This window comes from Sus scrofa, chromosome 7 (genome assembly GCF_000003025.6).
Source record: "Sus scrofa isolate TJ Tabasco breed Duroc chromosome 7, Sscrofa11.1, whole genome shotgun sequence".
Lineage (NCBI taxonomy): Eukaryota > Metazoa > Chordata > Mammalia > Artiodactyla > Suidae > Sus > Sus scrofa.
In genome coordinates this window covers 75,324,049-75,396,137 of record NC_010449.5, presented here as the reverse complement: position 1 = coordinate 75,396,137, position 72,089 = coordinate 75,324,049, and the positions used below count along the sequence as shown (strand labels likewise).

The 72,089-nt window shown below is 40.6% G+C and overlaps 1 long non-coding RNA gene across 1 annotated transcript; it reads left to right on the top strand.

The window, feature by feature from the left end:
* On the top strand, positions 37,796-48,918 carry LOC106504468. Its single transcript, XR_001297958.2, has 3 exons — positions 37,796-38,352; positions 44,976-45,117; positions 47,739-48,918. It is a non-coding gene; the product is annotated as an uncharacterized LOC106504468 (long non-coding RNA).

Here is a 72,089-nt window from a genome sequence, read left to right as displayed (position 1 = left end):
TCTACAGAAGGAATATGCTGCAACTCAGGAATAATGGACCACATCAAGCCATTTGTATAGGGAAGCAACAGAGAGACATTCTCAGACCAGCCCAATTTCAAAAAATGTGGCAGCCAGGGGCCTCTTTTGAAAAGTGCTCAAAGCTATAATAGACGGTATGGAAGGTTAAAATTAGAGACAGAAATTTGAATGGCTAATGGTTAGAAAATGAACCCATGATAATTATTAATACCAACTATTGTTAAAGAAGTAAGGGTAACTCTGGAAGGGTTATTTCCGACATCAGTTTAATTATTTGAAGAAAAGAAAGACGTAGAAAGCATAAAAGAAACATGAAAGAGAAAAAAGTGAGATACATCAGATTTAATTATGAATGGGAAATTAATGTAGGGAACAAGAAATGCAGACAAAAAGAGTAGTATCTTTTGTCTTCCATAAAGGAGAGGAGAATATGCTTCTGATTAGGGAAAGAGATCATTAGAATGCTTATAGAATGGTTAAGACATTTGTGTGTGTCTTTTAAGACTTTGCTTTTTTTTTTTTTTAACTAAATATAGAACTACCATATAATCCAGCAATTCCATTCCCGGGTATGTATATACCTGGGAAGAAACCATAATTCAAAAAGATCATGCTCCCAATGTTCACTGCAGCACTATATACAATAGCCAAGACATGGGAGCAACCTAAGTGTCCATCAGCAGAGAAATGGATAAAGAAAATGTGGTGTATATATATATATATATATATATATATATATATATAATGGAATATTACTCAGTCATAAAAAAGAATGAAATAATGCCATTTGCAGCAATGTGGATGAACCTTGAAATTATTACAGTAAGTGAAGTAAGTCAGACAGAAAAAGACAAATATCATACGAGGTCACTAATATGTGGAATCTAATTTAAAATGACACCAAAGAACTTATTTACAAAACAGAAACAGACTCAGAGTTGCCGTTGTGGTGCAGTGGTTAACGAATCCGACTAGGAACAATGAGGTTGCAGGTTCGGTCCCTCCCCTTGTTCAGTGGGTTAACAATCCGGCGTTGCTGTGAGCTGCGGTGTAGGTTGCAGACACGGCTCGGATCCCGTGTTGCTGTAGCTCTGGCGTAGGCCGGTGGCTACAGCTCCGATTAGACCCCTAGCCTGGGAACCTCCATATGCCGCGGGAGCGGCCCAAAGAAATAGCAAAAAAAGACCAAAAAAAAGACAAAAAAAAAAAAACCCAAAAAAACAGAAACAGACTCAAAGATTTTGAAACCAAACTTATGGTTACCAAAGGGGAAATGTGGGGGAAGGGAGGGATAAATTAGAATGTCGGGATTAATATATACATATTACTATATATAAAATAGGTAAGAAAAAGGACCTACTGCATATAGCACAATACTACTCAATACTGCACAATAACCTATATGGAAAAAATATGAAAAGGGGAGCTCCCATCGTGGGTGGCTCAGTGGAAACTAATCCAACTAGGAACCGTGAGATTGTGGGATCGATTCCTGGCCTTGCTCAGTAGGTTAAGGACCTGGCATTGCCGTGAGCTGTGGTTTAGTTCACAGACGAAGCTTAGATCCTGTGTTGCTGTGGTTGTGGCATAGGATAGCAGCTGTAGCTCCAACTGGACCCCTAGCCTGGGAACTTCCATGAGCCACAGGTGCGGCTCTAAAAAGCAAAAAAAAAAAAAAAAAGAATCTGAAAAGGAATGCATATATGTATAACTGATTTACTTTGCTGTAAACTTGAAACTAACACAACACTGTAAATCAACAATACTTCAATAAAAAATAAAATAGAATAGAGCTGTTTTTTGTCTTCCAAAACATTTTCAAAGATAAAGGAGGTAGGGGAGCTCCCCGATGTGGCTCAGCGGAAATGAATCTGACTAGTCTTCATAAGGATGCAGGTGCGATCCCTGGCCTTGTTCAGTGGGTGAAGGATCCGGCATTGCTGTGAGCTGTGGTATAGATCACAGACTCGGCTCAGATCCTGTGTTGCTGTGGCTGTGGTATAGGCTTGCATCTACAGCTCTACTTCTACCCCTAGTCTGGGAACCTCCATATGCCACAGGTGGGCCCTGAAAAGACAAAAAAAAAGATAAAGGAGGTAATATAGTTCACATAACCAGAGACAAATCCTATCCATTGAAAGAATTAAGACCAAAGATATCAAATAGCACACTTAATGTAAATTATCTAAGCCTACAACTAAAAGACTGTTTCTACCTAAATCAATAAGCAAAATTAATATTACAAAATGTTGAAGTTAGAAAGTCGGTCCAATATATACCATTTTAAAACAGAAAAAAAAACCAGAAAAAAGAAATGAAAATTGATACAAATTAATTGAAAATTGAAAAAATTAATATCAGATAATAGAGTTGGAAAGAAAATTGATTAAGCATAATATGTGTCACTAATAAAAATAGCCAATATTCAATTAAATGGAACTGTGAAACAATAAACACAAGAGTATAAATTTTCCATTGCTATATTTTCTTTCATCTTACAGAGAACTGAATCAAGCTTCACAAAATATTATTTTTTACTCTCATTGATTTATCAGAGACCTGTTTTGTGATTCTATAGACAGAAACTGATTATATAACAAGACGTATAATTTTGGCTATTAATATTTTTGCAAACTTGTATGCTAACTTTATACTATTGTGAGGGTCGAAAGGCAGACATATAATACATAAAGCCTACAACTGGGTACAATGACTATTGACCAGAGATGGTTAATCTTTTTTTTTTTTTTTTTTTTTGTCTTTTTACAGCCACACCTGCAGCACAAGGAAGTTCTCAGGCTAGGGGTCAAATCAGAGCAGCAGATGCCAGCCTATGCCACAGCCACAGTAACAAGCCACATCTGTGACCTTCACCACAGCTCATGGAAACACCGGATTCTTAACCCACTGAGTGAGGCCAGGGATCCAACCAGCATCCTCATGGATACTAGTCAGATTTATTTCTGCTGAGCCACGACGGGAACTCCAGCGATAGTTATCCTTGATATAAACTATTAAAACATCACTGGATAATGTTTGCTAGGCCTGTGGTAAACTCTTGAGCCTTTCCACGAACTCTGTTTTGTTTAGTGTAGTGGTGAATGTGAATATTAAAGGCTGGAAATAGATCTGTCTTAGGAATCATTATACAGATAGTAATTTTCTCATTTGGATGAATATTAAGTTAACTGGAAAAACAATATCACTCATTCCTAGCTTTTGTTGTTGTTGTTGTACAAGAGAATAATATATCCTCAGAGGAGCTGCCCCCTTCCATTTACGGAGATTACCAGTGAATAGGGATTCTGTGAAAGAATTTGACCCTGAGCTTCAAATAAGGAAAAGCTCTAATTTGGAATGGTACGTACCCAGAAACCCTTCATTTGTCAACTCTGAAGCAAGTGGTGAAAGGTATGTGAGCAAAGGGGACTATCGAAGGCTCTGAGTATCAGTAGGCCAGGTCTCACCTGGGGAGGCTGAGGAGCTGATGTTGCCATGAGAAAAATATTTCTGCTTATGAATATTAGTTTAGGCTCTAAAGTCTCTGAGAATCAATGCCTGACCCTGTGACAGATGATTAATATTAATGAGAAGACATACAGGCCCCACAGGAGGACAGGACCTGGAGGGACATTTCTACTAGATTTCCTGCTGAAGTCCTTGTGATTATTTTAGGCAAAATTACCCAGCCTTTGGAAAGTAGGCTGTGAGGTTATTACTGTGTTTCACTGATATGGGCAGAAAGTGAATTAGACCCTAAAGCCAGTTTTCTAACCAATATTCAAAATCCAGAGGTAGTGAGAGAAACCAATAAAACAAATAAACCAGGGCTCCTAGGAGACTGACGGACTCCAGGACTGGGGCAGGAAATATAGAAAATGAGCTAGGAATGGAGTTCCCGTCGTGGCTCAGCGGACACAAATCTAACTAGCATCCATGAGGACATGGGTTTGATCCCTGGCCTCGCTCAGTGGGTTAAGGTTCTGGTGTGTTGCCATGAGCTGTGATGTAAGTCGCAGACATAGCTTGGATCTGGCATTGCTGTGGCTGTGGTGTAGGCCGGAGGCTGCAGCTCTGATTTGACCCCTAGCCTGGGAACCTTCATATACCATGGGTGCAGCCCTGAAAAAAAAAAAAGAAGAAAACGAGCTAGGAATATTTTGTGGGGATAGTAAATAAGTAAGTGCTCAAAGAGTTCTCTTTGTGGTTCAGGGAATTAAGAACCAGACATAGTGTCCATGAAGACACAGGTTTGATCCCTAGCTCTGCCCAGTGGGTTATGAATCTGGTGTTGCCACAAGCTATGGCTTAGGTCACAGATGAGGCTGGGATCCAATGTAGCTGTGGTTGTGGTGTTGGCTGGCAGCTGCAGCTCCTATTTGATCCCCAGCTCAAGAACTTTCCATATGCCACAGGTGTGGCCGTAAAAAATAAAATAAAATGTGCCCCAAACAAAAAAAAGATGGGAGAATGTTGAAAGGACACAGAAGCCCACCTAAAGGAGCTCCCAGTGCCCAAAGTTGGAATAATTTGAGCAAGAACATAAATGGTGATAGTATTGGATTATAACCCCTGGAATAAAATAAAAGTCCACGAGTCCCTACTAATACAAACAAATTGATTGAGTAAATAAATAGAAGAGAAGGAATATAAAAGTGTGATCAATAAAAGTAGGAGTGAGAGAAATAGAAGGTTATCATTAGGCAAACACCACAGTAATAACTGTTGAAGGCAAATCCATATATTGATGCTAACATTAGTGAATGAAAGTTTGAAGGGGAACAGGACATCTGATGGTCTCAGTGCCCAAGATGTTTATGAACTACAAAGGGAGAAATTGTCTTCACTACTGTGGAGAAATCAAGCAGGTGCCATCTTAACCAAGCAATCGAGTTAGCAGCACCAGTAATAAGACACCCTGACTTCATGTACCCCCTGCAAGGATGCACTGGAGAGGGCACAGCATTGCCTCTGTGGGGTAGTTACTAAAATGCACAACTTCAACCTAATCACAGAAAACACCAGGCAAACCTGATAGGCATTCTACAAAATCACTGAACAGTACTCTGCAAAAATGAAAGCAGCTTTTTTTGTCCCTTTCCTGTTTGCCCATTTCTGTTCTCCTCCAACCTTAAAAAAACCTACTTAAAGGAATGAGAGCACAAGGCAATTTAACCTCTTGCTTACGCTCTCTTGAATGCACACCGTGTTTTGCCTAACATGTTGATTCTTTTTCTAGATAAAAAGAAATAAAAATGAAGAATTAAGTAGTTAAAAAATGACTAGCTCTCTACCCCTAACAGTCCCCTTAGCGATCCTGCAGGCAGATCATGTGGGCAAGATAACATCTGAAAAGACTGAGCCAGTCTGCATGCAGTGGGGATTGATGCAGAACCCAAGCTCCTGCCTCAATGATTCCCTGAGATTCTTCCCCCGTACTTTTCCCTTTTTCTTCTTCTTCTTCTTTTTTTTTTTTTTTTTTTTTTGTCTTTTTGTCTTTTTGTCTTTTTTAGGGCCACACCCATGGCATATGGAGGCTTCCAGGCTGGGGTCCAGTCGTAGCTGTAGTTGCTGGCCTACACCATAGCCACAGCAATTCGAGATCTGATCCTCGTCCATGACCTACACACCACAGCTCAGGGCAACGCAGGATCCTCAACCCAGTGAGTGAGGCCAGGGATTGAACCCGCAACCTCATGGTTCCTCGTGAGATTCGTTTCCAATGTGCCACGACAAGAACTCCTATTTGTTTCTTACATTCTTTTTATTTTTTGTTTTAAAAATTGTTATTAAAGTTAATTTACAATGTTCTGTCAATCTCTGCTGTACAGCAAAGTGACCCACTTATATATTCATATACATTCTTTTCTTTCACATTATCCTCCATCATACTGCATATTTTTCCCTTTTTAAAGACTGTCACAGGAGTTCCTGTCGTGGCGCAATGGTGAACGAATCCCCGACTAGAAACCATGAGGTTGCGGGTTCAGTCCCTGCCCTTGCTCAGTGGGTTAACGATTCGGCGTTGCCGTGAGCTGTGGTGTAGGTTGCAGACGTGGCTCGGATCCTGCGTTGCTGTGGCTCTGGTGTAGGCCGGTGGCTACGGCTCCGATTAGACCCCTAGCCTGGGAACCTCCATATGCCGCGGAAGCGTCCCAAGAAATAGCAAAAAGACAAAAAAAAACAAAAACAAAAACAAAAAACTGTCACAGCTGAGCAGAATCCTCAGAGTGGATCTCTGGAAGCGAGTCCACCTTCTTTCCAGATTGTTGGCTTTTCTGGTTAAAGCAGCTTTCCTTTCTATCGACACTTGCCTCTCAAATTATTGGCTTTGGAGCTGCAAGCAGCTAAACCTTAGTTCCAGTAACAAAAGTATATCAAAGTCATGAAAAAGCAAGAAAGACTGAGGAATTATTACAAACAGGAGACACTAAAGAGGTAGATCAATTAAATGCCATATGGGATCCTGGGCCAGGAAACACTAGTGAAATTTGAATAAACTGTGTCGTTTAGTTAATAGTATTGTTTCAATGTCAATTTTTTGGTCTTGATCATTGTACTATGTTTATGTAAGGAGACATCAGGAAAGCTGGGAGTAATGCATATGTAAACTCTGTATGTACTGTTTTTGCAATTTTTCTGAAAATTTGAACTAATTTCAAAATAAAAAGTTAAGAGAAATCTAAAGAAATAAATTTTCAATTGGCTTTAAAAAACAATATTAACATATTTATATAAGCACTTCTAAATGGGAAGAACAAGAAATTCAAAGATATCTAAAGTATACCCCACAGGACCTTCATCAGACTTGTGAAACTGAAAAAAAAAAAGTCTAAACATATTTTTCTATTTCTTACACTTTGGTTCTTTAGGAAAATTTTTCTTGTTAGAGTTGTTAAAAAGAAGATTTTAACTGCAAGTTTAATAGTCTTGGTTACTATGTTTTAAGTAAATATCTTGTAAATAATATGATGTTTTAATATCTACTATATTGTTTTTTACAGGAAAAGAGCATGTAATATTCCTAACCAAGATGTCTTTTTGGACAAATTAAACTAACTTAATAATTTTGATTTAAAAGCAGCGCTATATCGTCTCCTTATTTCCACCATGTAAAAATGTTAGCACAACATTCTAGTTTATGAAAATCTTGGGTTTGTTTTCTTCCTTCCTTCCTTCTTTCGCCACAGCTGCAGCACATGGAATTTCCCAGGCTAGGGGTCCAATCAGAGTTGCAGCTGCCAGCCTACGCCATAGCCACAACATCAGATCTGAGCCACATCTGTGACCTACAACTCAGGGTCTTTAACCCACTGAGCAAGGCCAGGGATCAAACCCACATCCTCACAGAGACAGTGTCAGGTTCTTAACCCACTGAGCCACAATGGGAACTCCCTTGGGCTTATTTTCTCATGAAAAGCTTAATTTGAATTTCCTAAATTTTCTCTACTAGTTTCACTGGTCAAATAAACTAACATCACTTTAAGTTTATAAAATTACAAAATTATGTGCTGAACTAAATTACTTGATAATATGTAACATTTTTATAAAGAGAGGTTAATTTTTATGATTCCACCAATGTTTTAATACAGCAACTTAAAATGCAGTTTCCAGGAGTTTCTGTTGTAGGTAGGAACTCCTGGCGTAGGTCAAAGATGCAGCTCAGATCGTGTTGGCATGGCTGTGGTGTAAGCTGCAGCTGCAGCTCCAAATCAACCTTTGGCCTGGTAACTTCCATATGTCACAGGTGCAGCCCTAAAAAGAAAAAAAAAATACAGTTTCCAGATCTTTAGTTAATTTTCAGTCCTTAAGCCAATGTAAATTTGAGTTAACTCATAAACAACCTTTGGACAACATAATTTTAACATCCTATGCTTTTATTTAATTCTTTACACAGTAGCATTAAATACTAGATTTTAAAAGATGTACAAATGGGAATTCCTGTGGTGGCACAGTGGAAATGAATCTGACTAGGAACCATAAGGTTGAGGGTTCAATCCCTGGCCTCGCTCAGTGGGTTAAGGATCTGGCGTTGCTGTGAGCTGTGGTGTAGGTCACAGACTCAGCTCGGATCTGGCGTTGCTGTGTCTCTGGTGTAGGCTGGCGGCTACATCTCTGATTAGACTGCTAGCCTGGGAACCCCCATATGTTGTGGGCATGGCCCTAAAAAAGCAGAAGAAAAAAAAAAAAAGAAGATGTACAAATGCCTTTGGATTAAACATGGAAATTTGTTTTCTTAATGGGCGTTGCTTGTCGCTTCGAGCTAGTACTTCAGAGAAGATCCTCCCCTACATCTTGCATTTATGCTCCCATCTGGAGTGTATAATGGTCTATGTAGCTTGAGATTTTTGATATGTGGGAGGCTGGGCTTTGGGAGGACACACAAATATTTAAATAGCACATGACGTCAGGGAGTAACTGTAGCAACTAATTGAAGATATTCGAGAACAAAATTAATTTTGTCTGTATTTTACTTCGTTAGAGTATCAAAGAAGAGATAAGAGTCCTATTATGTGAACATCCAAAGCCTCTCCTCCTGAAAACAGGTGCTGCACACTTCAGTGGTGAGGGAGGATGTTGGTCTAGCACTTACAGACAGCTATTTGGCAATATTTATTCTAAACGGTGTATTGAATGTGCTGGTCTTAGCAGGGTGCACACTGCAGGGGGAGAGTACCATATATATTCATAACACTACCTTTCTTCCATGCTATGTTGCATCTTCATTTTCTACAGTAATGCAATCTTGGGTAGATCTGATAGCTTTTCTGGCCACTTTCAGTTATTAGCGAATAGTCTCATTTTCCAGGTATTAACAAGTTTGCTCCAGCTTCATAGCAAAGCTTTCATCTCATGCAATTTAAAACTTCTCCCCAACCCCTGAATTAGTCCTGACTCAGGCTGAGAAATCTGAAGCCTGGCGAGAGTCCTGGCTGCCTTTTCAGTCCTTTCATCTTGTTCTTTTCCCTCTGCTTCTCCCTGACTCTGTGGCCTGCGGCTCCCAAGGCTGGCGCTGGGGGGAAGAGGACAAGCAGAGGGTGGAAATGGTCTTTGGCAACTGAGACAGTTGTCATCTGGCCTTGGGGTCCTCTGTGTGTGTCCAAAGGCTTGTCTTTTTGTGGGACAGTTTGGAGAGACTTTACCTGAGCATTTTGGACCCCACCGACACACTCTCCCCCCGATGGTTGTGGCTCCCACCCTCAGATCTTGGCACCCTGCCTCCCTCCCCACCCTCACACCTCAAACCCATTCTCATAGGATCCTTTCCATTCTGGCTTCCTTCCCCAGGGCCCATAGCAGATCACAGGAAACAGACACCTTTGCCATTGATTGGAAGGGAGTGGCCGCTCTTCCCACTCTGCCCTCAGATTGTAGCCTTCACATGGTTTCCCTAGTGGTGACTCAAGCACTAGTGCCCACATCTCCCCAATTTCACAGGGTGCATGACAAACTCTCTGAGTGGCTCTGATGACCCCCCCCCCACACACACACACACACTTACCTTAAATTAAGAGGGAAATAAACCCAGAAAGGAGAATTAGCACACTGCTCTGTCAACACTGCAGTTTCTCTCTCTAAAAAGAAACCCTCTTTTCTGACATCCATTCCACCTCTCGATGAATTCCTAGCCTTCTCTTAAAGGACACTGAAGCGGAGGTGAGGCTACGGGTGGAAAGAAAATAGGTATTGCCATCTCTTCACAGATTCTGAATGGGGGAATTCCTGGCTATGTTTGGCCTTTGGGGCCTTTGCTGAAAATCTAAGACAACAGGAAAAGTCATAACTAATAACCTATTACTCCGTCAAAATTAAAAACACGTGTTTCCTAGGGAACCCTCCTACACTGTTGGTGGGGGTGTAAATTGGTGCAGCCACTATGGAAAACAGTACGGAGGTTCCTCAAAAAACTAAAAATAAAGATACCACATGATCCAGGGATCCCACTCCTGGGCATGTATCCAGAAAACACAAAAGCTCTAATTTAAAAACATACATGTACCCCAATGTTCCTAGCAGCACTGTTTACAATAGCCAAGACATAGAAGCAAACTAAGTGTCCCATCAACAGACAATTGGTTTAAGATATGGGATGTATGTGTGTGTGTGTAAAATGTGCATATATATACATATATATGTATATACACAAACATATATATAACCAATGAAATATTATTCAGCCATAAAAAGAATGAAATACTGCCATTTGCAGCCATACGGATGGACCTAGAAATTATCATACTAAGTGAAGTAAAAGTCAGACAAAAACAAATATATGGTTTCACTTATATGTGGAATGTAAAAAATAATATGAATGAATCTGTATACAAAACAGAAACAGACTCACAGACATAGAAAACAAACTTATGGTTACTAAAGGGCAAGAGGGTGAGGGATAAATTAGGAGTATGGGTCAAGAGATACAAGCTGCTATACGTAAAATAAATAAGCAACAAGGATTTACTGTAGAGCACAGGGAACTATATTCAATAACTTGTATCACTACAATGGAAAATAACCTAAAAAAAAATGTAACTGAATCTCTTTCCTATAGACCCAAAATTAACATGGTATTGTAAATTAACTATACTTCAATTCAATAATTCAATATTTTATTTTATTTATTTATTTATTTTGGTCTTTTTGCCATTTCTTGGGCCGCTCCCGCGGCATATGGAGGTTCCCAGGCTAGGGGTCAAATCGGAGCTGTAGCTGCCAGTCTACCCCAGTGCCACAGCAACGCGGGATCCAAGCCTTGTCTGCGACCTACACCACAGCTCAGGGCAACGCCGAATCCTTAACCCACTGAGCAAGGCCAGGGACCGAACCTACAACCTCATGGTTCCTAGTCAGATTCGTTAACCACTGCGCCACAACGGGAACTCCAATAATTCAAAATTTTAAAACACACATTTCTTTGGGTACAGCAATTCTACTTCTATGCATCTATTCCATAGATACATATGTACATGTATTATATATTCATTGTAGCTCTATTTTAAAAGCAAGAGTTTGAAAACAATATGAACACCAATTGCTAGAGGATTTACTACAGTGCATCCAGCCAGTAGAATACCACGTAGGCTTTGATAAGAAAGAGGCACCTTCAAGTTACCAATACAGTATGATCTCCCAAGATATATTTTTAAGTGAGAAAAGCAAGCCACCAATATGCAAAATTTGGTGCACTAAACAGCCTGCATATACGAGTTGATGGTAGTAAATGCACAGAATATTGTTGGAAAGACAAATGAATTCGATAAAAAAAAGTCAGCCTCTGAGAGGGGAAACTAGGGAGTGGGTGGAAAGGTGATTTATTTCTCACTGTTTGTACATTTTGAATTTTTTACTGTGTATATCTACTGCCCTTCCAATATATAAATCAATAGTCTCCCTCCTGCCCTTTGCCAAGCTATCCCTTGTAAGATTCTGAGCTCGATTTAGGAGCAGAGCTTTTTGCTCCTGATTCCTATTGTCCTATGCATTTGACCTGGCTGGGTAATGTAGAAAGCAGCCCCAAACTCCACTTCTCCCTTCTGCCTAAAAGCCAGGCTCTAGGAGTTCCCATCGTGGCACAGTGGTTAACAAATCCGACTAGGAACCATGAGGTTACAGGTTCAGTCCCTGGCCTTGCTGAGTGGGTTAATGATCCGGCCTTGCCGTAAGCTGTGGTGTGTGTAGGTTGCAGACGCAGCTCGGATCCCGCATTGCTGTGGCTCTGGCATAGGCCAGTGGCTACAGCTCCGATTCAACCCCTAGCCTGGGAACCTCCATATGCTGCAGGAAGCGGCCCTAGAAAAGACAAAAAGAAAAAAAAAAAAAAAGAAAAGAAAAAGCCAGGCTCTAGGACAATTATAATCACCCCAGCTGGCAGGTTCCCCTAGTGCCTTCTACAGTCTTTTAGAGCCACACACCCCCAAACTGTACCGCCACCCCATCCCATCCCATATCACTCCGGAAGTTAAAGAGAAGGAAAGAAAGTGGAGACGGTCCTTAAATTTTCTCACTCCAAGGATTTCCAACCCTCCTCTCTCCAGGCCTGGGTCACAGTCCACTGGTGACATTGCCCTAAGTTCTTTCTGCCAGAATAATCCTCTCCTCTTCTCTGCAGGAAGGAAGCTGGCGGATGGAGGAACAGAATATGAAGCCAGCCCTTGGCTCTAGCCCTGGCTCTGCCTTGAGTTAACCGTGAGGCCTCATTAGCAGTAGTACTAATGGCGCATTGACACGGAAATCCACCTCAGGCCAGGCACTGTGCCCATCACTCACATACTGCACTCAACTAATCCTCACGGAGATTCTGGGAAATAGGTGCCATTATTGATTCTGTTTTATAGATAAGTTGGCGACCTTGCCCAAGGTCACAGAGCAGAGCCAGGACACTAATATCTGCCAAGCGCCTGGAACAGTTCACTCAAGCTCTCCTGTACTCTAATCTTTTATTGGTACCATAGAGGGACTATGAAACAAGGTTTTCATGGTCCCTCACAGCTCTGATGATGTTGGAGACTTGAATGCTGTGACTCCCCAGCACCTGGGCCTTGTCTCCCTTCTTCACCCCCAGGGACCTCCCAAATCTTAGACAAAGGACTTTCCTGCTCAGCCCAGAAACCCTAATGACTCATCCAGACCTCTGACACTTCCCTCTGTGCATCTAACTCTCTCAGCCCTGGACCCCAACTTGGCCTGTTTGTTGAGTGTGTCTTGGTAAGCTTTTCTTTTTCTTTTTCTTTTTTTTTAAGGGCTGCACCCACGGCATATGGAGGTTCCCAGGCTAGGGGTCTAATCAGAGCTACAGCTGCCAGCCTACACCACAGCCACAGCAATGAAGGTTCCAAGCTGCATCTGAGACCTACACCACAGGTCACGGCAACGCCACTGAGACCCAGTGAGCGAGGCCAGGCATTGAACCTGAAACCTCATGGTTCCTAGTCAGATTCGTTTCCACTGAAACACGATGGGAACTCCTGTCTTGGTAAGTTTTTCAAGGGTCTTGGTAAATTTTTCCTCCCCTTTCCCACAAGGTCTGAAGCAGGACACCACACCGGCTTCAAGTCCACCTGCCCCACTGCAAGGCTCCCACCCTTCCTAAGTGTTCCTCAGTTTTGTGAGGATGTTTCAGGTGATCTCTGGTGAAAGGGCTTCAGACTTCCTCCGCCCCTGCCCTCTGGCAATGTCTCTGATTCCCAAGACAGACTTAGGTGCTTCTTCCTCTGTGACACTTAGCACCTCTACATTCAGTAAGTAGGACCCTAGAGATCATCCATTACATCACAGTGAATTCAAACTGTTTGTCTTTGTCCTCAGCAGATTATGAGATAACTGAGGGCGGAGACAAGGTCGTGTTTATCATTCTTTCACCAGCAAATTAGCACAGACCCCAACACATGACCTCCATAGATACTGCAAGGTTTTAAGCAGGAAAAACTCAGTAATATGTGTGCTTTAAAAGGATTGTTCTGGCAGCAACATGGAGGAGATGAGATGAGAGAGAAGGAGAAGTGTTAAAGGCAATGAAGATGAGGAAGAGGAGCAGAGGGTATAAACTGGCAATTTTTGGAACTACTGTGGCATTGACTTGGAACTACTGTGAGGGAGGTGGAACTTTCTATATTGACCTTGTGGTTCCCGGTTTGGGCATTGATGGATGTCATTGCCATTGCCTGAAATAAGAAAAAGTAAATGTATTAAAAAAAATCATATTTGGTTATAGGTTGACTTTGAGGTAAATGTTTCAGTAGAAAATATTCTATTTGGTGTTAAGACACAGAAGAAAAGTTTGGGCGAATGAGATATTTGAAAGGCACCAGTGTCTGCGAAAATAATCATATCGGTAAGAAATTCAAGCCAGAAGCAGATCTTTAGGAAGAAGAGTTTTCTGTGATTATTGGACATGCTTCCATTTCTACAAGGATGGGCATAAACCATCTAAAAACTACTGGAAACAATGTCTCCCATGGATGCCTAGCTGGCTACCAGCTGCTCTAGCTCCCAGCACTTTTAGCTTCAGTCAGATCCAAGCCGCTTTTGTGACCTACACCACTGCTCATGGCAACATCTGATCTTTAACCCACCAAGTGAGGCCAGGAATCAAACTTGCATCCTCATCAATGCTAATTAGATTCGTTTCCACTGATCCATGACGGGAACTCCCAAGACAGGATATTTTAAATAAATCCTAGCAGACAGTTACTTTGCAATAATGATACACTATGGCAGCAGCTAGTAGGTTGGCTCTGATGTCTTCTGTACACTGGACGCTGAAAGATCTTAAATTCCAGTCACAGTGAATCTGTCTAAAATCAGGTCCACCATTCAGATGTTGCTGGGATGTTTTCATCAGTGAGTGTTATTTTGGTTCTTGTGCGGAAAAGGCTCAGCGATAATTTGCCTTTGGCCAAACGGACCAATGAGAAAAATATTCATGACATTTTCTTGCATGTGCAGGCCAGACCTCTAGATTTCCAGAATCTGAAAATCAGGGAGTAGAATGGCTGTGGAAAACCAGCAATACACACAATGATTTCCATTTCTATACTGATAGTTATTTATCTCTCTGTCCTCAACAAACAGAAGTCATCCGTCAAGAGGAAATGATACAAATGAACTTATTTACAAAACAGAAATAGACTCACAGAGGTAGAAAACAAACCTGGTTACTAAAAGGGGTTGGGGGATAGATAAATTAGGAGTTTGGGATTAATATATATACACCAGTATATTTAAAACAGATAACCAACAAGGACCTACTGTATAGCACAGAGAACTATATTCAATACCTTGTAATAAACTATAATGGAAAGAATCTTAAAAAGAATATATATACACATATATATATACATAACTGAATCATTTTGCTGAACACTTGAAATCAACACAGCAGTGTAAATTAACTATATACTTCAATTAAGAAAATAAAAGAGGAAAAGATCCTGACTAGCTAAGGAAACATAAAATTGCAGAATTTTGAAGAACAAAAACTAATGAGATTATGGACTTTCTTGGTCAAGAATTGTGGACGAACTGTTAAAAATCAAATCATCTCTTGGCACAGTTTGTAAAATGTTGGGGACAGAGACTCATTAAGGAGAATGTATTTAGGAATTTTAAAACGCCAACATACATGACCTTAATTTCATTATGATAATGTCAGTAGATTAAACCACAAAACTTAGAAAAAAGAGGATCTGATACAACCACAAGCGATAATTTTGGTGGAAAGCAAAACATGACAACAAATGGATATGGTTAAATTACTGAGAAGGTATTTGAGAAGCAAATAATTTCACTAGTGTTTCAGAACAGAATAAACAACAATGCCTGGAAAGAAATGGAAATATTGTACTGTAGACACATGCTGAAATTGCTCCAAGGAATAAAGTTTCTAGGAGAACTTTTATTTAAATTACAAGTTTCTCTTAAGGTCTCACGTAAAGCACTTCAAGATCTCTTAGTGCCAGCCGACAGCCATGCCACATAGAGACACACCTAGCTTGAGCTGCCAATGTTTTACTACAAAAAAATCTCTCTCCAAAAGAATAACATCTTGTCCAAAGGCCAAAGGCCTCCGTCTTGTTATATTCTGTACACACAGAGAATGTCTTATGGTGTGTTGGCTTAATTTCACAAAAAACAAAGGGGAAGGGAGCCAAAGATATTGTTACTCGCTTACATAGTGATTAGTTGAGTGGATAAGTTACTAAACCTTTCATCTATTGTTAAACCTACAGGTTGCTTCCATATTTTGCTATAACAACAATGCCACACTGAACATCCTTGTATATACATCTTTGCTTTACTGTAGGATAAATTCTGAGATTGCTGAGTCATATATTAGTCCTGTAAATTATGACACAAAATAATTGAGTTATATTTGTTTTAAATCCTTTAGTTCAGATTTTGCATTTGATATTCTTGGTTTATATAAGAATTATGCTATGCATAGTTTTTATTTCACTCTCATATTTTGGTTCTGATTAATAAAGAATTATATAGACGTTCCAACGGTATGCTCAGAAATATGTAAAAAAATGTAAATTTCAATTTCATTTTTCTTTAAGAAATGTTTAAAACACAAAGCTATTAAAATAATGACAGAGATATGATCTGTCATTTGGGATTATTTTTAGTCTATTATGGTTTGTTTAAATGGTAAAGTAATAACAGCTTTAGTTACAGACACATTAATTAAATAATTCACCAAGAGGAATTATAATAAACTCTAATAACTCTGGCTTTAGGATCTCAAACATTTTCCTCTAACTTTAATTTGCCAATACCGTACATGGGTGATTTTAAAATAAATAAATTCAGGGAAGATAGAGGTCCAGAATTGCTGGCATTTAGTGTATAAATAAAAGCTAACACTATAGGAACATTATTGACCATCCTCATCAATAATAATGAAATTACTTTCAGTAATTAAAATATATTATCTTGTAGTAAACTTGAAAAAGTTCCTCTATTCACATTTACAAAAAGATGACATTTCTAATAGTACCCTTGAAAGGACATTCTGAAGAAATTATATAAGCTGGTAGGCATGTGAATGTTACTGTGTAAAAAAATTCAGTTGCTTAAATTCATACAGATGAATTTGATTTCGCAGTAAATGCACGTGCGAAATCAAATTATTTCATACATAAATTCCAATAAGTAAGATAGATGGGCTACATTTTTAAATGGAAGAAACCACGTGGTAAAAGTTTGTTTTAAAATATTCAAAACTTCTGTATGTCAAAAATCATAAATTATAAAATAGTCTGATATTGGTGTAGGAATAGAAAAGTAGAACCATCAGAACAGAGAGTCAAGGAACAGACTCAAGTGTGTGTGGGGATCTAATAAATGATTAAGGTGACATTTTAAATCAATGAGGAACAAATGGATCTTTTGTTTGGGAAACTGACCACTGAATGGGAAATCAATAAAGTTAGATCCTTATCTGACATCATATATATACATATATTCAAATGGATTAAATACTTAAATGTGAAAAAATAAAATTATTGAAGTACTGGGTCAAAATATAGGGAAATTTTTTTTAAAGGGCAAGGATTTCTAAATAACTTGAACCCCCAAAACTACAAAAGAGAAGACTTAATTATAATAAAATTTAAAACTTCTGCACAGTAGAAAATAGACAGGCAAAGTAAAAAGACAGATGACAAACTTGTAACACATGTAAGTATTAGCTGCTGTTACAGTCTAAGGAAGTGAGCCTCTTCCGTGTTCACAGCAAGTTAAAAGGAGGCCTGAAAACGTGTCTAGTTTCCATGCACACATATTTACAGAGTATGTGCTAGATGCCAGCCATGGTCCAAGGCACTGGAGATTCACACCTAAACTTTATGGTGAGGGTAGTAGGGTACCATTAAAATATTTTAAATGGTTCAGGGAAGTTCACGCTCAGATTTGAGTCTTAGAACAATTGTTTTTGCTATGGTGCAGAGAATCAATTGGAAAGGTTGTTGAGTAGGTAAATTTCAAGGTAGGAAAACCAGTTGGGAGGCTGGTGTGGCAGTCGCCCAGGTAGAGATGTTGCTGACTAGTATGGGGCTACGTTTGGGATGTGGGAGGGTGGGAGAGAAATGGTGAGTAGGCTAGCTAGATGGTAGACTAGACAAAACGTCGTAGATTGAATATGGGGGTTGAAGGAAATACAGGAATAAAATAGGATGTAAAGTTTCTGGCTTGAGTGACTGGGAGAAAATAGTGCCAATTTATGAAGATAAGGAAGGCAGTGGAGGAGAAGAGGGTAGATGAAAGACAATGAGTTTAGTTATGGGCATGATGAGTGTTTGGTAACGTGGAACATCCAAGTGGAGATGTCCAGAGACCAGCTTAGTAGAGAAAGCCGGGCTGACAAGTTATGTATCCCCAGTGTCTCAAGTTTCATCATCCAGGGACAATAGATTTAGTCTCATTGTTATTACTTCCCAAGTTCTCTGTGTTCAGATCTACCACTTACATGATCATAGGAATTCTCTTCTCCTGTACCAGCTCTTTCTCTCCGAGAATTTCCAGCCGTGCTCATGCAATGCATGTAAGTGTCCAGGAATTTAACCCACCCTTGCTTTACAGGATTAGACCTCTTCCCATCACTCCTGCCCCACTTATTTCACCACTCAGTTTGGCTGAGCTGGGAATTCATGACACACAATGCTTCAGAAACTTGTTACACTAAAGGCCAGGCCACACCACCAGATCACACTCAAGCTCTGATGAAGAGTGAGTTTATTTCACAGGGACCACTGCCCCTCTCTCCAACAGCGCATACACTTTGGGGACATATTGTGTTCCAGTGAGCCCAGACCCACCCTGCTCTCTGATCTGAGGCATCAATACTGATCCTGGGTCTTTTTGCTTAATTTTGTTCCTTACGGTGAATTCTCTTCTAGGTTCCTTGATGTCTGTTCTGACAACCCACCTCCTTCCGGGTGCCCCCAGCCATCAGGTAATTTTCTAAATATCTGAATCTCAGGGGGCCTTCAGCCCTTATGGAAATAAATGGCTACAAATAGTTAGTGGGAGAAGTGTCATTCAATCTTCCTCACTAGCAACATCTGAGCTCCCCTTGCAAGACCGGATTCTGTTACATACTTAATATGATAATGCATTTGTCTAAGCCAAAACCCTGCTTAAAAACTTAGGAAGCTCCAAAAGTATCATTTAAGACCCTCCACATTCTGGCACAGGTCTGTCTTTACAACCTTCCATCCACTTCACACCACCTATTATCCACTGACATGAAATCATGTCCCCTTCTCTAATGTGTCTCACACTCTGCCAATGTGTCTATAGTCATGGAGTCATGGACAGCACTGTCCTCCTGTCCATTCCTCCGAGTCCCATTCACCTCTGAGGAACCATCTGATATGCTATCAAACAGCCATCTATGGGATCAAACCTTCTCATTCCATAGACTTATAGCAGTTTGTTTGAACTTCAGTATAAACCTCATTGTTTACTCTTGCCACAAATATCCTTGAACGAAGTTATTAAAAAGCAATCTAGCATAGTAGTGAAGAAAACTGGAATAACATTGCCTGGGACCACAGCCTGGATTTGCCACTTACTAGCTGTACAAACTCTGGCTCGTGACTTCAGCTCTTGGTGCCTTAGTTTCCTGACATGTAAAAATGAGGGAAATGGAAGCACCTCTTTCTTAAGGTTCTCATGAGAATTAAATCAATGCACTGTTGCAAAGCACTTAAGTTGGGGACCACACAAGTAAGTGCTCAATAGGTTTTAGTTATTGTTATATATTTTATGTTTAAAATCTAGCATAGCACTTGCTACATTAAGTTGCCTCTCGGTCACTTTCTTTGGGTCAGTATATAGGACAAATACAAAAGCTTACCACCTGCCTCTGATCATACCATACCTGACATGCTTTATTGAAAATGCTTTGACATTTTCATTTTTAACAATTTTTATCCCGCAGAGAATTGTCCCAGAATACATGAGCTGAACACTTTTTTTTTTTTTTTTTTTTGGTCCTGACTACACCAACTTTTCTTGGCTTCATTTCTCATTGGATGATAATTATTTGAATCCTATCACATGCCAGGGCTCTGCTAAGTCTAGATAGGCCATTATGAGCAAAATGCATGTGATCCTGCCCTTAGTGAAACTTTAGGGAGATGAGCCCTCAAAACGTTTAAAAAAGTAAATGCACGAATAAATATATACTAGAAAAACCGTGGTAAGTGCTTGAATAAACAGGGTAGAAAGGAGACAAAACCAGAAGCACCTAATTTACACTTAATGGTTAATGGAGATCCATTTAAAGAAGGGATGTTTAGGAGTTCCCTGGTGGCCTAGCGGTTAAGGAGTTTGCATTGTCACTCCTGTGGCTTGGGTCACTTCTGTGGCCAAGTGTGTGACCCCTGGCCCCAGAACTTCCATATGCCATAGGCACAGACAAAAAAAAAGGGTGGGGGATGTTTAATCAGAGACCTGATTTGAGCAGGACTAGCCAATGAAGAGTAAAAGGAAGAATCTAGGTATATGCAAAGGCCAGAAGGAAGGAAGGAACTGTTGAGGTCTAAAAAATGAGAGTTCCCTGGTGATTCAGTGGCTTAAGGATCTGGCGTTGTCACTGCTGTGGCTCTGGCTATTGCTGTGGCACAGGTTTGACATAAATAAATAAATAAATAAACAAACTAACTAACTAACTAACTAACTAACTAACTAACTAACAAACAGACCTTAGTCCAGGGAGTGAGATGAGACCAGTGAGGTCAGGTGACATGGGGACCAGTGGCTATTCCAAGAGCAATGGAAAGCTACTGAAGGGTTTTATGCAGTGGCATGACAAATAATTATATCTTTGAAAGATTGCTCTCGCTGTGGTGTGAAATATAGACTGAAAAGCAGTGAAAACAGACGAATTGCAGCTTCCCATAACAACGAATATGACTCCCAAAACATTGCTAAGCAAAAAAAAAAAAAAAAAAAAAAGCGTATCATAGAAGAATGCATTCAGATTGATTTTACTTATATAAAGGTAAAAAAAAGCCACTCTCTCTTTATGGTTTTTCCAGTCACCCCAAGCAGCTGCAGAGGGAGTGTGACACAGAGGATGCCCTCCTGAGGGACCCCAGAGGCTGGACTGACTTCACTATACCTCTAGAATTCTTCTTATATGTCCATTCCTGCTAAACACCATGGATTATACTCACGTACTTAAGTTCCAAAGACACAGATTTCACTCAGGAAAATAGCTGCTGGTATGTGCTGCACTTCCCGTCCCATGGCATGTGCACTACACTGTCCATTATTACCTGGTCCTACTTCTCCGCCAGAGTCGGTCAGCCTTCCTAGCACCTCCATCAGCAGCCACCCCGGCACAATGCATGGTGCCATGATGGCGGGCCCTGGTTATAGGAGGTATAGCCCAGGGGGCGCCTTCTTATCTGTCTCCCCTGTACCTCAAGGTACAGACTTTTGTGCAATGATTGAAAGAGGTTGATTAGGGATCAACCTCCGAGCTCAGCCCATCCGGGTAGAACTGTGAGGATCTCTGGTGCACTGTGGCACCTGGGGACACCCATGTGATAGCTAACAGAGCAACAGAACCATCATCTCTGGTTCAGTCAAACAGTGCTGTTTGAGGTTTCTCCATTGAGAAGCACTGGGTTGGACGTGGTGTAAAGAAATGAACAAGACAGTCAAAATACCACTTGTACTTTGTGAAGGTGTATTGTGTATTCTGAGAGCTAATTTGAAAAGTTACTGTCTTTCCTACCCATGCACTACATTTTTCTACCTTTCTTAAAATTTTTGCTCATGTAACTGTCTTTTATCCATTTTACTAGAAGGGTTTATATTCAGTTTGTCTTCATTTTTAGCAATGGAATATTACTAAGCTGGTTTTCAAAAATCGATTGGATATTTTTTGTTCAGCAAGTTTTTCTACTGGGAGTTTTTAAAGCCTGTGGTCTTAAGCTGATGCTAATGATCTGACTGCATTTCTCCTGGCTTGTCTTACTCGTGGCAAAAGAATATTAATGATGTTTGCTCTTGGGCTTCTGTATGTAAGGGACAAATAGGGAGGTAGGTGTGAAACACAACAGCAGCCACATTCAATTCAATTCACCAGTATGCAATGAGCAACTCACAGTGGGGGATATCATGGTTTATATTGAGCCTTTGATACTAAAACCTGACAAAGAAAGCAAATGAAATGAGCATCATAGACCAATTTTATCTATGAATATAGACAGAAAAAAATGTTAGTAAGAGTAGGTTCAACATTATGGTAAAAGAATAATGACCAAGGAATTTTATTTCTGAAATGAATATGTAGTTTACAATAAATAAATTTATTATAGTCATAAATTATAAGAGAAAAACAATGAAATCATTTCCAAAAGATGCCAAAAAGAGACTTAATATTATTTAACAGGCATTTCTAATTCAATAAAAGCTATTAGTGTATTACAATAAAAAGAATATGAGAAACTAAAAGCAACATTAGATTAACAGTGAAACTCTAGCAGCTGTTCCATTGAAGTCAGGAAGAAGACAATGATATTCACTATCATTGCTATTTTAATTGCTCAGGAAATCAATTTGTTAGGCCAAGTTTTACAAAAATTCTAAAAATATTAGAAGAGACAAACTTTTCACTATTTTCAGATGTTATCATTGTTTTCCTAAAAAGTTTCAAGAAAATGAGCTACAAAATGATTAGAAAAACAAAGGTGTAGCATAGTAACAAATTGCAAAATATTCTGAAATGAATAGCTTTCTATATACTTGCAAGAGGCAGAAATATAACTGAGATGAATCTATTCACAGTTGCAACAATAAAGCAGTCAAATATCTAAGAGTAAGTGTAAGCTGAAAATAAATGTATAAAATTTATATGAACAAAACTGTTCAATGTTGCCGAAGAATAGAGAAGAAAATCTGAACATGTGGCGTGACGTACCATATTCATAGGTGAGAAAATTTGATATGGTTAAGATGCCAATTTTCCCCCAAGCAGATTTTTTTTTTTTTTTTTTTTTTTTTTTGGCCTGTTGCATGAGGAAGTTCTCTGGTCAGGAATTGAATCGAGCCATAGTCTGACAGCAGGGAGGCCTTAGCCGCCAGGGAACTCCCCAAGTAGATTTTTAAATTGAAAACAATTCCATTAAAAGTATTCTACATTTGAAATTGTGAAAGTGCATAATCTACATAAAAGATGAAAATAGTGCAATAAACCTTTGTACACCCCTTACCACTGCATACCAATTGTTAACATCCTGCCACCTTTAACCATGGCCACACCCACAGCATAAGGAAGTTCTGGGCCAGGGATTGAATCTGAATGGCAGCTGTGACCCCAGCTGCTACAGTTGGATTTTTACCCCACTGTGCCACAGTGGGACCTCCCAGTTTCAATTTCCGAACATTTTGAATGCAAGTTACAGACAATGATGGCACTTCACCCCTAAATACTTAAACATGCATCACTAAGAACTACGGCATTTTGGAGTTTCCGTCGTGGCTCAGCGGAAATGAATGCGACTAGCATCCATGAGGATGCAGGTTGATCCCTGACCTTGCTCAGTGGTTTAAGGATAAGGTGTTGCTATGAGCTGTGGTGGCAGACGCAGCTCAGATCTGGCCTTGCTGTGGCTCTGGCATAGGCTGGCAGCAACAGCTCCGATTAGACTCCTATCCTGGGAACCTCTATATGCCATGGGTGCAGCCCTAGAAAAGACAAAACAAACAAACAAACCCAATGCTTATCTAACTTTTCTATGTAGGTGAGCCACGTAGGGATCTTGTCAAAATGCAGATTCTGATTCAGCAGTCTGGGGGGGCTGAATCATCTAGACTAAAAAAGAAGGATTAATACTGCCTTTACCCATAGATAATATGATTATCTATGTAGAAAATCCAATGAAATCTACTATAAAGCTATGAGAAGTGTTAAGTGAGTTTACCACGGTTGAAGGATATAAGACCAATATACAAAGATCAATTCATTTCTATACACTGGCAATTAACAATAAGAAATTTTTTTTTGTCTTTTTTGCCATTTCTTGGGCCGCTTCCACAGCATATGGAGATTCCCAGGCCAGGGGTGGAATCGGAGCTGTAGCCGCTGGCCTACACCATAGCCACAGTAACGCTGGATCCTTAACCCACTGAGCAAGGCCAGGGATTGAACCCACAACCTCATGGTTCCTAGTCGGATTCATTAAACACTGAGCCACGACGGGAACTCCAACAATAAGAAATTTTTTAAAAAATCACTTAAAATAGTATCAAAAACATGATATATTTAGGAATAAATCTGACAAATAGTTTGATGCCTGTAAACTGAACAATCTAAAACATCTCTGAGATCAATTAAAGAAGGCCTAAATAAATGAAAAGGCACCATGTTCATGGGCTGGAAGGGCGAAATCTCGTCATTTTTCCCCAAATTTATCTACAGAGTTAAAGTAATCCTAGAAAAATCCCAACAGATTTTTTCATAGAAACCAATAGTCTGATTCTAAAATCTATGTGGAAATACAAATGACCTGGAAAGCCAAAATAGTTTTGTAAAAGAACAAAGTTGGAAGCCTAATGCATTGATTTCAAGATTCATATAAAGCTACAATAATTAACACAGTTGGTATAAAGATAGACAAATAGATTAATGAAAAAAAAATAGAGTCCAGAAAGAGACCCACATATGTATAGACATCTGATTTTTGACAAAGATGTAAAGGAAATGAAAAGAAGAGTCTTTTTAACAAATGGTGTTGGAATAACTGGATATCCATATATGAAATAATAACTTTGACTCATACTTTATATCATATAAAAATATTAACTCAATATGGATCCTAAGTCTAAGTGTAAGATGTAAAACCGTATCATTCTAGAATAAAATATAAGAGAAAAATCTCTATCATCTTAGGCTAGGCAAAGATTTCTTAGATACATGTCTCAAAAGCCTACAATAATCATCTGTGCTGGGAAGTCCCGACCCTCATCCTGGACATTTTTTTTTTCTGTTCTGTTCTTCCTTAGCAATCTATATGTTATAATCATCAAACTGTATCTTTTTATATTTCTCTCCTCCATTGAGCACACCTAGAGTAAAATCATAGTTATTTTAACATCTCCAGCGTTCAATAAATGTTAATTACATGGTGTCTCCAACTCCAAGCTTAATCAGGGAGCAAATTTTTCCTAGGAACCTCCCAGCATGTTTCCTGATGTCTCATTGGCCAGAACTGGATCACAGGGTGATCTTTAAGCAAATCACTAGCTAATGGAATTACTAGGATTTACTTGGACCAATTATGCTTCACCCTTAGGAGATGGGCTAATCTTCCCCAAGGAGTTATGGCTGTTGGGTAGGCCGGCTGTTGAGAACTTACAGAAGTGTGGTGATGGTGGAGATGGTGTCACTAACCAGGCTGCTTCCTCTTCCACTGTGAGGGTATAATTCATAAACAAGCTCATCGTGTACCTAGATTTTGGAAGGAAAAACTGCCAGATATCCCTGTATTTGAAAGTAAAAAGAACACAGCACTGCTACAATAGGAAGAGTGAAATCTTTCATCTGAAACAGCAAGACTTTGCACTGAGCTTTTTATAGCTTCTTAGATAATGCATCTATAGAAAAGGCTTGCTAAGCTTTACTGCTGAATCATTTACACCAACTCATACAATTTTGAATATTTATTATTTCACAAAGGCCATTGTTTTAGAACACATGTTATTATATAAACATTCTTCACAAACCTTAAAACTAATGGAAGCATAGATATCTTTATAGTACATGTTAGAAGCAAATATATATATATATATACACACATACACATATATTTATACATAACCAGTGTTGTGGGTACTAGAAGTTTGTATTTTCTCTGTGAATATAGGTATTTAGAGAAAACAGAGTGCAAGAAAAACTGTGTACATGTTGAGAGTTGTTTCTAACCTAACAAATCTGAGAAAAACTGGCTTCTTAAAGGAAAAATTCACATTTCTTATTTTACGTGGTTTTGTTGGTTGCTTGGTTTTGCTTCATTAAATAGGGTCTTATATTTGTCTTCTATACCATGAATCTCAGGCACTCTCTGGACCACTTCAGAATATGGAAGCCTTAAAGCAACCTCTCAATCCAGAGTACCTGAAAGGATGGTTTTCAGGTCTGGGAACAGCAGATGGGGAGAAGAGGAGAGGTTGGAGCTCCATTTTCATCCCCTCCCTCAGACTATACAATAATTTATGCCTTTAGAGCCTTGAGAAAAAAGAGGGGGGGCGGTTAACTGTGCTTAGTTGCCCTTCCTCCAATCCATATGCCAAAGGGACATCTCTCAGCTTCAAGACTCACCTCCCTGACTCTTCAAACCAATCCGGTGACACCCAGATGGGTCAAAACTGCCATCAGAGCCACCTTGGCTGGTCCAGGAAGTTTTGACAGGCACCTCCCCCACGCCTTGTTTTGATCTGCACAGTATCAGGAACCAGAAATGCTGACCTCACAGTGAGCTCTATATGCTGCCCCTTTCCTAGAGTCTTGTCCTCTTGGGACCAAAGAATCAGAGGTATGCAGAGTTTGTAGATTCAGTTGTCTCTGAGGAGTTGGGAGAAGGCCCAACTTCAGGAAGAGATACCATGAGAAACTTTCCAGCTTAGTTCCTTTTTCTGAAGTTGAGGACAGCATTATCTGAGGCTGGAGGCTAGAGGACAAAAATGATACAGCCGAGTAACTTGTTCCTCCATGGATCCCAGCCATGAGGTATTCGGAGCTGCAGGATCCCAAGGGTGGGATGTATGATCTGCATCCAGAGCAGAGGCCGAGGCCAGAGCTCATCATCTATCACCTCTGCTTGCTGATCATCCAGGATTGAGCAATGGCAGACTGAGCATATCACGTTCTCCAGGTGCTTAGAGAGCAACACTGTGGTTGAATTTTCCTTCAAAGCTCTAACCCTGAAAATGTAGTGCTGCAGGATCCTGGGTTCAGGAGGAAAGATGAGCTGGACTATGAATTGAAACAATGATACCAGGGCAAGTGTGGTTTCTTGTAATTGTTCTGCAGTATGGATATAAAACTATCTTAAATTTCCTGTGATACTCGAAGGTTCACTAAAAACAATTTGCAGGAGTTCCCATCTTGGCGCAGCAGAAATGAATCTGACTAGGAACCATGAGGTTGCGGGTTCAATTCCTGGCCTTACTGAGTGAGGTTAAGGATCCATTGTTGCCGTGAGCTGTGGTGTAGGTCACAGACGAGGCTCGGATCTGGTGTTGCTGTCTGTGGCTCTGGCATAGGCTGGCAGCAACAGCTCTGACTAGACCCTCAGCCTGGGAACCTCCATATGCTGCCCAGGCAGCCCTAAAAGGACAAAAGACAAAAAAAAAAAAAAAAAAAAAAAAAAAAAAAAGAAAGAGGGGCAGAGCCTCTTTGCCTGCCTGCTTGAGTCTCTCACAAGCATCCTATCCTAATAAATCTATTTCTTGCCTATCACTTTGTCTCTTGCTAAATTCCTTCTGTGTGGAGGCATGAAGAACCTGAACCTCAGTGAGCACAGACACCAATACTGTTATTCCAGGCAATAACCCAGAAGACTACTACCAGGGTCATGCTGTGATTTCCCAATGCCAGCTTGGAGGACAAAGATTCCCCCAAAGAAAGAAGAATGCATGTTTGCCCCAATCCTGATTCTTATCTTGAAACTCTGTTTTTCTCATTTTAGACTATAAAACTCCCAGCAATTCTTCCCCAAGCAGGGGCACAGTCTTTAGGGCATTAGCCTGCTGTGTTGTGGCTCCCTTTGCCTGGCAATACAATAAAAGTTATTTTTTCTCTTTCACCGCCCCCCCAAAAAGAAAGAAAACAATTTGCAGTATTTGCATAATCTAGATGCAAGCTGAAATAATTCTGCTATTTCAGAGGAAAATAAAATTATATTGAGGGTCATAGTATAAAAACTTTCCTTATTCCTAAAGCTGTTATTTCATAAAAGGGACTATCAAGAAATAAGTAATAAAGACTTCCATTCAAATCCTTGGCTGTGCATGAACCAAGGGCAAGAATCTAAGAAACTCAATGGGAGAGCAACAGCTGGGGTTTGTGGTAGAGATTTCGGTAGTGGTCTGGTGCTCAGGAGAGGGGATTTTCACTTGAGGTCCAGAAGGGCTTAATAATGAGGATTAAGTTCAAGGACTTAGGACTTCACTCTAGGACAGAAGACAAAACTGAAATAGCCCCATTCTAATAAAGCTTAAAACCAAACCTCCATAAAATCAAAGTAAACTTCCAATGATTTAACTGCTGCTAGGACAAATTTAGAGCTCTTCAAGAATCCACAATCTCTTATAATATATCATCCAAAATGTAGAATAACATACAGCCTAAAGTTTGCATATATATGAATAAGCAAGAGTATGTGATCTATAGTTTTAAAAAGTTGTCATTTGAGGAGTTCCCGTCGTGGCGCAGTGGTTAACGAATCTGACTAGGAACCATGAGGTTGCCGGTTCGGTCCCTGCCCTTGCTCAGCGGGTTAAGAATCCGGCGTTGCTGTGAGCTGTGGTGTAGGTTGCAGACGTGGCTCAGATCCCGTGTTGCTGTGGCCCTGGCGAAGGCCTGCAGCTACAGCTCCAATTGGACCCCTAGCCTGGGAACCTCCATATGCCGCGGGATCGGCCCTAGAAAAGGCAAAAAGACAAAAAGACAAAAAAAAAAAAAAAAAAAAAAAAAAAAGTTGTCATTTGAAATAGACCCACAGAAAACCTAGATGTTTGAATTAGTAGACAAGAAATTTTAAATACCTGTAAAATATATCAAAGGAATTAGGGAAAGGCAAATATAATGGGTGAAAACTAAGTATGCTAGAAAAATAACCAAATAGAACCCTTAGAACTGAAAAATACAACGTATCAATTTTTAAAATCTGTTGGATGAGATTAATAGCAAGTTGATCAATGCAGAGGAACAGATGGATAACTTTGAAGATAGGTAGGAAGAAATCATCCAAATTGATGTATGGAAAGAAGAAAATATATGTGTGTGTACACACACACACACACACACACACACACACACACACACACACACCAAAAAAACCCATCAGAGTCTCAAAGACCTGGCAAACAGTCTTAAATTGTCGTAACTGGAATCCCAGAAGAAGAGAGACCAGGGCAGAAGATAGCTTTGAAGAAATATGAGTTCCTGCTGTGGAGCAATAGGTTAATGATCTGGCTTATCTCTGTGAAGACACTGGTTGCTGTGGCTGTGGTGTAGGTAGCAGCTCTTGATCCCTGGCCAAGGAATTTCCATATGCTATGGGTGCGGCTGAAAAAGAAATATATATATTTAAAGAAATAAAGAACAAAATTTTTTCCAAATTTGATTAAAAACATTGTGTCATAGATCCAAGAATCTTGGTGAACCTCAAACAGGATAATTACAAAGAAAACCACATCTAAGCACATCATAATCTAACTTCTGAAAAACTAAGATCAAGAGAAAATTTTAAAAGCAGCCAGAGGAAAAAAGGACATGTTACATACAAAGAAAAGTAAGAATTAGGCCTGACCTCATCAGAAATAATGGAGGCCAGAAAACCATAGAAATACCTTTTCAGAGTGCTGAGAGAAAAACAATAACAAAGCTATCAACCTATAATTCTATTAAGTAAAAAAATCCTTCAGAATTGAAGGAGAAATGAAGACATTCAGAATCGTAAAAAGCTGAGAGACTTCATTGCTAAAAAACTCGTCCTGCCAAGGAAAATTCTGGTGGAAGGCAAATGGTACCAGATGGAAACTTAGAACAACAGGAAAAAATTATAATCATTGCAAATTGTAGATATACGGGTAAACATAAGGACATTTTTTTCTCACTCTCCTTAATTTTTTTTTTTTTTGTGTGTGTGTGTGTTTGTATTTTTAGAGCCACACCCACGGCCTATGGAGGTTCCCAGGCTAGGGGTCTAATTGGCGCTGCTGCTGCCAGCCTAGGTCAGAGCCACAGCAACACCAGATCTGTGCCGTGTCTGAGACCTACACCACAGCTCACCACAACACCGGATCCTTAACCCACTAAGTGAGGCCAGGGATTGAACCCTAAACCTCATGGTTCCTAGTCAGATTCGTTTCTGCTGCGCCATGACGGGAACTACTCTCCTTAATTTTTTTTATAAAATAGTTGAGTACTTCTAGCAAAAAAATTAACAATGTAACATGAGATTTATAATTTATATAGAAGTAAAACACGTGATGACAGTTACACAAAGGATGGGAGGATGAATTAAATAAAATGATGCAGTTGAAAGAGTCTTATGTTACATGTAAAGTAGTGTAATATTAAATCAAGTTAAACTGTAATAAATTAATGCAGGTTGTCATTGTGATAGCAACCACTAAAAACATAATACTTTTTTTTTTTTTTTTTTTTGCTCAAAAGCTAATAGAAGTTAAATGCTGAAAAATGCTTGATGAATCCAAAAGAGCAGAAAGAGAGAAAAGAACAGAGAGGACAAATAGGAATCAATAGTAAGATGGTAGACTCAAATCTAGTCTTTTCTATAGTTACATTACATGTACAAGAATTAACCAGTCCATTTAAGAAGCAGAGATGGTCAGCTGGATAAAAAAGCAAGACCTGCTATTTACAAAAGACAACTTAAATACAAAGGCACAGACACATTAAAAGCAAATTGATAGCAAAAGATGAATCTTGAAAATGTTAAGCATAAGAAAAATGGTGTGGCAAAGTTACTATCAAAGTGGACTTCAAAATAGAGTATTTTAGGATATAAAATAATCATTTCACAATGATAAGCAAATTAATTTTTTTCAATAGTTATGACAACCCTGAATTATGTGAGCCTAAATGCAGCTTTAAAATACATGGAAATAGGAGTTCCTGTCATGGCTCAGTGGTTAACGGGATCCAACTAGGAACCATGAGGCTGCAGGTTTGATCTCTGGCCTCGTTCAGTGGGTTAAGGATCCGGCGTTGCTGTGAGCTGTGGTGTAGGTCGCAGATGCGGCTCGGATCCTGCATTGCCGTGGCTCTGGCATGGGCTGGCAGCTACAGCTCTGATTAGACCCCTAGCCTGGGAACCTCCATATGCCATGGGAGTGGCCCCAGAAAAGGCAAAAAGACAAAATAAAATAAAATACATGGAAATAAAACCATAAAATTACCTAAATTAAAAACTAAAAACTAAGTAAATGTTTATCAAATCACAGGATGGTAAACCTACCTTAAAAATATGCAAAGACAGGGAGTTCCCATTGTGGCTCAGCAAAAACAAATCCAACCAGGAACCATGAAGTTGTGCGTTGGCTCAGTGGGCTAAGGATCTGGCGTTGCCACGAGCTGTGGTGTAGCTCCAATTAGACCCCTAGCCTGGGAACCTCCATATGCTGCAAGTGTGGCCCTGAAAAAACTTCCTAGATGTTTAAACTTTGATACATTAAAATAAAACCACAGACTACAAAAAAGAAAAATGAGAAATTAGGAAAAAAATGTAATATCTATGAACAGCAAAAGACCTCTGAGCAAAGTCCAGAGACATCAACAAATTAAGGCTTTTGTCATTCTAGGGAGAATAGTTTCAAACTGAAGGTCTGCACTTGACACCGATCCTAGGCAGATGATTAGATTATAGACACAACTCAGAGGTATTGTGGGTTCAGTTCCAGACCACTGACATAAAGCAAATATTCTAAGAGTTACACTTATTTTTTGGTTTCCCAGTACCTATAAAAGTTATGTTCACCTTATACTATAGCCCATTGTTATACAAGAGCATTGTATCAAAATTCACAATATACATATCCTAATTAAAAATATTTTATTGCTGGAGTTCCCATTGTGACGCAGCAGTTAATGAACCTGGCTAGCTTCTATGAGGTCAAGGGTTTGATCCCTGGCCTTGCTCACTGGGTTAAGGATTCAACGTTGCCATGAACTGTGGTGTAGGTCACAGGCACAGCTTGGATCTCACATTGCTGTGGCTGTGGGTGGGGTAGGCCAGCAGCTACAGCTGCAATTGGACCCCTAGCCTGAGAATCTCCATATGCCTCGGGTGCGGCCCTAAAAAAAAAAGACAAAAAAAAATTTACTGATAAAAAACACTAACCATCATCTGAGCCATCACATAGTAACATCAAAGATCACAGATCACAGATAACCATAACAAACATAATAATTTAAATTTTTGAGACAGTATGAGAATTATCAAAATGTGACAAAGATAGAGTAAGCAAATACTGTTGGGAAAATGGTGTGAATAGACTTGCTTGATGCAGGGTTGATGCAGGGCTCTCTCACCCTGCTTACTCAGGGCTCCCTCGCCCTCCTCACTCAGAGCACCTCACACCTTCTCTCCAGCTTATCTTATCCAGCTCACCCAAATATATATAGTCAATGACAACTGCGTTGTGGCATCCTAGATTATCCAGAGGCCATCAAGGTAGCCTAGACCAGAGCCACCAATCCTTCCAATGTACAGAATTATGAGGCAAATAATAAATGTCTACTGTTTTAATCTATTCAGTTGAGATGGCTTGTTATGCAACAAAAGTTAACTAACACATCATTCCAGAAAAAGCTTTCTGAGTATCCACAAATTATATGATGAATGTGATGATAATACATGAGAAAGAATAAGCATGTTCCTTTCTTAAAGACCCTTATAATCTTGCAGTAGAAATAGAAATAAACGTGTAATTAGCTGAAATACTTTATTACGTCATTACAAAACTTCCTTTTTGGCAGAGGTGAGTCTGAGAATCTCTTGATTACTTTTACTGTGGGTTAGACTTTCTAGAACCAGCCATAAGCCTCCAGTATACGCCATGCTGGTCTCTCCCCCACCTCACCTGAAGCTCTGCAAACTTTTTGCACAGTAAGAACAGCTAACTAAACTTGGGGGAGACTTAATCATCCATCAGAATTCAGGGAAAACTATAACTTCATTTTTATATTTATTTTTATTGCGACTTTAAAAAATTTATGTTTTTGTTTAAAAAATTTTATACCCAAAATATATTAGTACAGTACTATAAACATAAAATTTTTGAAGTTATAAATGCTCATAATAACTTTGATAGCATTATAGTCATCTGGAGACTCCTAATACAGACATAACACACATCTCTAAATTTCTATATGTCAGACATCATAGCACACAGAAAATGCAGGTCATTTAAATCCATCATCAAGGAAATTCTTCTCACTTACTACAGCCAGCAGATCCCACCCTTTTACGTTCCTTCCCATGAAACTACTTCTCATGGGTCTTAGAGCTTGTCCTTTAAGTGTAGCTAATGGAGCACTGGTTCTGTGCCTGAGCTAGTTCATGGTTGTAAGTACTGAACAAGAGTCCTTTATCCTAATGGAACTTGCAAGCTGTTTTAATCTGTTTGGGCTGCTATAACAGAGTACCAATAGGATGAGTATACAGTTTTGTTTTGTTGTGTTTTGTTTTTTGCTATGCAATTGGTAGGTGGAAGTGCTCAGGCCATGCAGAAGTTCCGGGGGGCCAGGGATCTAACCCTTGCCACAGCAGTGACAAAAGGTTTTTAACCCACTGAGCCACCAGGGAACTCTGATGGCTATTTTTAATGAAGAGAATGTGTAATAATTTCCAAACATCAGAAAATTAACTGATTTTGCTTTAAATGTTGAAATCAGTAAGACCTAAAAGTAAATAAAGCAACCTAAAAGAGAAAAAATATTGGGGGATAAGGAGATACTCAGGTTCTTAAGAACAGGAAAAGTTAAGAGAAGTGACAAGATGGGTAGACCCAAAGGACAATGTGCTTGTCTTCTTAAATAGAAGTGCCCCAAATTGCACTTAATTCAGTAGATTTAAATCAATAAATTTTAGGGTTATAAAATATTAAACAGAATATTTAAAAGTTTTTTCTTCAAATACTTCAAAAGGCTAAAGGAGAAGGAAAGCTCTGCCCTGCCTCAGAGTTCAGTGTCTGAGTAGGAGGGTGCCCCTGAAGCCACCGCACATGACTTTGCCTTAAGCAGAAAAGAGACATGACCAGATTTGTATTTTAAAATGTCAAAAGTGGAATGGATCCTTCTTACTGCTTCATTTATGCTCCTGGGTCTCTCACCTAATCTAATACTGAGATTAGCAAGTTTACTGAACCAGAATACCTGGTGTACTGTCAGCATATCTCAGAGGGAAGATGCCCTCAGTCAGTGTGGGGCAACAGCATCATTGTCACAGAAGCTGTATCTAGTTGTCACTTTTAACAACATTAGCTGTTAAGACCTGATTCCAGCATCTCCAACGAACTTGATTATAACTAACTTTTCTTATGTATTTATCCCTTGTAAGATACTAAGCTGGTTAATGAACGTTTTTCTCCATTGGAAATCAAGAACTTAGCATTATGGTTTTCTTTTTCTTAAGTGTGTATTTCTATGAAGCCCCAATCTGCTATCTTTATTATTTTGATAAAAGCCCATAATCTCTTATACACTACTCTGAAATCCAAAAAGAAAGTTTGTTTTTTTTTTTTCATTTGGCAGTAAAACTTGACATGAACAGATGGAAGTCTATTTATAGTCTATCCTCCTCAAGGAAAATACTCATATATTTTGCTGCAGAAGTATAATGTGTTTGATTACAAGGTATCTTTTATCTGTATATATTGAGATATGGTTTTTGTCCTTTTTCTTCATCTTTTGAGATAATATGGTGTTTGTTCTTTATTATGCTTTATGGTGAATGATACTGATTGATTTCTTAATGTTAAATCCAATTTACTTGTAAAGTAGTTTTTTAATATATTGCTAGATTTGGTTTCCTGATATTTTGCTTAGGATTTTTATATCTATGTTCATGAGAGACTAGCCTGAAATTTACTTTTGTAATATTCTTGTCAGATTTTGAAATGAAAGTTTATACTGGCCTTATAAAGTGAGTTGAAAAAAGTTCTATTTTCTGGAAGAGTCTGGGTAAGGCTGGCATTATCTCTTTCATAAATGCTTGGTAAAATTCACAGGTCTAGAATTTTCCTTGTGGGTTTTTTTTTTAATTGTTATGGAGTTGTCCACATTTTTCTATTTCTTCTAATTTAATTTTGGTGAGCTGTATTTTCTAGGAGTTTTTTCATTTCACCTAAATTTTTAATGCCATTGGCACAAAATTACTTCTCATATTTTCTTCTTCTTTTTATTTTTTTGGTCTTTTTAGGGCCAAACCCTCGGCATATAGAGGTTCCCAGGCTAGGGGTCGAATTGGAGCTGTAGCTGCTGGCCACAGCCACAGCCACAGCCATGCAGGATCCTTAAACCGCTGAGTGAGGCCGGGAATTCAATCTGCATCCTCATGGATACTAGTTAGATTGTTTCTGCTGAGCCAAGACAGGAACTCCTCTTATCTTTTTCTTATCTGCAGGATCAATAGAAATGCTTCTTTACATCCTAATATGGATTACTTGCATTCTCTCTCTTCTGTCAGTCATTTATCAGTCTCATTAGCCTTTCCAGACTACCAAATTTTGGCTTTTTTGTTCCTGTCATTATATCTCATTAATTCCTTTGAGTTATTCTTTTCTTTCGTCTACTTTGAGTTTATTTTGCTGTCCTTTTTATAATTTCTAAAAATGGATGCTTAGTTTACTTATTTTGCAGCTGCTCTTATTTTTGAATAATTCACTCAAGACTAATAAGTTTCCCAATAGGAAGCTTCATTACACAGGTTTTGATATGAACTATTTTATTTTCATTCAACTTCAAATATTTTTAAATGACCATTTTGACTGATTCTTTAACACAAGTTATGTGGAAATATATGCCTTAATTTCCAAACATATGTAGACCTTTTAGTTTTTGCTGTTGTGTTTGTTAGTTGAGTTCTGGTACAACTAAACTGAAGACAGAGAACATGCTCTATGTGATTTCTATCTTTTTGCAACTTGTTTCATGGCCCTTCATTCCTGCCATGTATTTTTGCCAGGTTGGTAGTTATTTTATGTCTTTGAAGATATCTATTCATTGTCTTCTGTTGTTTCCATTGAGAAAACCAACCATCTTTTGGCTAGTTGGGAAAGTGATTTCATTGGACCACTTCATTGAGAAATTCATCCTGGTGGTGACTGACATGTGTTCTGGGTAAGAGATTTGCCTTTCCTGCTCACAGTGCCCGCGCCAACACCATTAACCAAGGACTCACTGGGTATCTGGTTTACCGCAGGGGCATTCCACATATACACCCAGGTTCATGACCACAGGATCTACTGATTCTACCATATGCCATGTCATCCAGAAGCTGCTCAACAGAAAGAGTACTGGAACTGTTTGAAGGCATACTAAGGCACCAGTGTGGAGAAAATAGGGTGTCTTCCAGGATGCAGCATATGTCTTAAACAAATGGTCACTAGACTGATGATGCTGTGTCTCCACAGATAGAATATGTACATCCAGGAACAAAGTAGGAGTAGTCTATTTTACTATCAATCCTGGCAACTCACTTGGGTAATCCATGCTTCCTATTCCCATGACTTTAATTTCTGCAAGTATAGAGGCCCTGGGTCCAGCAAAAACTACAAGTGGCTTCCTAGTCACTGTGTTCCTCTCATGTACATAGGCCAGCAGGCAAAGGAAGGCGTTAGGGCACTTGCAGGGACAACTGATCCTGATCATCTTGAGGAAATAGGTTGCTGCTACATTACAGGGGCAAAGAGAAATATGTCTGGAACTCAGGGAACCCCTGCGGCATCTCTTGGTGCTCCCACGCCCAGATTTAACTATGTATGGGAAATTAGTCAACCTTGCCTGACAAAGCCGTGACAAGCCACCTAGGCCTACAGAAATACTAGCCAAGAATGAAAGGAATCTAGAGTGTTGTAGGTGAATATCATTTATAGCGCCAGGACCAACTGCAGTTGTGGGTACATAGATTGCCCAATTAACTCTCTCAAGTGTTTGACATGAGTGGTGACTGACTGACATCTTGAAATATGTGTTGGGGAGTTCCTGCTGTGGCCCAGGAGCTTAAGGACCCAGCATTGTTTCTGCAGTGGCTTGGGTCACTGCTGAAGTCGTGGTTCAATCTCTGGCCCAGTGCAGTGGCTTAAGGATCTGGCATTGCCACGGTTGTGGCATAGGTCAGAGCTGCAGCTTGGATTTGATCCCTGGCCCAGGAACTTGCATATGCCACAGGTGTGTCCAAAAAAAAAAAAAAGAGGAAGAAGAAGTAAAAGAAAGAGAAAAAAGAAAAGAAAGAAGGAAGGAAAAAGAAAGGGAAAAGAAACGTGTGTTGGGATAGAGTGAACTAAAGGGAAGCTTGAGTGCATATGAGTGACACAAGGTGTGGACTATAAAAGGACAGTATTTGTGCTTTTCTCAACAAAGCCTCTTTCCCCATGGCTTTCTTCTTAGGCTTTCTGAGTGTGCCATCGGGCTAAGTGTATTTTCATTTCCAATGGTCAGCTATTATGACCTTCTTTTAAGGACTGCCCTCCAACCTCATTGAGAGCTAGAGGATCAGTGTTTATATCCTGCCTTATCTCCCTCCCAAAGGAAGCCCTTCATCAAAGACTATCAGGGGCAGGATTGCGGAAGCCCAACACCATTTTCAGGGTGTGAACAACTCTCAGGTGTAATTTACACTCCCAGGTTTCCTCCTGGAATATACTAAAGCCCACCCTCTGCAGGACTTGTGCTTGAAATTGCTCTTGATTGTCTTCTTCCCTTACCTGTTCTGTCTCTCCTCCTCCACTCACTAGTCTCTTCTCAGAGCATTTCCTTCAGAAATTATTTGCATGAGGCTCTGCCTGTCAGGATCTTCTTCCCAATGTATACTCCTAATACATTCCCAAACACAGACAAGTTACCAAGTGTTTGAGGGTAATGAGAGGTTTCATTGCTGCAATAGAAACATCTTTAAATGGAATACTGGATACTCTTGTCCCATCTTCCTCCGTATGACCATCTTCCTCCACAGGCCACACCTCAGCAATGTCGCTTGACCCATTTACTCCCATGAAACTCTTCTCACTTCTCTATTTTCTTTGATTCCCAAGCACTCTTACCTCTAGTTATAACTACTCACCTCTGAATCCAAATTCTCCTCTCTCCCCCAATCAGTTCAGAGCCTACTGAAGACTCATAAACGTGCTCTGCTAAAGAAAAGCCAGTGTGCTCTGGTCTAGTCTTTATCAGCAAAGAAGAAGCAATTGCCCCAGTTGTCCCACATCACACATGCTTAGATGTCTTGTATTGTGGATGACTGAGAGTTGCCAAAGAAAGGACTCTGGGCATACACAGTAAAAGGCCCATGTAGATAAGACTCCTATGCATAATTTATTGAATTTCTACCCTCATTGTCAATTCTTGTGTTGGTTTTCTTATCAATGTATTTCTCTCTTTCTTTGGAGTTATTCACGCTTGACAGCACCCCTCACCCACTTTCTTTCTTCCTCACCTTCATCCTTCTGGTCCAGTAATTGCAGTAAATATTCCTAAAGACACAAATGTGCCTCTCAGTCCTCGAATCAGATGCCTCTTTTGTCCAAATATAGCCTGCCTCTAGTTGGGGGTGGAGGTGGGGGAGTTCTCAAGAAATAGGATGTGGCTGTGATTCAGGAAGTCTAGGGAGGATTCTGAGTATCCTCATCTTTCATAAAACTCCAGTGGCATTCCTGACATGCTTTTCCAGCTGAGAACTGCTGCCCGAAGTCATTCTCTCTACAGCTTTGCTCCATTCCTCACTTGTTACCAAATGGACATTCCCCACTATGAAGGAGAGGACATTTCAGCTATGAGAGTGAGTAAAAGACTCACCATCCCTGAGAACTGCTTTTGTTCTGGAGTAAGTTCCAGATTGGGTGAGAGTATCCTTTGCAATCAAAAGAGCTTAAGTAACACAACTAGTATGCTGTGATGGTTAATTTTTTTGTGTCAACTTGATTGCTTTCGGATGTTGCTGGGAAGGTTTTTTTGTTTGTTTTGTCTTTTTGCCTTTTCTAGGGCCGCTCCTGCGGCATATGGAGGTTACCAGGCTAGGGGTCTAATTGGAGTTGTAGCCGCCAGCCTATGCCACAGCCACAGCAACTCGGGATCCAAGCCGTGTCTGCGACCTACGCCACAGCTCACGGCAACGCTGGATCCTTAACCCACTGAGCAAGGCCAGGGATTGAACCCACAACCTCATGGTTCCTAGTCAGATTCATTAACCACTGAGACACAACGGGAACTCCTGGGAAGGTGTTTTTTACATGAGATTGAATTTTAAATCAGCAGACTTTTAGTCAAACAGACCATCTTTTGTAATGAGGTTAGGTTTCATCCATTCATTGAAGGCCTTAAAAAATAGACTGAGGGACTCCAAGGAAGAGAGAATTATGCCTCCAAACTGTCTTTGAGCCTGAGGTGCAATGTTAGTTCTTCCCTGGATCTCTGGCAAAGCAGCCTCTTTTTTTTTTTCTTTTTTTTTTCTTTTTGGCCCCACCAGCAGCATGTGGAAGTTCCCAGGCCAGGGATGGAACCCACACCACAGCAGCGACCCAAGCCACTGCAGTGACAATGGCAGATCCTTAATCTGCTGGGCTACAAGGGAACCTCAGCATAGCAGATTTTAGACTTCTCAGCCTCCACAACTCCACAGTCTCTTCAGCCAGTCCCTCAAAATCTCTCTCCCTCTTCATCTCCTTCTCCCTCTCTCAACAGATAGATGATGATCAAGATAGATAGATAGAGATACATGTTTTTTTGGAAAACGTTAACATATGCATTTACTGGTTTCTTACTCATTGTTCTTAGCGCCAAAATAAACCTGGCCACTGGATAATCAGAATCATGCCCTGAAAGAGGCTGCAGTTTCTGTATGGTTGGAGATGGGCTCATTGGAATGAGACCCAAGGCCTGGACTGGATGTTGATGTTAACACTCTCATAACTGTTAAAGGACAGGTTTAACATGACATGCAATGAATAACTACAAAGAATTGTGCATAAATTTTAAAAAGGTACTTTATCAATGAACAAATGTCCTGGTTTTATCTTTTTTTTTCTTTTTTTTTTTCTGTCTCTCTTGTCTCTGGGGATCCTGAGGAGCAAAGTCCCCCTGACATTCAGGCTCATGACTCTCAGTGACAAATTTCTGACAATTAGCTTCTTTCTAACTAGCTTTCTTCAGAGTTCACAGGAGCACAAGTCCATTCCAGCAAAAACATTGTACTGGAACAGGAAAGACTCTCTTTCTTGTTTTTCCCTTAAGCTTCCGTGAATCTTTTCGCAAGTTTCTTTAGTTATGTGACACAAAAATGTTTCTGAAAATGTGGCAACCAATGAATCAAAGTGAGAAACTACCCACCTTCGAGGCAGACATTGATCTTGAGTGCTTTTCTGAGATATACGCATCATTTCAGTGAGCTCATGCTTTCACTCATTTTTTTCTATGCCCTTTCTCACCCAGTGGTGCCTCAGTTTCCCTAACCTGTCCACACTCAACAGAACGCAAAGGAATATAGACCGATCTGATCATTTCTAATGGAGTTTTGGATGAGTCATCATTTTCTAAACAAATAAACAAGGGTCAAATATCTGCCTTCAACTAAGTGACGTGTTCTGTAGAAATCTTTGGAGTCATTAACAGCCTGTCTGGTTTTTTTCCTCCTTTTTCTTTGCTATATTTTCCTTCACTCATCCAGAACCTTGATGAATACAGAAATCATTATCTCTGATACTTTGGCTACCGGCTTTAATGCATTCCCAGAATGTGTCCACACTTCCTGCCTCCAACCCTCGGAAGCCTGTCCCAGGCTTCTCGGCATAATGGGAAGACCCAGGGGAAGGGCTATTTAGGGGAAAGGAGGAACTCGGGCTCTCTGTAGTGTCCTGTTTCTCATGGCTTTTCCCTAGAGCTCTCCTTGCAGGCCGCAACCCTTCTCCCATCCCACAGTTATTAAGTCATCATGAATTCCAGCTCTAACTGCGTGAGAGACCTTGTTTGTCAAAGATGCAAGGAAGACAAACACGCTACATTTTTTATTTCTGCCTGACAGGATCATAAATATTTTCACTTCCAGCCATCCTGGTTGAGTAGTGAGTTAGTGTTGTGATGATCTGAACAGAAGCCCATTTTGACCTAAATCAAGTCCATGACACACTTTCCAGCCCCCTCACCCTCACACTTTTACAAGAAGAACCTGGTGTGCAATACACTCAACTGTTTTGATGCTGTAGTGAGGAGACTATGACTGACTCACAAAAGACCATCACGGAACATCAAGATGTTTACCTTTGCCCCATTCCTGATCCCACAGGAAGCTTTGGGAGCTAAGCTGCGATCCTGTATGTCTGCTGAGTAACTTACCTGCAATTTTATTTTATTTTATTTTTAAATTTTTTGTGTGTGGTTGTACCTTCAAATGAATGCTTTGTTTCATTTTGCTAGTGATCTTTAGAGATGACTTTATTTTATGATTATGTTGCAAGGTTCCAAAGTCAAATCTGCTAAACAAGGTATATTCAAAGAAATTTAGCATCTATCCCCCGCCTCCCCCCCTCCCCCACTTTTTTTGTCTTTTTAGGGCCCCACCCTTGGCATATGGAAGTTCCCAGGCTAGGAGTTGAATTGGAATTGGAGCTGCTGGCCTAAGCCACAGCCACAGCAACGTGGGATCCAAGCTGTGTCTGCGACCTACACCACAGCTCATGGCAATGCCAGATCCTTAACCCACTGAGTGAGGCCAGGGATTGAACCCACGTCCTCATGGATACTAGTCAGGTTTGTTACAGCTGAGCCAGAACAGGAACTCCTTACCTGCAAATTTAAAACAAACCCCTTTGAGGAGAGGATTGGATAGGAGATTTGGAAATTTAGGGTTTTGGGGGACAGTAGTAATTGTCAAATTAAAGAAAATTGAAGTAAAGCACTTCCTTCTTCTTCCCAAAGTTTGGGGTGGGCTGGGTATTAATGGCAAAGGATCATCTCTTTCTAAAGAAATATCCTCACAAATCTCTTCAGAAACAGAGTATGTCCCTCTCCCATACTGATTTCTTCTTTGTGTCCTTAAACTGGGTGAGAGGTTTAAAAGTCATAGAACAAGATTTTAAGTATTTACTTTGAATATTTGCATATATGGTCACTTGACTTCAGAATTTCTCACCTAGAGTATCTCGGTACCTTGATCGAAATTTCAATTTTAACATCCTGTTACATATATAAAATAAAAAATAGAATTACAAAGCGATTAAAGGCAAATCTAAAAATATTAGGAGGAGGAGTTCCCATCATGGCTCAGAGGTTAACCAACCCGACTAGTATCCATGAGGATTTGGGTTTGATCCCTGGCCTTGCTTGGTAGGTTAAGAATCTGGCATTGCTGTGAGCTGTGGTCACAGATGCAGCTTGAATCTGGTTTTGCTATGGCTGAGGCATAGGCTGGCAGCTACAGCTCCAATTTGGCCCCTAGCCTGGAAACTTCCATATGCCACAGATGTGGCCCTAGAAAGACACACACACAAAAATTTTAAAACTTTTTAAAAATGGCAGAGGAAAAATAAAGGAGCACGAATAGTTTAGACAATTTTAAAATAGAAAAACACAGGTATGTGTGTGTGAGATCTCTTGCCCCATTAGATAGGATATATTGAAGACCCTAGAGTTTTAAAATAGTGTGGTATCAGGAGGGATAAATTAGGAGTTTGGGATTAAGAGACACACACTACTATATATAAAATAAACAATGAGGTCCTACTGTCGAGCACAGGGAACTATGTTAAGTAACTTATAACAAGCTATAATAGAAAAGAATCTGAAAAGGAATGTATATATGAATCAATTTGCTGTACACCTGAAACATTGTAAAGCAACTATACTTCAATTAAAAATAAGTTAAAATAATAGTATTGGAGTTCCCATCATGGCTCAGCGGAAATGAATCCAATTAGTATCCATGAGGATGCAGGTTCAATCCCTGGCCTCTCTCAGTGGATCGGGGGTCCAGCATTGCTGTGAGCTGTGGGGTAGGTCACAGACACAGCTCGGATCCTGCGTTGATGTGGCTGTGGCAGTGGTGTAGGCTAGCAGCTCCAGCTCCAAATTGACCCCTAGCCTGGGAACTTCCATATGCAGCAGGTGTGGCCCTAAAAAGCAATAATAATAATAATAATAATAATAATAATGTAGTATCATCATAGGAGAAGAGAAATAAATCAGTGAGATAGAATAGAGAACCCAGGCACAGATCTATGCACATGTGGGACTTGGTGAGCAGTAGAGAAGTCATCAAAACCCAGCAAAGAAGGATAAACTATTCAGAAAAAGAGCTGGAAAACTGGCTCATATTTTGGAATAAAATAAAATTAGATCACAATCTTAGAAGTGGAAGAAAACCCAAATTTTAGATCAATTTTACATTAAAGCAAAAGTTTAAAACTATTAGATAAATATATAGAAGTTTATCTCTGTGACTTGAGGATGGGTCAACCTCCTAAACCAGACACAAAGAGCGCAACCCATAAAAGAAAAAGTCAGTAAATTTGATTATATTACAATTGAAAACCTCCTTTTGGCCAGAAACTCCAAAAACAAATTTAAAAGACAAGTGTCAAGAGTTCCTGTTGTGGTGCAGTGGAAAGAAATCTCACTAATATACATGAGGATGTGGGTTCAATCCCTGGCCTCACTCAGTGACTTAGGTATCTGGTGTTGCTGTGGTGTAGGTTGGTGTAGGTTGCAGACGTGGCCCATGTTGCTGTGACTGTGGCATAGGCGGATTTCGACCACTAGCCTGGGAACTTCCATATTCCACAGATGTGGCCCTAAAAAGCAAAAAGTAAATAAATAAATAAAAGACAAGTGGCAGACTATCAGAACACACTTGCAATATACATAGCAAATGAAGGATTTGTGTCCAAATGTACAAAAAACTCCTACAACATAAAGACAATGTGGAAATGTTGCCAAATGAGGAACAGACAATTCACAGATGAAGACACTCAAACAGTAAATAAAAATGTAAAAGAGGAGTTCCTGTCATGGCTCAGGGGTTAATGAATCTGACTAGGAACTATGAAGTTGCAGGTTCGATCCCTGGCCTTGCTCAGTGGATTCAGGATCTGGTGTTGCCGTGAACTGTGGTGTAGGTTGCAGACATGGCTCGGATCCCACGTTGCTGTGGCTGTGGTGTAGACCGGTGGCTACAGCTCCGATTAAACCCCTAGCCTGGAACCTCCATATGCCGTGGGTGCAGCCCTAGAAAATGTAAAAAGACAAAAAAAAAAAAAGTAAAAGATCCTCAAACTTCTAGCAACTATGGAAAATAAAATTGATACTAATTTATATATTTAATATATATATTAAAGAAGTCATTAGGGCCGGCCCTAATCCAGTGTGACTTGTGTCCTTATAAGAAAAGGAGATTAGGGAGCTCAGGGGAAATGAATCCAACTAGTAACCCTGAGGTTGAGAGTTCAATCCCTGGCCCTGCTCAGTGGGTTAAGGATCTGGCGCTGCCATCAGCTGTGGTGTAGGTCGCAGACATGGCTCAGATCTGGCATTGCTGTGGTTGTGATGTGGGCCGGCAGTTGTAGCTCTGATTCTACCCCTAGCCTGGGAACCTTCGAAAGCAAAAAAACAACTAACCAACCAACCAACCAACCAAAGAAGAGGAGATTAGGACACAGAAGCACAGAGGAAAGACAGAAGGAGAAGGTGGGCCTCTGCAAGCCAAGGAGAGAAGCCTCAGAATGAAACCAAAACTGCTCACACCTTGATCTTAGACTTTGAGATTCCAGAACTAAGGGGAAATAAATTTCTGCTGTTTAAGCCACCCAGTCTGTGGTATTTTATTATGGTAACCCTAGGAAACTAATACAATATTTCGGATGATTATTGCATCACAATCTTCTATTGGTAAAAATTTGCCTCCCAAAATAAAGAACACTTACTCTCACACAGAAGTTCCAAACTCCCTTCCAAACAGGTAGAAGTTAAGTCTCTGTCTAAAACTCTACTGTCTAATACGTTAGCCAATTGTGACTCCTGAGAACTTGCTTTGTGGCCAATGTGGCTAAGAAGCTAAATTTTTAATTTTAAGTAATTTTAAGGCCAGCTTTCCATCAAGCATAACCATTTACAGAGATGCCAAATCTACCCACAGTGGAAACAAACAGTTGCATTATTTGCATTACAGTGTGTTTCATTACCTTCTTTCCACTCCAGAATTATATTTTGTTTGACTTTGAACAACCAAAGGGCCACTGAGATATGTTCACAATGTCAAAAAGCAAGCCCTCTGCTCCCCAAATATGAATTTAAACTTTTACCTTTGACAAATCAAAACTTCCTGACATTTTAAAATATCCTTCTTCATACTTTCAGCCACTGAATTTTTTTTTTTTCTTTTTCTTTTTTTGGCCATCTTGCGACCTATGGAGTTCCTGGGCCCTTCCTGGGCCAGGGATCAGATCCAACCTACACAATGTGGATCCTTAACCCGCTGTGCCAGCCCCTATCCCAGCACTCCAGAGATGCTGCTGATCCTGTTGCGCCAAAGCAGGGGCTCCATTGCTGAGTTGTTGTTTTTTAAGTAGGGGTTTAAACTCAACTATAAAAATCAAGAAAATATGTTCTATGGTGTTTCCTGGGAGGTAAGCATTATGATTTTAATATTTCAAGGTTGACATGGATTTTGGAGTGAGCCAATAATGAAGTTAAATATGGTGAAAGGCCACACTGAAGAAAAGGAAGGGTATCCCTCCAAGACTGAAATATTTCAAGGTTGACGTGGTTTTTGGAGTGAGTGAATAATGAGGTTAAATATGGCGAAAGGCTGTACTGAAGAAAAGGAAGGGGTATCTTTCCAAGATTGAGAGGAAAGAGGCCCACACAGGGAAGAGCAGACCACAAATTTTAAAGCTCATCAAACACTTCACCCTACTCTTTACTTAATAATTTAGGAGATGACAGTTCTGAGAAATAGGTGATTGAGCCAAAAGAAGATATCTAATTAGTGGCAGGGACAAGTGGATACATCAGGCCTCTTGACTCACTATCCATTTTTCTTTCCACCACATCAGGCTGCCTTGAGCAGAGGACAGGTGGGCAAGGCAGTAACAGAGGGCCCCTTAAACAGAGATTTCAACCCCTGCCCTGGAAGAGCAGTGGAACCAGTCTCCCCTTTTAACTGTGAATCCTTTGAGGGAGCACCTTGAAGAGAGTGTTAATGAACCTGGGGTGGAAGAACTGGAGCTGGAAGACAGGACACCTGGCACTTCTATAGGTTGACTGAATGCCAGCAAGTTTGTTGCCCATAGTTCCAGGAAATCACTTTTACTTAACTTGTGGTAAACGTTTTATCGTAGGACAAGACGCTGACACTTTACAAAATGCTTTTTTTTAAGAGAAGGAGACACTCAGATCACAACCCATGCCACAACCCATGGGTGTAGCTAACCCATGAAGTTGGGAACTGGATATTCATACATTCTTTAAGAGCAGTAATGATGAGTATCACATTATTAAGGTATTTAAGTCCCATTGGACATCTTTAAGAGAGTGATATAACAGTTTTATTTTGAAATATGAATATTTAAAATATGCCAGAAATTACTTCCTCTCTAGTGATTTAAATGTAGATATTGACCCAAGAATGTATGAGGGCTGAACCAGTTTTTCAGGATCCTTTGAGGATTCATGGACAAGAGTGTGGGGACCACTGCTTGCTCTGGCACTGCATTATCTTTGCCTGTGTGACAGTGGTGTGGACAAGAGAATGCTGGACCTTCTACCAACCAGGTTCAAGTTCCAGCGCTCACAAGGCTCACTCTCCCACCCACAACATTCAGGTCTACACTCAGAAGTCACTTCCTCCAAAGCCTTCTCTGGCCCACTTGTAAAGCAGCAGGCTCATGCCTTTTGCCATAGAACTACATGGCTTTGCTTCGCAGCACTTACCTCTCTGCAACACTGCACAGTTCTTTGTCCACCATCTGCCTCCACTAGAAGGTGACCTCCTTGAGGGCAGGACCTGGGTCTCTCTTGTTCTCTGTGGCATCTTCTGAGCTTAGGACCTCAGGGTGAGATAGATTGGTTCACCCAACATTCTAGCCCCTGGACTTGCCTGACCCTGGCGGACAGCAAGTTCCCTGTGACCTAGCAGTTAAGGATCCAGTGTTGCTACTGCAGTGGCTTGGATTGCTGCTGTGGCTCAATTTTGATCCCTGACCTGGGAACTTCCACATGTCCTGGGCGCAGCGCTCCCCCCCCCAAAAAAAAAGACATAGTGGACAGAGGCAAGGCGCAATCACCACGACAAATAACAAGCAACTCTGCAGCCCTGCTGAATTAATAAGCACAGGAACAGAAACAACACAGCCACAGCACTCCCTTCACTTCTGCTTTCCTAGCTCTTAAAAAATCTTCACAGACCAAACACAGATTGGAAACCATGAGATAGAGAATGCTTTAAGGACTCTTTTTTAAAAGTACAAACAATATGAATACGCAATTTAAGAAGGCAAACAATTTTTAGTTACTTAGAAAACACAGATGCATGCTAATTGTGTTCCAATCTCAGCAGCAGGGGCGGGGGGGAGGGGTCAAGGAAGAGTCTTGAAGAACAGGGTGTTCTTCAAGTGTGTTCTAGCAGAGGCCTGGTGTGAGCAAACATGGGCAGGTGCAGTAAAAGGGCATTGAACTCGGCTCGCAGAGAGGGATCACTGCAGGGGAAAATGAGAAGCTATCTATTGGGTCTGTCATGACCTCCATCCCAGGCTAAGTTCGTCAAGAGGGTGACCCAGACAGAGGCCAGCATGTTTAAGATGGTGGCCTAGGCCTCCCACCCCTTGCAGTCTCACTCTCCTGGAGAAGCACCAACAGTGGAGCCAACAGCAGGAGCACATCGGTCAACCAGCTTACTGTGATCATGGGGTCCACAGTGATTAAGTGCCCCTCATGGCACATACTTCTAGAAGGGATGCACATGGCAGCCTCATGGTGAGGGGGGAGTCCACGGGGTGATGAGTGACACTGGGTTGTTTGCCTCAGGCCAACCCAGACTCACCCCATTACTCAGGCCAACCCAGACTCACCCCATTACTCTAATCCTTTGACCATCCATAGGTAGAGGGAGTGCTTATCAGCTCTGGGCAGTGGAGAGAATCCAGATGATGGGGGGCAGGGGAGAAGGTCTCAGAGAAAGAAGCTCAGCCCGGACAGAAGGGGTCAGCCCAGAGATGAATTGCCATATCCTCTCTATCTCTGTCTGCAGGATCTGCTTCACCACTGTCCAGTGTCTGGCCCAAGATGGAGCCCATATGGCGGTCAGCAGCCAGGAAGCAGCAGAATGTGGACCAGGCAGTGGCAATGCTGCAGGGGGAGGGGCTGAGCGTGACAAGCAGGGTGTGCCACCTGGGGAAGGTCAAGGACCAGGAGCGGCTGGTGGCCACAGTGAGGGAGAGTGGTTATCATTTCTCTCTGCAGAACACGGAACTTCTGGGATAGAGATTCCAAAAGATCCACTAGGAAGAATCTTTAGTATTACTCCTACCCATGCCTGGTATAGAACACTCTGAAGCCAAAAGAGAGATCATTAGTCTAGAATAAAGGCAAATTTGGCTGTATTTCACAAAAGTGTCCATACTAGTATTCCTTATTGGATATTGAGTATTCAAGTGTGGCATGAAAACAAAAAATTGGTCCTGGCCCTCAGAATGCTTCGAGACAGAGGAGACAAGTGGATGAAGGCAGAAGAGGGCTCTAATCCTGACCTAACCTCCTCTTGCTCACTTTCATAATCCTCAGTCTCCACTTCTGTCTGTATGTGCCCCATTCATACGTGGCTCCATCTGCGTGTACCCCTTCTTTCTCTTCCCAAGGGAAGCTCTGTGGTTCTTGTCTCCTTGATTGAGGTGTACACCCAGAAGCTGTAAGTATGAACTTCTGTGGCTCTAGAGAAAGCACACAACCCTATTTGCCAACAAAAGGGGAAATGTCCAAGAAGATCCCAGGGCCAGCCATTGCTAGGTGGGGCACACCTACATAAAGTTTGATCGGTGGGTGTCTCAGATCTTCTTTCTCTAGAAGGGACACACATGGCACCTTTTACCCCATCAATGATCTTTGCACTTGCTGCTGAAGGGATGTATTTCTAGGCACAGGCCTAGAAATCCAATTGAAATTCTCCCCAGTTACCATACTTGTCAGCTACTTCCCTTTCTGTTCACAGAAACTAGGGGCCTACAACCTCAGTAAAACAGCCATTCTAGGACTCTCCCAGAACTGGCATCAAAGATCTAGGTGAACTGTCTACTGCCAGGAGTCACTGATGCAGACTTCAGCCAAATGATACGGACGAAGGACAGCTCCTGCTCCTGCCCCACTAAGCAGGAGGGTGCCTTCCCCTGCCAGGCCATGCCCCACAGGGACCTGGAGTTTCAGACCTCAACCTATGGACTCTCATTCTGATGCTCCAATCCATAGCCTTTGGGATCAGCAGCAGAATCAGGACTTCAGTCCTCTGTGAGAGACCAGCCCAGAGTGCCCACAGCAGCCCTTCCACAAAGACACTAGGTTGCAGGATGTGGAACCATGTGACTCCATCTACATGAGCAACACTAACCTTTTGACTTTCCTTTAGCTATTTGAGGACTCAGCCTTTTGGGTGCATATGAAGGGACTCCATGAAATAAAGATACAGGTTTGAGTGAGGCAGTGTCCTTTGTAGATCCGGATTAATGGAACCCCAGAAACTTAATGATGGATAAAAGATAGTACACCATCCCTCTGCAGGCTATTGCCTATTCCTCTTTCTGAGTCTGATGACCCATCTAGCGCTGGGTAAGTAAAAGTCTCTGCAGAGCCTACATATCCCCACCTGCAGCCCTTCACTCATCCCTATGGGAATCTTAACTTCACAGCATCCCACAGGAGTCCAGGGCTCATGGGGACACATCATCACTCTCAGCCCCACCTCCTCTTTCCAGGCAGAGTGGGGTGGCCCAAGGACTGTGTGGGACTGGTGTTCTTCCTGTGCTCTCCAGATGCCAGCTACATCAATGGCAAGAATATCATGGTGACTGATATGATGAACTCAGGGCTTAAGTTTGCCTCTGGATGTGAACGCCCCATGTGGCCCCATCGTGTTGCAACACCTCTATTAATGATACACACTCTAAAATACACACTCTAGTTCAAAACCTTCCGTGCCAGAAATAATAAAGGGCATCAGAAAAGAGGGCTTATGGTATGAAACTATCATTAAAACCAGCTAAAATAATGTCAGCTTTGCTAGAAAATAAAATATGTGCTTGAAAGTCGTAGGGGAAAGGAAGGAGCTAAAAATAGAAAGGGAGAGGGCCGTAAGGAAGAGGAAAATGCATTTTGAGGACACTGTAAATGCTTCCAAGTAGATAATCTCCTAAATATTTCTATGAGGTTGATGTTTACATCTCTAATTAATTCTATGGTTGAGGAAGCCAAGACTTAGAGAGACTGAAGAAAAATGCTTTAAGAACACACAGCTAGTCCACAAGCAGGAACTGAACCCCAGCTTTGGCACAAGAGAAAAGGACCATGATGGAGCTGGAGGTGTCTAAGGGGAAAGATCAGCTCTTAGGTCCTCACTCTTCCCCAGATCCCCATCCTAAGAGACTAGATTTAGCCTACCTATATCCATACAACCCAGCATTCCACAGATATGTGCCAGGGCCATAGCTGTTACCTCTTACACAATAAATTTAGAACCTTGGTGCCTGAAAGTCAGGGACAGCAGCAGACCCTATGTGTATTCAGCTCATATCCCCTTGGCCCACATCTAATTCACAAGCATCTGCAGTGGATGATTCCCATATACAGTGAATGCTTCACTTCTCTCTGTGGTCACAGTACTGTGCTCTGCACATGGGAGCAGTTAGTGCCTGCACGGAAGCCAGCCCAAAAAAGGAACGGAGTTGAGGGATTAGTACCCCAGCTGCTTGCCACGTGGGACAATTGCTGAAACGTGTTCTACACAACATCTCAGAGGGTGCCCAGCAGTGGACTCCAGCCCACAGTGATAACTTGCTCTTAAACACACACTTGATTGGCTCTTCTTCTTTCCCTGACTCATTCCCCATTCCCTCATTATTCTCCCCTGGTTCCTCCCAAGGAAACTACCTACATCTAAATGTTGGCCTGCGAGTGTGCTTTTGGCGCAATCCTAACTAAACTGGAGACAAAACCTTTCACCTCACATTTATAAATAAAAGGCTAAAAATGCAAGTTGAAACAACAGTATGGCTGAAAATCATTCACCCTAAAGTATAAGTCAATTATTATTTACAATAAGCACACACAGTTGGAATCAGATTATCTTTCTTTCAATAGGCACAGAGAGTTAGAAATCAGGATAGTTGTAGCATGATAGTTGAGGAGAATGATTATCAAGTTTGGAAAGAATCAAAGAAAAATAAGAATTTCTGCAAATGACTAACGTCAGACCCTTTCTAAGGTTATTAGGAAGGGGATAGTGAGCAAGATGACACTGAGTACCTAGAAGATAAGGAGGAGTTAACCCTAGAGAGGTGATACAGAGCAGGGACAGAGAACAGGACCTCAAAACCCCTGACGGTCAACAATGCTGTCTTCACAACGTTTCTGAACCTCTACCTTCCTCATTTGTTCTTGGATTCACAGAAGACTCCTGGAGGTATCTGCAGCCCATAAAACTGTGTGCACAGGGAGGATTCTGGGAAGATGGCAGAGTAGGAAGAACCAGGAATCTACCTCCCCACCTAGACGACAAATGCACCAGCAGAATCCACCTGATGTAAATATTTTGGAACTCTGGAGTCTGTTGAAGGCTTGCAACTTCCAGGGGAAGACTTGGATATTAAATTGCCATTAATTTCAGCCAATTTCTTTCTTTCTTTTTTTTTTTTTTTAAACAGTAGCAATTACCCATCCCCCACCCTTAACCACCTGGTAAGAGGGGAGCTGTGCATGTGTTCCTGGAGGAGTTTTCACACAGCTCCCGGGAGCCAATGTAAACCAAAAGGACCCCATTCTCCAAATATCAACCAAAGGCTCTGACTGATGATTGCTGCTTCTGATCACAGAAGTGCAAAGAGGCAGAGAGTCACTGTTATCACACTTCCCCCCATTATTGCAAGCCTCTTGCAGAAGGACTTCTGGGGGAATTTAAAAGGCAGTCACTTTCCGCTTACACTTCATTTTTTGCCTTCTTCCCCCCCCTTTGGGAACCAGACATTAAAGACTAGGACATTCAAAAACAACTGTGTATCCAAGGAAAATTAGAAAGTGACTTGCAAGCCCAAGGCTCAGAAAAGATCTAAGAAGATTTTAAGTTTGCACTCACCCCTACAACATTTAAAAAAAAACAAACAAACAAAAAAAACAAACAAACAAACAAACAAAAAAACAGCAAACCCCGGGGAAAGGGAGGAATCTGATTTCCAGAGTTTCCACATTATTACATTCAAATATTATATTATTACATTCAACAGCAACAAAATCACAAGGCATACAGGCAAAGTATGGCCCATTCAAAGGAAAAAAAATCAACAGAAACTGTTCCTGAAAAAGACCACATGGCAGGTCTACTTAACAAAGACCTTAAAATAATTATCTTAAAGATGCTCAAACAACTAAAGGAAAATGAGAAGAAAGGCAGGAAAACGATTGATGAATGACACGAAAATGTCGATAAGGAGAAAAAAACTAAAAATAAACCAAAAAAAAAAATCCCTGATCTGAAAATTAGAATAACTGAAATGAAAAATTCACTAGAGGGGAGTTCCCGTCGTGGCGCAGTGGTTGACGAATCCGACTAGGAACCATGAGGTTGCGGGTTCGGTCCCTGCCCTTGCTCAGTGGGTTGACGATCCGGCGTTGCCGTGAGCTGTGGGGTAGGTTGCAGACGCGGCTCGAATCCTGCGTTGCTGTGCCTCTGGCGTAGGCCGGTGGCTACAGCTCCGATTCAACCCCTAGCCTGGGAACCTCTATATGCTGCGGGAGCGGCCCAGGAAATAGCAACAACAACAACAACAAAAGACAAAAAGACAAAAGACAAAAAAAAAAAAAAAAAAAAAGAAAGAAAGAAAAATTCACTAGAGGGATTAAAAGGCAGATTTGAGCAGGCAGAAAAAAAAAAAACCAGTAAACTTGAAGATAGGACAAAGAAAATTATTGAGTCTGATGAACAGAGAGAAAAAAAAAATTGAAGAAAAGGGAACAGACCCTGTGGGGCATCATCATATGGACCAATTTATGGATCGGGGGTCCTAGGAGGAGTGAGAGAAAGGGGTCGAGAGAACATTTAAAGAAATAATGGTTAAATTTTTTCCAAATTTAGTGAAAGATATGAGTATAAACATTCAAGAAGCTCAGTGAACTCCAAGTTAGATGAGGTCAGTGACACAATAAGTTACCCCCACACATGCCTTGGGCACAACTCCACAGATCTGTGCACAGTGGTCTTTACGCCTTCTCTCTACCCCACACCGTCTCATTTCCCATTTGACTCCACCCTTCCCCCGTCATCTTCTCCACCTCTTTGTCCTAACCTAAAGATAAGGCTAGGACAATGCACTCATTCCAGAGAAGTGCCACTTGGGTGGTTGCAGTTGACTTAAACTCTTATACCAGAGATGGAATTAGCTCTCCAGAAAAACCCTTCTTAGGGCTACTTGTGCCTGTAGTCTGATTTGAAGATGCCTCACTGGGGAGTTACAGGGGGACACACTCTCTCCATCACCAAGAAGCAGACAAGTTAAGTGTAATCCATAAGACTTATCCAGAAGCTTGAGAAACTTCAATGTACAAGGAAATTCTTTTGATGTGGGCGTGGCTGGCGCTGCAATTTAAAAAATGACAACAGAAGTGCATTCTATCAAGTTTAGATATAGGAATGTTAAAGTAAAAAGGCACATCATTTTATATTGAGTAATCTGTAGGAGAAAGACAACAGGAAAACCTGATCCACATTAAATGTTCCTTAGCTGAGATGGGTAATAAATTGTCTATGAATTTGAAGAAAATGTTACAATCTGCCCAATATTATTGTCAAATCCACAGTTCATATTCAAATTACATTTGAGTATTTGAAATACTCATTTCAATATTATTGTACCTACAGTACAAACTCAGTGATCTAAACAGTTCAATTAATAGTTGACCATTAGACTGGATTTTTTAAAGGCAATACCAAAATATGCACTGCCTATAGGAAATACATTTTAAATATAAAAACACAAATAAGTTAAAAGAAAAAAGGATGAAGAAAGATACACCATGCTAGCTAAACAAAGGAAAGCTGAAGCCATATTAACATCAAACAGAGTAGATTTCAAAGTAAAGAATATTACCAGGGATAAAATCATTTCATGATGATAAAGGGGTCAATTTTTTATAAGCATGTAACAACTCTAAATGTTTATTCATCTAAAAAGTATTTCCAAATACACAAAGCAAAAATTGATAGAACTGCAAGAAGTAGACACAATTACAGTCAGCAGTCTAACACCTCTACAAAAGATGTGAAAGACCTGTCCATTGATAACTACAAAACTCTGTTGAAAGAAATTTTTTTTTTTTTTTTTTTTTTTTTTGTCTTTTTGCCATTTCTTGGGCCGCTCCCGCGGCATATGGAGGTTCCCAGGCTAGGGGTCCAATCGGAGCTGTAGCCACCGGCCTACGCCAGAGCCACAGCAACGCGGGATCCGAGCCGCGTCTGCAACCTACACCACAGCTCACGGCAACGCCGGATCGTTAACCCACTGAGCAAGGGCAGGGACCGAACCCGCAACCTCATGGTTCCTAGTCGGATTCGTTAACCACTGCGCCACGACGGGAACTCCTGTTGAAAGAAATTTTAAAAGACTTAAAATAAGAGATATACCTTGTTTGTAGATTGGAAGGCTCAATATTGTTAGGATGTTAATTCTTTCCAGATTAATTTATAAATTCAGTGCAACACCAATCAAAATCCCAGCTGGTCTTTTTCTGGGAACTGACAAACTGATCCTAAAACACCTATGGAAATGCAAATGAGAAAACTGCCAAAACAACTTTGAAAAAGAACAAAGTTGGAGAACAAATATTACCTAATTTCCAGACTTATTTTTAAACTCTAATAATCAAGAATGTAATACTGTTCCCCAATATTAGAAAATTAAATATATACCTACCTTATAATCCAATCATTTCTCCTGGAAATATTATCCAAGAAACTCTTGAGGACACAGGTATGGAGTGAACTCACAGCAAAGGCTTGACTCTCTAAATGGACACCATATGTGACCCTGTAGATTAAAGTAGTATATCTTTTTCTGACTTATCAGATTTTCCAAATCTTTATCTTCATTTGTACTCAGAGACATGGAAAATATCCACAGGTATGTCTGGCCTACACAACAGCACATACATGTGGGGGTTTTGGTACACTATACTGTATCCTGCGGCTTTTTTTTTTTTTTTTAAGGGCTGCACCTATGGCATATGGAAGTTCCCAGACTAGGAGTCAAATTGGAGCTGCAGCTGCTAGCCCATATACCACAGCCACAGCCACGGCAGATCCGAGCTACATCTGTAAACTATGATGCAGCCTGCAGCAACACCAGATCCTTAACCCACCGAATGAGGCCAGGGACTGAACCCACACCTTCATGGATACTAGTCAGGTTCTTAACCCACTGAGCCACAACAGGAACTCCTCCTGTCAAGCTTTAAAGGGAACATCTCAGGGAGTTTCCGTCATGGTTCAATGGAAATGCATCTGACTAGCATTCATGAGGACACAGGTTCAATTCCTGGCCTCTCTCAGTGGGTTAAGGATCCAGCATTGCTGTGAACTGTGGTGTAGGTCACAGATGCGGCTTGGATCTGGCATTGCTGTGGTTGTGGTATAGGCCAGCAGCTATAGCTGATTTGACCCCTAGCCTGGGAACCTCCATATGCTGTGGTGTGCCCCTAAAAAGGCAAAATAAAAAATAAAAATAAAGGGAACATCTCAATATTGTAAATAATTTCCTTTATACTTTGGCCAATTTGATTCTAAGAACAATTTGTTCCTATAGACTCATTAAGTAAATTGTCACCGCACTTAAAGTCAACTGAAGCACAAACTATTTGGTTTCAGCAAAACAGTTTATCATAAATAAAGTACATTATAAGTGTAGAAGCTCCTTTTCTCCTAACATGACTTTAGAAGAAGTGATTGGTTTCATCCAATCATTAAGCATTTAATCATCTGGATTTTGCTCTGACCTGGCCATTGAAAGTTCTTTTGGCTTTTTCCTTCAAGTTTACCTTGATTTTTGTCAAAGACAAGAATCATATTCCAGTGTTGACAATATCATTTAACTTTAATCTTTAGCTGATATTTGAATTCCCTCCATAATACCCCTGCAAAATGATCATCCATCCTCTGTCTGGATAACTATAGTGTTAGGGAATTCACTATTCCTTACGGCAGTATATTTTATATACGGATAGCTCTGAGTGTCTGAAAATACGTTCTTAAATTGAGCTGAAAAATGTCTCCCCAGGAAGTTCCCGTTGTGGCTCGGCAGTAAGGAGCCCAACTAGTATCCATGAGGATGTGGGTTCCATCCCTGGGCTCGCTCACTCAGTGGGTTAAGGATCCAGCATTGCTCTGAGCTGTGGGGTAGTTCGCAGATACAGTTCCAATCCCATGTTGCTGTGGCTGTCGTATAAGCCAGCAGCTGTAGCTCTGATTTGACCTCTAGCCAGGAAACTTCCTTATGTTGCCAGTGCAGCCCTATGAAGAAAAAAAGGAAAGAAAAAAAAAAAAAAAAGAACAGTGAAAAAGCATCACGATTAACAAGCAATAGGAGTTCCTGCTGTGGCACAGTGGATTAAGAATATGACTACAGCAGCGTGGGTCTCTGCAGAGACACGGGCTTGACCCCTGGCCTGGCACAGTGAGTTAAAAGCATCTGTGGGGCGGAGCAAGATGGCGGAGTAAGACGTCGCTCTCACCTTCTCCCACAAACACATCAAAAAGCCACATCTATAAGTAAGAACAATTCAAACAGAACATCTACTGAACACTGGCAAAAGAACTTAAACCTCCAAAAAGGCAAGAAACCCTTGATATAACTGGGTAGAACAAAAGAAAAAGAGAGAGAGAAAAGAAATCAGGAGGGGACTAGCATTCCTGAGAGGGAGCTGTGAAGGAGAAAAGGAACCCGCATCCTGGTGAAGCCATTTAACCTACCAGGAGATCAGCCGAGATAGAGGGACCTTGAAGCAGCTGAGGAAAGCACAGCAGCTGGACTGAGGACCAAACAGAGTGAGAGCCGCACAGATCATCTGCGCCACCGCCCGGACACCACAGCTTGAGACGCTCGGGTGGGGGCTGGGCGCTGAGACTGAGGCTCTGAAGGTCAGTTCCGGGGAGAGGACTAGGGTTGGCTGTGTGGGGACAGCCTGAGGGACTGAGGAGCTAAGGAGTAGTGTGCTATGGGCTGGGGAGTGGAACACCACAGCAGAGGGAACCCGGGAAGAGGTCTGGGCCGACAGAAGCAAGCTGCCATGGTTGGGGAGGGCGAGAGGAGGAAGGGCGGACCGCTGTAGGAATCTCCCTGCGCATGCGTGGGCTCTCAGAGGGCGGAGCGCCTCTGGCCCAGGCCTCGGGTGGTGAGAAGCCACTAGCTGGGGCTACAGGAGACCAGGCGTTTCTTGAGTTGGCTGTGGGCAGCCGCACATCTTGTGTGGGCTAAGGGCATTGGGGGGAAAAGTGCGATGTGGTGCCTCTTGTGTGATCTACAAGCGTCAGGTATGAATCACAGAGGTTGTCTCAGAGGTAGCCTGCCACCACTGGGGGCCAATGAGAGGGGACCAGTCACCTCAGAGGTCCGCAAAAAAAAAAAAAAAAAGAGGGCACTGCAACTGAGCACCACCTGTTGTTGCTCTCATTCCCCTGGGTACACACCCACCCTGCTGCCACCACACCGCTGCCAAACGCTCTGGGCAGTGCCCAGACACTTGATCACTGTCCCTTCCCAAGACCCTGCAAGGAGGGTGGGCTATGCAGGACAGTGTGCTTCTTGCATGGTCTGCAGGTGGTGGGGGCAAAGCACAGCAGTTATCTCTGACTCCAGAGGTGGGCTTGGCCAACCACCACTGGGGGGCCCTGAACAGACACCACCTTTGGCCCCAGTCACCTCAGAGGACTCTACAGAGGAGGGCATTGCAACCAAATACCACCTGGTTATTGCTCTTGCACCCCTAGGAGCACACCAGCCCTGCTGTTGCCACTGCCAAACACTCTGGGCAGTGGCCACATGCTTGACCACTGTCACTTCCCAAGAGCCTGCAACTAGAAGTAGCTTGTGCAGCACCTTCTGTGTGGGCTATGTGGGATGGGGTGCATCTTGAGTGGTCTGCAGGTGGCAGGGGCAAATCACAGCAGTTATCCCTGACTCCATAGGTGGGCATGGACAATCACCACTGGGGGGCCCTGAACAGAAACCATTTGCAGCCCCAATCACCTCAGAGGGCACCACAGAGGAGAAAATTGTGATGGAACACCACTTGTTGTTCTCGCTCCATGAGAACACACCCGTCCTGCTGCTGCCACTGCCAAATGCTCTGGGCAGCGTCCAGAGGCTTGATCACTGTCCCTTCCCAGGAACCTACAATTAGGAGCAGCCTGTGCAGCACCTCCTACATGGGCTAAGCAGGAGGGGTTCTTCTTGCATGGTCTACAGGTGGTGGGGGCAAACCACCACAGTTATCACTGACTCCAGAGGTGGTCATGGCCCAATACCACTAGGGGTTCCTGAACAGGCACCACTTGTGGCCCCGATCACCTCAGAGGAAGGTGTCGTGATTGAACACTACCTTTTGTTGCTCTCACTCCCCTGGGAACTCACACACACTGCCACTGCCGAATGCTCTGGGTACCTCGTAAATTTGCCTAAGTCTCAATACCACTTCCCAGAGCCCTGCAACTAGGAGTAGACTGCGCCACCTTCATGAAGGTCCTTGCTGTGTTAAGAGCCCAGCAACCAGGCACTGACTACTAGACCTACCCACTGCCTCCTTCTTCCTGGAAACACACTCGGCACCCTGGGGATAACAGCCTGATCACACCAAAGAAAGAGACAGCAAATATCCAAACTCCCACACCAAAAATAAATAGTAACCCCCCACAAAATACAAAGGGGAGCTCTTGCATAGACGTAGCCCTCCAAGACTACAGTTTGGCTTCCCTAAACTCACAGAAGAAAGAAAAACATAAGCAGGATGAAGAAGCTCAGGAACCATTCCCATTTAAAAGAACAGGAGAATTCACCTGAAGCAGCAAACAATGAAATAAATAGACCCTGGCAGTCTGACAGACACTGAGTTCAAAAGGGAGAGAATGAAAATACTGAAGGAATTAAGGCTGACTATCAAGGAATTAAGAGGGGATATGAACAATAATGCAGATTACTTTAGAAAGGAACTAGAAAATATAAGGAAAAACATGGCAAAATTAGAAAATTCATTTGCAGAGATGGAAATAGAGCTAAAGGCACTAAATAGCAAAATGAATAATGCAGAGGAATGAATTAGGGACTTGGAAGATAGAATAATGGAAATCACCCAATCAGGACAGAAAACCAAATGAAAAAATATGAAAGCAGTATAAGAGATCTATGGGATAATATAAAGCAGGCAATCTATGCATAAGAGGAATTCCAGAAAGAGAAGAAAAAGAAAAGGGGATTGAAAATATATTTGAAGAAATTATGTTTGAATACATTCAAAATCTAAAGGGAACTGATATCAAGATACAGGAAGTACAGAGGGCCCCAAACAAGTTGAACCCAAATAGGCCCACACCAAGACATATTATAATAAAAATGGCAAAAGTTAGATAAAGAGAGGATTCTAAAGGCAGCAAGAGAAAAAGAGTTAATTATAAGGGAACTCCCATAAGGCTATCAGCTGATTTCTCTACAGAAACACTACAGGCCAGAAGAGAGTGGCAAGATACATTCAAAGTTCTGAAAAGAAAAAAATTGCAGCCTAGAATACTCTATCCAGCAAGAATATCATTTAAAAGAAAAGGATGAATAAAGCATTTCTCCGACAAACAAAAGCTAAAAGAGTACAGCAATACTAAACCCATTCTAAAAGAAATACTTAAAGGTTCTCTAAATAAAAAATAAGAAGAAGAAGAAGAAGAAATAGTATGGAGGAAACCACAATTAGAAACCAATCACTTAAATAAGCCAGCTAGCTTACAAACCTAAAAGTGGGAAAGAAAAAAAAAAACTACTGTAAAAGCAATGATAAACACAAGGAACATCAAAAAGACAACATGAAGATGTTAAAAAAAAGACTTCAAAATCATAGAATGTGGGGAAGGAAAGTAAGAAATATATGATTCCTTTTTTTTTTTTTTTAACGTGTTTGAGCCTATATGACTATCAGGCTAAAGCAAGCAGATACAGAAAGGGGTTAACATACTTAAAAAACAAGGCAACCACAAATCAAAACTACACCAAACATTGCATTCACAAAAACTAAAAAGAAAAGTACACAAGCATAAAATAAGTGGAAATCATCCAACCAAAAAAAAAAAAAAGGAAGGAAGAAAAGAGAAACATAGAATCAACTGGAAAACAAAGTTTAAAATGACAATAAATACATATTTATCAAGAATTACCTTAAATGTCAATGGACTGAATGCTCCAATCAAAAGACAGAGAGTGGCAGATTGGATAAAAAAGCAAAAACCAACAATCTGCTGTGCACACGAGACCTACCTTAGGACAAAGGACACACATACATTGAACGTGAGGGGATGGGAAAATATATTTCATGCTAATGGACAAGACAGGAAAGCAGGAGTTGCAGTACTCATATTACATAAAATACTCTTTAAAATAAAGGCCATAAAGACAGACAAAGAAGGACACTATTTAATGGTAAAAGGATCCATTCAAGAAGAGGATATTACAATCATCCTCAATACATATGTCCTTAATATAGGAGCACCCAGATACCTACAACAAATACTAACAGACATAAAAGGAGAAATTTATGGGAATACAATAAAGGTAGGAGACTTACCCCACTCCCATCATGGACAGATCCTCTATACATAAAATCAATAAGGCAACAGAGATCCTAAATGACACAATAGAAAATTTAGACTTAATGGACATTTTAAGGACCCTACATCCAAAAAACATCAGAATATACATTCTTCTCAAGTGCACATGGAAAATTTTCAAGGATTGATCACATGCTGGGGCACAAAGCTAACCTCAACAAATTTAAGAGTTTATTAAATGCTTATAATTCAAGCATCTTCTCTGATCACTATGGCATGAAACTAGCAATCAACCACAGGGAAAGAAATAAGAAAAAACTAACTACACGGAGACTAAACAGCATGCTTCTAAAAAACCATTTGGTCAATGAGGAAATCAAGAAGCAAATTTAAAAATACCTCAAGACAAATGATAATGAAAACACAACCATTCAAAATCTATGGGATGCCACAATAGCAGTGCTTAGAGGGAAATTCATAGCAATACAGGCCTTCCTCAAAAAAGAAGAAAAAATCTCAAATCAAATCTTTTAACCCACTACCTAAATGAATTAGAAATGGAAGAACAAACAAAACCTAAAGTCAGCAGAAGGAAGGAAATCATAAAGATCACAGAGGAAATCAATAAAATAGAGATTCAAAAAACAATAGAACAAATCAACAAAACCAAGAGCTGGTTCTTTGAAAAGGTAAACAAAACTGACAAACCTCTGGCCAGACTCACCAAGAAGAGGAGAGAAAAAACCCAAATAAACAAAATAAGAAGTGAAAAAGGAGAAATCACAGTGGATACTGCAGAAATACAAAAAAACCATAAGAGAATACTATGAGCAATTATATGCCAACAAATTTGACAACCTAGAAGAAATGGACAACTTTCTAGACACTTACAACCTGCCAAAACTGAATCAAGAAGAAATAGATCAATTGAACAGATTGATCACTAGAAATGAAATTGAATATGTCATAAAAACACTCCCCACAAATAAAAGTCCAGGGCCAGATGGCTTCACAGCCAAACTCTACCAAACAGTCAAAGAGGAAATGACACCCATCCTCCTTAAATTTTCCAAAAGGTTGAAAGAGAAGGAACACTCCCAAAGACATTCTATGCTGCCAGCATCATCCTAATACCAAAACCAGACAAAGATACTGCCAAAAAAGAAAACTATAGGCCAATATCTTTGATGAATATAGACCCAAAAATTCTCAACAAAATTTTAGCCAACTGAATCCAACAACATATAAAAAAGATCATACGCCATGACCAGGTGGGATTCATTCCAGGCTCACAAGGATGGTTCAACATGTGCAAATCAATCAATGTCATACCCACATTAACAAAAGAAAAGTCGAAGACCACATGATCATCTCAAGAGATGCAGCAAAACATCTGACAAAGTCTAACATCTATTCATGATAAATACTCTTGCCAAAGTGGGTATAGAGGGAATATACCTTAATATCATAAAAGCCATTTATGACAAACACACAGCCAATATATATAATGTCCTCAATGGAGAAAAGCTGAAAGCCTTCCCACTAAAATCTGAAACAAGGCAAGGATGCCCATTCTCACCACTTTTATTCAACACAGTGTCAGAAGTCCTAGCCACAGCAATCAGACAAACAAAAGAAATAAAACATATCCAAATTGGAAGAGAAGAGGTAAAATTGTCACTGGATGCCCTTGATATGATCCTATATATAGAAAATCCTAAGGACTCAATCCAAAAACTACTCGAACTGATCAACAAATTCAGCAAAGTTGCAGGATATGAGATTAACATTCAGAAATCAGTCACATTTCTGTATACTAACAATGAAATGTTAGAAAAGGAATACAAAAATATAATACCTTTTGAAATTGCACCCCAAAGAAGAATCAAATACCTGGAAATAAACCTGACCCAGGAGGTGAAAGACTTTTATGCTGAGAATTATAAAACATTCATCAAGGAAATCAAAGAGGATTCAAAGAAATGGAAAGATATTCCTTGCTCCTGGGGTAAAAAATTAATATTGTAAAAATGGCCATGCTACCCAAAGAAATCTACAGATTCAGTGCAATCCCTATCAAATTACCCATGACATTTTCCACAGAACTACAACAAACAATCCAAAAATTCATATGGAACCACAAAAGACCCAGAATTGCCAAAGCAATCCTGAGGAACAAAAACCAAGCAGGAGGCACAACTCTCCCAGTCTTAAGGCACTATTACAAAGCCACAGTAATCAGGACAGTGTGGTACTGGTACCAAAACAGACATACAGACCAATGGAACAGAATAGAGAACCCAGAAATAAACCCAGACACCTATGGTCAATTAATTTTCAACAAAGGAGGCAAGGGTATAAAATGGGAAGAAGACATTCTTTTCAGTAAGTGATGCTAGGAAAACTGGACAGCCGCATGTAAATCAATGAAACTGGAACACACCCTCACATCATGCACAAAAAATAAACTCAAAATGGCCTAAAGACTTAAACATAAGACAAGATACTATCAAACTCCCAGAAGAGAACATAGGCAAAACATTCTCTGACATCAATCTTACAAATTCTCTCTCAGGTTAGTCTCCCAAGGCAACAGAAATAAAAGCAAAAATAAACCAATGAGGGATTTCCCGTCATGGCACAGTGGAAATGAATCTGACTGTGAACCATGAGGTTGCAGGTTCAATTCCTGACCTTGCTCAGTGGGTTAGGGATCCAGCATTGCTGTGAGCTGTGGTGTAGGTTGCAGACATGGCTCAGATCCTGCGTTGCTATGGCTATGGTGTAGGCCAGCAGCTATAGCTCTGATTAGACCTCTAGCCTAGGAACTTCCATATGCCTCACGTGTGGCCGTAAAAAACAAAAATAAAATAAATAAATCCATGGGACATTATCAAACTGACAAGTTGCACAGCAAAGGAAACCATAAAAAAAAAAAAAACCAAAAAGACAACTTAGAGAATGGGAGAAGATAGTTTGAAAGGATGCAACTGACAAGGGCTTAATCTCTAAATTCTATAAACAACTTATACAACTCAATAGCAAAAAAGCCAACAACCCAATTGAAAAATGGGCAAAAGACCTGAATAGACATTTTCCCAAAGAGATATACAGATGGCCAATAAGCACATGAAAAAATGCTCAACATCACTGATTATTCAAGAAATGAAAATCAAAACTCCTATGAGGTATAACCTCACACCAGTCAGAATGGCCATCATTAATAAGTCCACATATGACAAATGCTGGAAAGGGTGTATAGAAAAGGCAACCCTCCTGCACTGTTGGTGGGAATGTAAATTGGCAAACAACTATGGAAAACAGTATGGAGGTATCTTAGGAAACTATATATAGAACTACCATATGATCCAGCAATCCCACTCAGGCATATATCTGGACTAAACTTTCCTTGAAAAAGACACAAGCACCTGCATGTTCATTGCAGCACTATTCTCAATAGCTGAGACATGGAAACAACCTAAATGTCCATCAACAGATGAATGGATTAAGAAGATGTGGTACATATACACAATGGAATACTACTCAGCCATAAAGAGAACAAAATAATGCCATTTGTAGCAACATGGATGGCAATAGACTTTCATACTGAGTGAAGAAAGTCAGAAAGAGAAAAACAAATACCATATGATATTACTTATCACTGTAATCTAATATATGGCACAATGAACCTTTCAACAGAAAAGAAAATCATGGACATGGAGAACAGAATTGTGGTTGCCAAGGGGGAGGGTGAGGGAGTGGGATGGGCTGGGAATTTGGGGTTAATAGATGCAAACTATTGCCTTTGGAATGGATAAGTAATGAGATCCTGCTGTATAGCACTGGAGACTATATCTAATCACTTACGGTGGAGCAATAATGTGAGAAAAAAGAATGTATATGTGTATGTGTGACTGGGTCACCTTGCTGTGTAGTAGAAAATTGACAGAACACTGTAAACCAGCTGTAATGGAAAAAAATTAAAATCATTAATTAAAAAAAAAAAAAAGGCATCTGGCTTTGCTACAGCTGCAGCTGTGGCTCATATTCAGTCCCTGGCCAAGGAACTGCCATATGACACAGATGTGGCCATTAAAAAAAAAAAAAAAAGCAAGCAACCACAGGGGCTTCTGGGTTTTTGGCAGTGGTCCATTTCTTAACTGGAATGGTAATTACCTAGGTGACATTTAAAGTCATTAAGTGGTAGGGAGTTCCTGTTGTGGTGCAGCAGAAATGAATCTGACTAGGAACAATGAGGTTTCAGATTAGATCCCTAGCCTCATTCAGTGGGTTAAGGATCCAGCATTGCTGTGAGCTGTGGTGTAGGTCAGCAGTTACAGTTCCGTTTCAAGCCCTAGCCTGGGAACCTCCATATGCTGCAAGTGCAGCCCTAAAAAAAGACAAAACAACCATAAACTAAACATTGTGTGATATTGGCATAAGAACAAAAAATTGGACAGTGAAACTGAGTGAAGAACTGAGAAATAATTCATACCCATAGCTGAGAATTTGATATACGACAAACATTGAATCACAATTTAATGACAAAGGATACATTGTTTAGAAGAAGGGGCTGGAAAAACTGGCTCCCTATGGAGAGAAAAAACTGAATCCCTACCTTCTAGAGTATACAAAGAAAGCTCCAGAAAGATTAAAGACTTCAAGGCAAAAGACTTTAAGTTAATGGTAACTATTGTGGATTAATGCCTTCCTGCCACTTGAGGCAGGGAAGGACTTCTAAATTATCATGCTAAGTGAAGTCAGTCAATGAGACACCAATGCCAAATGCTATCACTTACATGTGGAATCCGAAAAAAGGACACAATGAACTTTGCAGAACAGATACTGACTCACAGACTTTGAAAAACTTATGGTTTCCAAAGGAGATAGGTTGGGGGGTGGGGGGATGCACTGGGGGTTTGGGATGGAAATGTTATACAATTGGGTTGTGATGATCATTGTACAACTATAAATGTAATAAATTCATTGAGTAATATAAAAAAATAGCAAAAGAAGAAATCATAAGGCCAAAGCTAATTAAGTTAATTGCATTAAATTAAGAAACTTTGTTCAGGAGTTCCCGTCTTCGCGCAGCAAAAACAAATCCATCTAGGAACCATGAGGTTGAGGGTTCGATCCCTGGCCTCAGTGGGTTGGTGATCTGGCGTTGCCATGAGCTGTGGTGTAAGTCGAAGATGTGGCTCAGATCTGGTGTTGCTGTGGCTGTGGCATTGGCTGGCAGCAATAGCACTGATTAGACCCCTAGCCTGGGAACCTCCATATGCCGCAGGTGCAGCCCTAAAGAGACAAAAGATCCTCCAAAAAAAAAGAAAGAAAATTTGTTCAGTGAGGAACATCATGATCAAAGATGACAAATTGAGTGTTAATTGTTATGCCTAAAACATATTTATTTAAAAAATAATAGATAACATATTCAAGGAACTCTTAAAAGATTAAAAAACAAGAACCCCAAAAGATAAATGGACAAAGGAATGAAAAGACAGTTTTCAGAATTTTTAAATTTTTAAAAATTTTAAATTTTATTTTAAGGTTTTAAAATAATGAGATATTACTTTATTAAGCTGGAAAAAGCAATACAGCTGAGAATACCAAGTGTTGGCAGAATGTGGGGATAGTGGGACCTCTTATGTTGTTGGTGGGACTGGGGCAGCCACTCTAGAATAATTCAGACAGTTCTTAGTAACTATTGTTGTATTTCATAACCAGCAAGCCCCACATCTGGATATATTTCTCCAAAACATTCCCAATCGAATTCACATGAGGACATCTATAAGGATGTTTATTCCACTGTTTGTGGTGGGGAAGAGCTGGAGGTAATCCAGAGTCTATCCCAGGAGTAAATGGGAAAATAAGGAGTACCAAGCAGCAGTCAGAAGCAACAATTACTTGTAGCAGAGCAGCATGCATCATGCCGAGTGAAAACAGGAAGGATATAATGAGACCTAGAGCATATATCGCTTATATAAATTAATACATCATACCAAACAGACAATACACTTCTTACAAGAATGCATACAACTGAAAGCACATACATTGTACAGGATGTTTTTCTATAAGGGGAAAGAGGCAAATGAAAGTCTAATTGGGGGAGTTCCCGTCATAGCGCAGTAGAAACGAATCCGACTAGGAACCATGAGGTTGAGGGTTCGAATCCTGAACTTTCTCAGTGGGTTAAGGATCCAGCATTGCCGTGAGCTGTGGTGTAAGTCACAGACACAGCTGAGATCTGGCATTTCTGTGGCTGTGGTGTAGGCCAGCAGCTGTAGCTCCGATTGGACCTCTAGCCTGGGAACCTCCATGTGCCATGGGTACAGCCCTAAAAAGCAAAAAAAAAAAAAAAAGAAAGAAAGTCTGATTGGGATTATGGGTCCTGCCCAAACCATTGAGTGCCATGAACCAAAGACTATAAGACTATATTGAACTCAATCATCTAGCTCCAACGTTCCTTCAAAAGAGTAAAATCTCAAAAAAAAAAAAAAAAAAGGAGTTCCCGTCGTGGCACAGTGGTTAACGAATCCGACTAGGAACCATGAGGTTGCGGGTTCGGTCCCTGCCCTTGCTCAGTGGGTTAACGATCCGGCGTTGCCGTGAGCTGTGGTGTAGGTTGCAGACACGGCTCGGATCCTGCGTTGCTGTGCCTCTGGCGTAGGCCGGTGGCTACAGCTCCGATTGGACCCCTAGCCTGGGAACCTCCATATGCCGTGGGAGCGACCCAAGAAATAGCAACAACAACAACAAAAAGACCCAAAAAAAAAAAAAAAAAAAAAAAAAAGAGTAAAATCTCAAGGAGAACAAGGTTTGAAATGAAAAAATAAAACCTTTCTTCCTCTGTAGTTTCTCTCTCCATGGGATCTTCCATCTGTGTGTGCGTGTGTGTGTGTGTGTGTGTGTGTGTGTGTGTGTGTGTGTTGTACATTTTTGAAGAAAAATGCTGAATGCATTTACTAAGCACCAGTTTGTATTTCCGTCACATTTCTATCTCTGCCTTGTTCTCTTTCCTTCAGAATGTACTTTGGACACCTTTCCATTTAAACACTTACAAACCTATCTACAAATCTATTAACAGCTGTATTATATTGATATACTCCAATTTAATTGTCTTACCAGTAGATATTTAAGTTTGCTTTTTAAGTTGTTTGCTATTAAATAAATTTTCTTTTCAAGTTGTTTATTATTAAACAATGTCTTGCAAACATTCTTGCACATAAATTTAGGGGAAATTTTAGCAAGCATATTCACAATGTAAACCCCAAGTAGTGAAATTCCTCAATCAAAATATACACTTACTTAGAAATTCCCATTGTGGCTCAGCATATAATGAACCCAACTAGTATCCATGAGGATGTGGGTTCGATCCGTGGCCTCCCTCAGTGGCTTAAGGATCTGGCGTTGCTGTGAGCTCTGATGTAGGCTGGCAGCTGCAGCTACTATTAGGCCCCTAGCCTGGGAACTTCGACATGCAAAGAAAAAAAAAAAAAAAAAAACTACACTTGAATAAATATTGGTATTGATAGGTATTGCCAAATTGCTTTCCCAAAGGTTGCAACAAAATAAAATCTCATCAAAATATCTGAAATTACCTGTTTCCCCATATCTTGTCAGCTCTGGACATTATAAAGCTTTTCTTTTTTGCCAACTTAAAAGTTGAAAAATTACATTTTGTTGATGTTTTGATCTCCATGTTTTTAAATAGTGAGATGAGTATGTTACCATAATTTTATAGACCATTTGTATTTTTCCTGTGAACTGTCTGTTCTTATAACTCGCCTATTTTCTTGAGTTGTTTTACTTTCTCTCATTCATTTGCATGAGGGTTATTTTGCAGATTAAGGCAATTAGCCATTTTATCATATGTTCTGCAATTACATTTTCACAGTCTGTCTTGTCTTTTGCCAAACAGAAGTTTAAATTTTTTACACAAATTTATCAATCTGTTCCTTTATAGCTTCTGGGGAACAGATATTTTAAATTTTATTTTGTCACTTGCAAGTTTAACCGCTTTTTCAAAGAAGATTGATTTAAGTGTCTGAGGTGAAGAGGGAGGAGGGGAATAATTGAGACATTTGCAACTTTCAGGCAGAACAAAAATTTATACAAAGAGGTGGTAGGGGTGCTGGAGGCAGCAGAGATAACAGCCCAGCTGGGGCAGTTCTGGGGCAGCAACATCCCGGCAAAGCCTGCTGGATCCTTGCACTTACTGGGAACTCTTGGCTACACAGGTGAGCATCCCAGACTAGTTGTAAGACTTGAGAAAACACCCAGTGCTTCCTGGGTGCATCAAGGAAGGGACCTACCAGGTAACTGAAATTCATAATTGTCTAGGCCTTTGGAGACATTTCAAATTGGGGGTCACTGTTTATTAGGCTGATCAAACTGGACATACGTTTATACGTACATATAAACCTCTCAGTCTGAGTTTCTCAACTAAGGCTCCAAGAGAGATTAAGATAATAAACAAGTTTTGAACTTTGCAAATGGGTGATGCTGAAGTTTGCCAGGTCAAGTCATTGCCAAAATTCAGCCTCTGTCTGCTGGTGCCAAATTGAAATGCAAAGACAGAGTCTGGGGTAAAGGAGGAAAAATTAGCTTTATTGCTTTGCCAGGCAAATGCCTTAAAGACTTGTCTCCATTGGAAAGAATTACAAGGCGTTTTATAGGGGGAAAAAAAAAACCAACAAAAAACATGTTTTCAGATAGGAATCAGGCTTGGGGCAAACCTGCATTCATCTTTCTTGGGGGAATCTAAATCATCAAAGCTGGAGTCAGGAGATCTCCATACAATCAGGATGGTGGTCTTCTGGGTTATTGCCTAGAATAACAGTACTTGTGAAAAGGGTTTATTGATCAGAGATTAGAACAAACTAGCAAACTTCCTGAAAAACATCATGTGCTAATAATCTTTAACCCACAGGCTCAGGGTGCCTAATCTTTAGCTTCCAGGTGATTGTGTTTAGGGTGCAATTAAGTCAGGGAGAAGGACAAGGAAGGACTCTAAGCTGTTCAGTTTTAAAGTATTCATTTCTAGAAGAAGCATAAGGAATATAACTTTTCTCTTAGGTGTGTAAGATGCCTGTATTATTATGTGTATCCCTTGAGAGGGAACCAGGAACCTGACCCAAGGCTGTACTATTGTTGCTTGACTCTTCCTTCCTTCCCCGGATCAGCAACTGTCTGAACCTTCCCCTAGGAACTTACGGAAGGTTATGGTGGCTGAATGAGGCCCATTTCCTAAGAACAAGAAATAGGGGACACAAAGTCTTTTGTGCCCAGGAGCCCCGCAGGCTCCTGCTCAGTGACAAGGTCAGTGAGAGCGTAGCTCTGTCAGCAATTTGGGTTTTTCTCTTCTGCTTTGTTTTCTAAATTTTATTGAAGTATAGTTAATGTACAAGGCTGTGATAATTTCTGCTGTTCAACAAAGTGACCCAGTCATACATATACACATATCCATTCTCTCTGATTCTTTTCCCACATAGATTATCACAGAATAATTGGATAGAGTTCTTTGTGCTGTACAGCAGGTCCCATTGCTGATCATTCCATATACCTCAGTGTGCATATGCCAATAATCTTTCAAAGCCCCCTATGCCAGTGAGGGTGTAATAGGGGGCACTTGGTTGAGCCCATCCTCAGTTTTTTATTTGAGAGAAGGGAATGTAACCTAGCAGAAACCTGTGGGGCCTTTCTAAGACAGACCCCTTCCCCATGTCCTCTGCTGTAACTCCTTCCTAAAGGACCCAGATAATAGTATCTCATGCATATTTCCTAAGTTTTTCAGATGCTAAAAACGACCACTAAATGGAAGAAATTAACTCCCTGATGACCATGAGCACATAGAACCCAGACCTGCTGCCATCTAAGGATTAATAATGTTAACCCTTGTGACACCACCCAATTACCCCAACATCAACCAATCAGAGAATGGTGCACAGCTGATCATATACCCTGGGACACCTCTCCCTCACCTGGCCTTTAAAAATGCTTTGCTGAAACCCTAGGGAGAGTTCAGGGGTTTTTGAGCATGAGCCACCAGTTCTCCTTGCTTGTCCCTACAATAAACATTTCTCTGCTCCAAACCCTGACATTTTGTTTGTTTGGCTTCACTGTGCTGGGCACAGGAACTTGCCTTTGGTAACGAGAGAACATTGATAATTGGTAAGCATTGTATTGTAGAGAGGCAGGGAAGTAACTGATAATATCAGCCTCTCCCTCGTGATGATTCAAACTTCCCTGACGTGCCGCTGACCACTGGGCAGAAGTGAAAGGGCTCTACAAGGTTAACAAAAAATCAGAAGGAAATTTTCTCTTTTTTTAATTGTTATTTATTTATGAATTTTATTTCTTAAATTTAGTTCAATGAATTTTATTATATTTACAGTTGTACAACCATCATCTCAACTTCAATTTTAGAACTTTCCTATCCCAAACCCCCAGTCTGTCCCTTCCCCCTCAACTTGATTCCTTTGGCGACCATAAGTTTTTCAAAGTCTGTGAGTTTGTTTCTGTTCTGTTCATTGTATCCTTTTTTTAGATTCCACATATAAGTGATAGCATATGATGTTTGTGTCTCACTGTCTGACTAACTTCACTTACCATGATAATTTCTAGGTCCATCCATGTTGCTGCAAATGCCATTATTTCATTCCTTTTAATGGCTGAGTAATATTCCATTGTGTATATGTACCACATCTTCTTTATCCACTTCTCTGTTGATGGACATTTAGATTGCTTCCATGTCTTAGCTATTGTATATAGTGCTGCACTGAACATTGGAGTACATGTATCTTTTTGAATCGTGGTTTTCTTCAAATAGATAGATATCCAGGAGTGGGATTGCTGGATCATATGGTAATTCTATTTTTAGTTTTTTGAAGAATCTCCATACTGTTGCCATAGTGGTTGTACCAATTTACATTTCCACCAACAGTGTAAGAGGATTCCCTTTTCTCCACACCCTCTCCAGCCTCTATTGTTTGGAGACTTTTTGATGATGGCCATTCTGGCTGGTGTAAGGTGGTACCTCATAGCAGTTTTGATTTGCATTTCTCTAAAAATTAGTTATGTTGAGCATCTTTTCATGTGTTTTTTTGGCCATCTGTATGTCTTCTTTGGAAAATTGTCTGCTTAGATTTTCTGCCCATTTTTTGATTGGTTTCTTTGTTTTGCTTTGTTTTTTGATATTGACCTGCAGTAGGTATTTATATTTTTTGGAGATTAATCCTTTGTCAATCACTTCATTTGCAAATATTTTCTCCCTTCTGTGGGTTGTTTTTTGTTTTGTTTAGGGTTTCCTTTGCTGTGAAAAAACCTTTAAGTTTAATTAGGTCCCTTTTGTTTATTTTTGTTTCTATTGTCATTGCTCTAGGAGGTGGATCTGAGACGATATTGCTGTGATCTATATCAGAGAGCATTTGGCCTATGTTTTGCTCTAAATGTTTTATGGTATTTAGGTCTTTAATGCATTTTGAGTTTATTTTTGTGTATGGTGTTAGAGTGTTCTTTTTTTAATTTATTTTTTATTGTTATTTCCCC